Source organism: Aulostomus chinensis, chromosome 4 (genome assembly GCF_037954235.1).
Source record: "Aulostomus chinensis isolate RoL2024-O1b breed Wild chromosome 4, RoL_Achi_v1.0, whole genome shotgun sequence".
In the NCBI taxonomy this organism is placed as follows: Eukaryota; Metazoa; Chordata; class Actinopteri; order Syngnathiformes; family Aulostomidae; genus Aulostomus; species Aulostomus chinensis.
Genome location: NC_141323.1, coordinates 29979704 through 30051792, shown reverse-complemented (window position 1 = coordinate 30051792; position 72089 = coordinate 29979704). Strand labels below are relative to the sequence as shown.

General features: G+C 42.0%; 6 non-coding genes across 6 annotated transcripts; 5 read left to right on the top strand and 1 right to left on the bottom strand.

The window, feature by feature from the left end:
• Positions 1 to 5842: 5842 nt before the first annotated feature.
• On the top strand, positions 5843 to 5924 carry trnas-aga (transfer RNA serine (anticodon AGA)). Its single transcript has one exon. It is a non-coding gene; the product is annotated as a tRNA-Ser (tRNA).
• Positions 5925 to 23823: 17899 nt separating this feature from the next.
• On the top strand, positions 23824 to 23896 carry trnaf-gaa (transfer RNA phenylalanine (anticodon GAA)). Its single transcript has one exon. It is a non-coding gene; the product is annotated as a tRNA-Phe (tRNA).
• Positions 23897 to 24139: 243 nt separating this feature from the next.
• trnak-uuu (transfer RNA lysine (anticodon UUU)) lies at positions 24140 to 24212 on the top strand. The gene has a single exon. It is a non-coding gene; the product is annotated as a tRNA-Lys (tRNA).
• Positions 24213 to 41879: 17667 nt separating this feature from the next.
• Positions 41880 to 41998, top strand: LOC147266084 (5S ribosomal RNA). Its single transcript, XR_015114574.1, has one exon. It is a non-coding gene; the product is annotated as a 5S ribosomal RNA (ribosomal RNA).
• A 9358-nt stretch (positions 41999 to 51356) lies between these two features.
• trnas-aga (transfer RNA serine (anticodon AGA)) lies at positions 51357 to 51438 on the top strand. Its single transcript has one exon. It is a non-coding gene; the product is annotated as a tRNA-Ser (tRNA).
• A 9543-nt stretch (positions 51439 to 60981) lies between these two features.
• trnas-aga (transfer RNA serine (anticodon AGA)) lies at positions 60982 to 61063 on the bottom strand. Its single transcript has one exon. It is a non-coding gene; the product is annotated as a tRNA-Ser (tRNA).
• Between the last annotated feature and the right edge of the window lie 11026 nt (positions 61064 to 72089).

The window sequence follows — 72089 nt, the reverse complement described above, 5'->3', positions numbered from 1 at the left end:
ACTTGAAAGCATAGATCCTCTTCAACAGGCTTTCTTTAGTGATGAAATGTTTCATCAGGTATTCAAAAAGTAACCTGGCCTCATATTGACCAACCCCCTCCAAAATGTCATGCATGATGTCAACAGCATAATTTTCTGAAATACTGCAAAGTGTTCAGAATGCTGTTCCGCTTAATGCCAAATAAGGAGGTTATTGTTGGATCATTTTCCAAAGCAGTAAAATGTTGGTCATTCAAAACTGCAGATCTTAAAGTCAAACACGGGTCATCTTCTGAGAAAACTGACTTTTGACAAATCCACAGAAATGATTTGCACTAAATGACTCCATGAATCCAAGAATGCTGTGCATACCCACGTTATCACCAGTCATTTGTGCAAGAGTGCCACGAACACAGACTTCAGAAAATGGAACAGCAACTCCAGCTGTTTCTAATATTTTCAGGTCTCTTACTAAGGGTTTCAATATTTCATCAATACCATATTTCTTAGCATCTTGTGCATGGAACAATGATACCAGATGAATGTTCATCAAGGCTGAATTCACCCTGGGTGGAAGATTCCTTAAAATGAAGTAAAGACAGACAACTTTATGGATACCTTTTTTTGAACCTGGCGGATTTGCGCGCTCCAATTCATCAAAGTACAACTGGAGAGCAAACTTTTCACTTGAAAACAGGGGATGATTTGTGAAGTAGCTTCCATCACACAAGTCCTCATATTTGTCACAGCTAGTAGATTTTTGCATCAATTCACAAATACTTTCATTTGTGAAAATGAACTGCAGTGTTTTAACTATTGAATACAGATCAATTTGTCAATGATTGGAACTTGCTCCTAGTTTCCAGTTTTGGTGTTTCGTCTGGTATCAAATCTTACACCTAGGCGCTTTTCAACTGCTTGCATGATATCCCATTTTTCTGTGAAATATTTTTCCAACTTGCTATTTGAATTTAAATGGCTGAAAGGATTGTCTGTGTGTTTAAACAACTCTTCAATGGCCGATCTGGCGGGATTGGTGGCTGGTATTAAGTTCAGCACTTGTTCCTGTATATTAGTTTGCAAGTCTCCAACAAATTCCGCCAAGTTGTCAATGGTAGAAAGTACGGCAGTATTTGGTACACCACTTCCTAAAAGTTTGGCAATAATTGATGCACACATGTCCTTGCTGCTTAGTGGCACTGGAGAGCCTTCTTCAATATTTTGGTGTTGTGATGAAGCAGAGGGGGTTTCATCATTGAAGCACTTCAAATTATCGTGCTCTTCAGTGTCATGGCTGACAGGGGTCTGATCTGTCAGACACGGACTGTCAAATGGTGCATGTATCTTAATGAGGTGCCTTCTAAATCCAGAATAACTTGAGAACTGCAAGCAGCATCCTACTTGACCACATTTTCATCTTAAATTTTTCCCTGGATACATTCCATGAATTAGTTTGAGGTGCCTGAACAAGAGCAGAGCTGGACCAAAGGATGACGCACAGAGGAAACATCTCAGCATTTTAGCGACTGCTTGTTCAACAACTTTGCTCTTAACTCTTTGACTCTTGGAGTTTCTTCTGTTGTGCCAATGTCAATGTTGTACAGTGTAGTCTGCAAAAATGTGTACAGGCTGGAGAGAGCATCATCATATTTCAGACTGAAAACAAAATGAGACTTGAACGGCTCATCAAATGCACCCAAAGATGTACTTGACTGACATGGAAGAAGCTTTCTATCCAAGACTATGTAGAAGCTGAGAACCTGTGCTCGTGAGGTTCCTCTGGCCAAAAGATATGGCTGGGGGTTTCGCTCTGTGGTAAGGTGGCCCTCCAAGCTCTGGCACACCTGAAACACAATGAGAAGCACTGTCACATAAGCAGTTAACTAGAAAAAAATGTTACAAAATACTGGAAAAGATCACGTGGCTTTTACAAACCTTCTGAAATAGAACTAAATGATCTGCAGCCTCTGCAACACTGATCTTTTTTGGCCGCTTACGTCCAGCTGGTTGAGGTGTAAGCAGATGCAGCAAGACAAGAAGGGAGGCCATGTCACTGTCCCACTCTGCAGACAAAAATCAACATATATTTTACCTAAGAATATCTTTCTCTACATTTTAAAAGAAAAACAGGCGGCAGTAATAATCAGATATACTCCCATTTGCTTAAAAATGTATGCTAACTTATGATATCGCAAACAAACCCTTAACAACATACGACCTGGCTCATCATCAGCAGTGTCAGACTCTTCATTTAGGGCAGAGTTGAGGTGTTTTTTCAGAAGAGGTGTCTGTCTCAGGCTCCTGGCCTCTCGGATGATCTTGTCTTTAAAGCAGGTGGTCCACTTTTCCAGGAACCTGGATGGAATCTCTCATCCAAACATCAGCAAGAAATCCTGCAAAATCTAATGTAAAGCGGAGGGAACAACCATTACAATCATCTCAGTTGAATAAAATTTATTTTAAGAAATATTATTCAAATCGTATTTGTTTCCTACCAGTCCTTTAGTGTCCAAGAAACGAGGGAACATTTGGAGAATGTCTGCTGACTGCTGTGGATCATGGATCATCTGTTGGCGATAGAGGAATGTTTCTCTCATCTTCTGGAAGACTAAGTCACAGTCAGTTGTGTGGTGAAGATGAGACATTGCTTCCGTGCAGCCATCTCCTGATTGCTGGTCATCAATGGGACCAACTGTCCTTGACGATGTGGGACCTCCTTTACGCATCACTTTGTTGTGGGAAGTTGATGCAGTTTTCGACTGACGTTGAACTGTCTTCACCCTCCACTCAAGGAAACCTGTGTTGCTCTGGATGTCATAGAAATGTTCCTGAAATAATAATATCTGTGGTTAGAGTTCTGACATTTTAAAGTTTCAAAGGAAAGCAAATGGTAAAATTCTGAAAAAGATCAGGATTTCACACTGTATTTACAATGCAAACTCACATATCCCTTTTTTGAGTATGGATCCTTCAAAGATGGGAAGAGTGACACAATCCCAAGAGCATGAAACTCCTTGGTTGTTTTGGCTACTGCTCTCCTAAAATACATAAATATTGTTTGTGAAAAGATTCTTTCCTTCACTGAAAAAAAGAACATTTAGGTACCAGCATCACGCTTCTTACCCTTCCTTTTCACGCATGTGAGCCACAATGATGTTCACCATTAATGGGCGAGTTGAATCTTTCAAACTCCCCGTGTCTTCATACTCCTGAATCACGGTCATCCCTGCTGGCTTTGAGCTCGGAATCTGCTCCACCACCTAATTGGAATAGATTTTTAAAAAGATCATAAGAATTAGCGACCAAAAGTACTGATCATTTCTTCAGGAAACATCAATCTGTCACAAAAAAATATCATTTAGGATGAGGCTTTCAAGATCTGTAGCCCCTGAGTTTAATCTGCATCCTAAGTTACGCTAACCAACTAGAAAACTGTCAAGTATGTAAATCACTACACTTACACTTCTTGCACGGGTGCTGTCCATATCAGGGTGAGCAAGTTGATATCCAGCATCACTTGTGTCGCTTCTTGGGCTGCTTAAGCTTGTGATGGACAGTGTATCTGTTAGACTGGAGGAGGAGGATCCTTCACACTCTTATCACTGGTGTTCTCCATTAGCTTAGTCTGCATTTAATCACATTATTTAGCACGACTAGCCGACCGTGTTTTCACCATTTGATTCACAATTACAGTACGTCACGGTCGCGTTGCTTGTCAAAGCTTTTCGTGGTAAATGTGAAGCGTTAATGTTACCTGTCAGGTTCCTCTCGTGAAGGCCCCGGTGTCCTGTCACGCAGCCTTCGAGCCGCAGCGTGTCCAGTCCGATGTTGTGACAGAAGTTCGTCTAAAAACGACACGCGCAGGAAATAAAAAATAAACAACCGAACGTGAAGCGAGCAAAACTACTTTTTAACGACACCAGACGGAATGACAAGAGCCAGTGTTCATTTAATACATGAAATATGAGCAGGACTGGAAGAAGCTCGCTTACCCAGTTGCCTCACTGATGACGTTCTGCAAGAGTTGGAAAATTGAAGTTCTTCCTTACAAGTCACTTAGTCCTGGCCAGTATTCAGTTTGATAGTACATAAATCGAAACATATCAACATTAAGAACGGTTTAAGAGGTACAATTGCTCACGTACCTGTCTCTGTATAAGTAGGAGCGAGAGAAACGTTGAATGAACTCTGGGGTGGAGGTGATTCACTGCCCTGAACACCCAGTGAATGTACGACTTTTCCCACATTGCTTAAGAGTATCAGTTAACACGAGCTGGAGTCTCAATGTGGGAATAAACTCCAAAATTTTTACTCCTTCACTGCTTTGTGTCAAACTCCAGATTTTTTCACTCAGAAATTTGCTGTGCATGCAGCCCCCTTGAAACATTACTATTTATGTCTTTAATGCACCAAAACCTTTATTTTTCTGGGGTTTTGAGTGGTTCTGGGTCATGAATCAAAATTTAAATTGGACAAAAATGTCATGCAGGGTCACTGGGGCCGCACGTTTCATGTTCTTGTAGGAATTTTTCAACAAGTCATCATCAATCAATCAGAAGGACCCACAGAGTATATGTATTGCGCTGTTCAAAATCCGGAGAGGACACCTTCCAGTTGGTTCAAAAGAATTTATTCAGATTAACAGGAAAGAATACAGAGCTCTGGAGATCGTCTTCCCCTATGCTGGAGTCAGCATACGCAGATGCGTCGTCCCTGGCGTTGGGGCAAGAAGTCCAACGATCTAACTATCTTCTCCAGTTTTTATGTGTTACAGGGAGGTGCTTATGTGATCGCTTCTGCGTGCAAGTGTGTATTTTTGATCTTCATGTGTGTTGCAGGATCTTCTGTCTGACCCCATGCCAGTCCCTTCTGGTCCATCGTGGCCTTGTTGTTGCAGCTGTGAAGATTAAAACCTCTTTCCGATTTACGGCCATGCTCTTATCTTTCACGGCCTCATCCCACCATGGAAATTCTTGTGGACTCTGTTCTGACTTAATTAGCTTGAGGGAGTGATGCTAGCATGAGCTACACTCCCGCTATTCCCTGTTGTGACCTTTTCACCTGTCCACTCTAAACAGTCTGGTCTGTGCTTCACTGCTGATAGGAAGTGTTTTTCTGTTGTCTTATATCTTGGAATGTCGATCTGTGTTGTCTCCAGTATTTATAAGTTCCTTCCTAGAGTCACAATGGCACCAAATAATCCTGGTGCTTTGGAGATTTGTGGGACCCCTCTGTAAAACACCTTTTACTACTTCCAGATGTTCACGAGGTCAAATAAGGTGACTTGTAGCTAAGTCATCGATTCTGCCTGGGATGCATAAGCAGGAGATCCCGGTACCGCTACGAACACTAAAGAAGTACATTGATGAACTAAATACAGTGTTGGAACCTTTCCTACCTCTTTGGGAACTGCCACAGAAACATCTTTATTACAACTGCCTTGTGTGTCCTACACTCTATTTTAAGTGAATGTATGTATAAATTTAACTACAGTTTAAGCAAATATATATAAATTTGTCTACATTCTCAACAGATTAAAAGTGTAGAGTGTGTGACATGTGGTGTGTTTGTCAGGAGCTTTCAAGACCAAAGTTGTTGACACACAAAAGAAAGAAATATGTCAAAGTTTGTTCATTCTTATGAGATAAACTGAAAATTGGTTGCAGAGTGACGACAAAAATGGAGAAATCCTCCTCTTCATTACTCAGTCAAAACCACTGACACACACACACACACACACACACACACACACACACACACACACAAATAGTTTGTGTGTGTGAGAATATAAAAAAAATCTACTGTGCTTCAATGAAGATTAATTGTTGAATATCAATCCTCTACTCATGCTCATGGGAGTGTAGTTGTTGTGGCCGAGTGGTTAAGGCGATGGACTAGAAATCCATTGGGGTCTCCCCGCGCAGGTTCGAGTCCTGCCAACAACGTTACACTGCTGTTCCAGAGGAAACAACATCTGCTCCTACTGTAGGTCCATGTGTCAAAGGTTTTCTTTCAAGGGCTGTCGCAGCTGATGATGAGGGAGAGAGAGAGGATTGGTAGCATGTTGTCTTGTCTCAACCATTCTGGTGTTGACCAAAATCTTTGTTGATACTCCAGTGGTGGTGAAGGTGATGGAAATGTTCCAAGTGGGACGGTTCCATGTTCAACCAGTTTCATCTGGAACTGAGGTGGAGCTTAGGGTTAAGTAGGAATTGGTTTGGTTTAGTCCCTGGGAATGTCAGTGTGTGTGTGTGTGTGTGTGTGTGTGTGTGTGTGTGTGTGTGTTTACATGCAGACTTTCCCTTGTGACAGCTGATTTGGTTTGGAATCCATCTTAGTCAGGACATTTTGAGAAATTCTATCATGTCGTTGTAGTTATTTTGATTTACAACACTGGAAAAAAATCATCTCCCCTCCAAAAACCCTCCTCTTCAACTTTGTACCCAAGTTGTCTCCTCATCAGGCACCACAGGATCCAGTAGGTTCAGTTAAAACAAGTCATTAGAGATTTAAAAAACATTTTGTCCATTTGACATCAGGACTGCTCCCAGATCATCTCAATGAGCTCATCCCTGCACCAGAGTACCGCCCAAGTTCATCAAGGACAGTAAACACGTGCAGGTCTAGATTCACCTCCATCTTTGGAGGTTGTTGAATTTCCTCCTGAGGACCGTCAGGCTGTTTCCTTACTTTGCTGTGACACAACAGCAGACAGCAACAAGGACTGCTGCAGTGCACTTGGTAAAATCACCATCTGTAGACTGGACCAATATGCTGATGTGATCCTTTGATTAGTTTAGGATCAGTCAGAGATCAAAGACTGAAGCAGGAGATCAATGCACAGAATTCAGAGATCAATGCACAGAATTCAGAGATCAAAGACAGAATTCAGAGATCAAAGACTCCTGGAGCGTTGCCCTCTCTTGTCTTTGGTCCTGGATGTTACTGAATGTTTTACACATTTCTTTTGAAGAAAAAACTTGCATGACATTTCAAGGAGTTTTTCCTGCCAATACAGGACAACACCCACTCACAAACCAGTGCTGGACAAGTTCCTTCAAAGCTGTAATGCCTTATTTCTTACTTGTTACTGTCATTTTAAAATAATTGGTTCCATCACGATTGTGTCTGCCAGTTCTTGGTGACTGTACAGGAGGTCTGTGGACCGCAGGGCCACAACAAGCCCATTTCCTCAACTCTCCATTTAGTACAGAGGTCCCCAAGTATGGACCAGTGAGGATAAATGTGATAGTGGAGAAGTCCTTTTGTTCTTCAACTTGTCCAACTTGATGGTGAGTCTCCCTTTATCAAGGATTACTGAATGCTTGTGTTATTTATGGCATTGTTAACACTTTATAAACCCTTCATTCAGAGCTGTAAAGAACCTTTAACCTCATATCCCAGACATCAAAGTGGGCCACTAACTGGTGAGATGAAGCTATGCTATGCTGCTACATTCTGAAGAGGTAAAGTAGCAGGTTCTGAGAGTGATGGCTAACCTGGATGTGTTCATCTCCTACTTTAATATCAGCGTCCCAACTTGGAGCTCTGACCACCTCCAGCTTTTTGTTCCTGTTTCTGCTTCAGTCAACAGGGAACTCAAACCTGCAATAGAATCATCAACAATAATGGAATAGAAAACAGAGGAAGAAAAAATATCATAAACTTACAAAGCTGAGAAATGTTAATGAAGAATAAATTCACACATTATGATTGAGGCCAGAAAGTAAAACTCCACACCAAATGTATTTTGACATGTAGGGATAATGAACTTGAATGTGTTGAAATAGCAGATAAATGAATCCACGATCACACAAAAAGATGATGACCCACTACCACAAGATGGCGTCACAGATCCTGATGCTCTGAGCAGGAAACACCGAGCAAAACATGACTAAAAAGCTCCTGCTGTTCCCTCCATGAAAAACTGTGGCACTGATGAGAAGAAGGATCCCAGCGTCCTCTGAGGATCCATCGCCGCACCATTCGGTAGAAGGATGATCGGGTCGGCACCAGGAGAAACCCTTGTGTCTCCGATGCAGGGAAGATGGAGCACTGAAGAGGCCACATTGTGGCGTCCTAAAGAGGACATTTGGTGGAGCCTGAGACAGCAAACATCATGCCGCCCTTCATCAGAAGAACCATAGCACTTCAGTCACGTGACTGAAGTCATCCAGTCACGTGACTGAAGTCATCCATTCATGTCAGTGATGTCACTTGGCAGGACTGTCATTGTCGTCTCATTCTAGAAAAGAATCCAGACTCCACATGTGGCTCCCATGATAACTGATGGACCTCTGGTTGGAGGCTGGACGATGATGTTTGGTCTGGGGTGGTTAAGATGGTGGGGGCTGTTTCAGTTCTAGTGCTGAAGGCTTTCACCATGACAGTCAGACTCTCATCTGTCCTTCATGTTCCCTCATGTGCCGTGTGGACCGCACACTCTGAAATTTAGCCTGAAAACTCTTCATGAAAAGCAGGAGACTCAGAGTCTCTGTGGCGCAATCTGTCAGCGCGCTCGGCTGTTAACCGAGAGGCTGGTGGTTCGAGCCCACCCAGGGACGATGAACAGGCTCTACTGGTTCTTAGGACTCTGTTGATCAGCTGCTGAGTTGCTACTTGATGTCAACATTGGTCTGTTTCATCCTGAGTAGTTTGCTCATAGCAGAGTCGTTGCATCATTGATCTGAATGTGGACGGACAGATTGACCCTCCACAGCAGACGCATGTGACAGATCTCTTGATGAGACACTTTGTGGTTCTGCCAGATTCTGCCATTATACATGTTCAGAGATTTTTTTTTTTTTCCTGAATACATTTATTATTTTCTGATCACCTTGTGGATTTTTCATCATTCTCCTCATTACCATACTTTAGGTTGCAGTATGTCCACCTTAGTTAGTCTTGGGTTGCAGAAATCATACAGCATACAAATAATAGCAGGTTGAAACATATTTATTTAAAAGAATTTAACATGGTTACACACACACACACACACACACACACACAGCCTGTCTTTGGTATAAAATGGTCTGTCACGTTCTCTCACATTGCACAACAACAAAACAAACAAAGACGGCCATGTCCAGTGTGGTCCTGGATATGACGACTGGACTGCAGGGTCCCAGTATCACTGTGACAATTCTTTTACCAGCTATGACCTTGGACAAGAACTTCTCAGGAGGAAACTTATCATGGTGGCACAGTGAAGAAAACTGGACCTGAGCTGCCTGCTGAAATCTTGCAGGTGAAGGACAGAGCTCCACCTCTTTGACAGACACCACCACTGTTGGCTCATGTTGTCAAAAAATGAAGTGTGTCAGTTTTTGACACACACACACATCTAAACACACACACATACACATGCATGTTCTTACACACAGAGACTTTTCCTCTGTTTTTGTTTTTTACTGGTTTTGAACCAGTAGTTGGTTTCTGTTGGTTTGATTTGCTTGACTGGTTGTTGTTTGTTTGACCTTGCAAATCCATATTTTGGGTTCTGGCTTGTTCTGCTTTTCATTTTGTGTTTGTATTAAAGTTCTGTTGCTGAAAAAGAGACTTTTTTTCCTTTTTGTTGAGGTAAATATATGAGGGTCGAAACTGACCCATAACACCATGGATGTTACAATAGTTAATCATATTAAAATGAAGAATAAATAAAACCAATCCATGTCAGAGATGTGTTCTAACACCCCTCAGTAATGGTCAGGAAACACAACAACCTTTTGTTTATTTCTATGATTTTCTTGAGGTTCATTTGAGCATTTTTTAACTGAAATCGAGGGTTTACTGACGAAAAAAAGGTCCAGAGGCCCACAACAAAATATTCAAATCAATATTTCCATGGATAAGGAAGCCTAACAAGGAAACCAAGAGATGGAAACAACTTGGATGATAGAAAATTGTTTCCTGTCTCCTGCCATTGTGGAGAGCCTTTGTTCTGTCCTGCTGCTGTCCAGTTGTCTCTTCTGAGCTCCTGTACTGGTTCCACCCTGAAGAGGGTCTGAGCTAAAATTGAATATTGTGGAACTTCAACCTTTGATCTCAGAGTTTTGTGTTTGATCTTAGAATTCTTTCTTTGATCTCACCTTAGACAAAGACATGGAAGCTCGATCTGCTGTTGAGGAGGCCGTGATCGTTTAGTGGTTAGTACTCTGTGTTGTGGCCGCAGCAACCCCGGTTCGACTCCAGGTCACGGCAGCATGAGACAAATTTCTTGTGTGTATTGATGGACACAAACCAAGCAGAATTTTCCCACAATGCAATAGGGCGGTGTTTGGTCAGTTTCTTCTCAATGCTAATGTCTACTAGCTTAGTCTGCTACTTTGATGGCTCTGACTACTAAAAGGTCCAGACACCTGGATATGGTGGTTCCTCCCTAAACGTAGATTCTGTCAGCTCATGTTTTGAAATCAACTCACCATGAACACAAGTAGATTTCAGTGGACTGCAAATGTGTCTCATTTAATGGTAAACATGTCAAATATAAATTCCATCACCTGAGGAGGTCTGCTGCTGGAATTAAGCTCCAGATATTCTCAAGATATTTTATATCTTAAAATAAAGCATTTTTATATTTGATTTATTATTCATTAGCCTGCTTCATGTAGTGTGATTTTATGTGTCCTATATTAAATCAAACTTTGTAAACGATCGTCCCTGAGGATGTTGAATGATGTCAAAAAAGTGTTCTCTAAGCTCTCCTTTCCTCTAAATAGAGGAGTCTCTGCTGAGGTCGTTCCCTCTCAGAGTCCTGACGTCTATTCGGATGCACCGAGAGACTCAGGCAAACAGAAGACAAGGGCAAGTGAAGTAACCTGAAAATGAGAGGGGAGGTTCGACATCAAACTAAAACAGGAAGAATAGGACACAAATGGGATATCAAAATAAGAGAGACCATGAGACATGCCCCCCCAGTTCCTGCTGCTTCCAGCTCTTTATATCGAGCCCCTCATACAGTGGTTGAGAGAGACCACAAATATTAAAGGTGTCCACATAAATGGAGAAGAACACAAGGTGGTGCTGGACGCTGATGATGTTTTAACATATTGAAGTGAGCCCCCTAACACAGGACCTGCATTAATAAAACTCTTTGAAACACTGGGAAGCTCTGCTGGAAATTCTCCATTCTAAAACACAGGTTCTGACCTTTAATCACTCACCTCCAGAACACATGGAGGAAACCCTCCACCTGGATTGGGGCCAGAACTCCTTGAAGATGATAGAAGAAGATGGAACTCCATTTCCTTTCTGAGTCTGAGTCACAGGATTGATAGAGTAAAAATAAATGTCCTACCACAAGATCTCTTTCTAGTTCCAGGACCAACTGGAGAAACTGCCTTCAAAACCGTTTCTGAATTCAACAAAATGCTTTCCAGTTTTATCTTGCAGGGGAAGAAACCCAGGCTCAAATTTAAACCACTACATGAATGAGCCCCAGTTCCTGCTGTACTGGCCCATCAAAATCTGGAAAAATGTTTCCGTAATGTCCAAATCTCAATGAATAATTTGGAATGTTAACAGGAGAATATCACTACAAGTCATTTAATGATGTGCTTTTAATCCTGGGTTCAAGCCTCATGAAATGAACCACAGATTTAAATCCTGGATTCAAAGAGAGTAACAACTTTCTACTCACTTGTGGAAAATGGAAATTTAAAAGATTTGAAAGCCTGAGAAGAGAATATCACTGAGAAAGTCTGACTTTTTAGAATCCTCTGAGGTGAGCAATTATTTTTGAACACGACATCAGAAATGAAACAGACTTTAATGATCCAATGCTGAAAATATTTTTGGCTGCCCATCAAGAAACAAGAAAAACCTCATATCGTATGTTGTTTTCCGTTTGACCTGATTCTTGGTTGACAACTAACTGGCTCATTGGCTTTCTTGATGGAACAACAAAAGCAAAAGTTGAAGACTTTGAATATCCAGGCCTCTGGCGTGATTCTCAGCTGTCATTTAAATTTCACATGAACTCAGTGTCCAAGCAAATATCTGGTGGGCTAAAATGACTTTTGTCGCTCTGTTGACTTTTTCCACAAGAAGTCTGGAAAAGTATTATAACACAGTTCATGTTCCCAATACTGGACTACGCTGGTGGTTTCTATGGGAACACTGGTGACGGCCCCAGGCCTGGGTCCTATGCAGCGTTGTGTGTGCAGGGTCCTGTTGGTGGGTGTGTTTGTGTCTTTGCAGGTCTGGAGCAGCCTGGTCATCAGGCTGACTGGGAGCACCGGGCCAGTGTTCCCAGTTAGGCCTGTTTAACCCCGCCTTCCCAGACATTTGTCTCCCTTCTGCGCTCAGCCGGCGTGCTGTTGTTGTCCTTTTGTTTTTCCTTGTTTTCCACCAACAACATGCAGCACACACTGACATCACATCACACACTCACCTCCACTGCTGACACTGACTTCCACACCTCACATGGTTGATTATTTACTTTAATAAATGCTGGTTTGCTGCTACCAGGTTTTGCTGCACCTCTGAGCCGGTCCTAACACATTCAGACATCAATCTTTGTCCTCTCAATGTCTGATATAATAGTCTTTGTAGATTTGTGCTCAGGTGTTTGGATTGAACCCATCATTATTTAATGTAGGAGTCCCAAAGGCAACTCCATTGGTCAGTATTAATTTTCAAATGTGTCTACTTGATTTTCCCTTCATACTTGAAACAACTTTCAATTCCTTTCACAATGCTCACAATGCAACCTAGAGTGTAGAGATCATTTGTTTCTATGTCTGCCTAGAATCAGCAAAGAAACTGGTCATCGCACATTCATATTTTCCTCAAGTCAATTTTATCATTTGGAAACCATCCATCCATCATTGTCTTCTGCTTATTCCTTTCTAGTAAGGGTCGCGGAGGGGCTGGAGCCTATCCCAGCATCTACGGGCGAGAGGCGGGGTTCACCCTGGACAGGTCGCCAGTCCATCGCAGGGACTGCGTACAGAGTCGAACAACCATTCACACTCACATTCATACCTACGGTCAATTTAGAGTGTCCAATCAGCCTAGTCCCCAAATTGCATGTCTTTGGACTGTGGGAGGAAAGCGGGGTACCCGGAGAGAACCCACGCAGGCACGGGGAGGACATGCAAACTCCACACAGAAAGATCCCGCGCCCGAGCCGGGACTCGAACCCGGAACCTTCTTGCTGTGAGGCCACAGTGCTGACCACTGCACCACCGTGCAGCCCCATTTGGAAACCATCTTGAGGATATTTGGAGAAAGTTCAATCATTCAGCTGCAGTGACAGTGACTTACAACACTGCAAAAAAAAAAACAAAACACCCCTCCACAAACACTCTTGTCCAACTTTTGTGCCCAAATTTTCTCCTGATGAGGCACCAAATCAAGTCAAGTCATTTTTATTTGTATGGAACCAAATCACAACAAAAGTTCTCTCATGACTCTTTACTAGTAGAGCAGGTCCAGCACCAAACTCCTTCAATGAATCTACACCCAACAATTCTCCATCAGCAAGCACATCCTGCAACAGCGGTGATGAAAACCTTCCTTTTAACAGACAGGAATGTCGAGCAGATCCAGGATCAGTGGGGACGGCCTTCTGCTTTGTCTGGTTGTATTTAAAGCTCCATCAGATTGGAACAACCTTTCCTCCTCACTTCGGTCTCTCACTTCCTTTCTCATCTTCAAATCATCAAGCATTTTCAAACATCTGCTCTTGTTTCTGATGCACCTCACCTTTTCTCTCCAGGATTCACTCTGTACTTGTTCTTGTTTGTTCTCTGTACTGTACATATGTGGATATTTGGGTATGAATATGCATTGTGTACTTGGTGCATGGAAGCAGAATTTATTTAGATGGGTGTTTAAATGTATGAGTATGTGAAGACTTTACTTTGCAATGGGATCTCTGATCATACTTTGTATAATGCTGGATGGTGGCTTTGGGGAACATTGTTGACAGCATTCACCACTGGAGCCTACTTTGATTGCCAGTCAGGACAGGACAAAAAGAGTCTACACATTCAGATGTATGACAGAAAATGTAAATGATATGGCGCCATTTTCGGTTTTTGTGCTGTCTGATTTTCTAAACATAACATTTATAAATATTTGTAAGACGAAAATAAGAAAGACAACCTGCATCACCACAGTCATGAAGACCTCAACACGGTTAAAGAGAAAGTCTTGGGGTGGATTCTTGTGTTTTGCAGCATCCTTAATGTGTCTGCATAGAAACATTGGTGTTGTGGACCCACATCCACCAAGAGTGGAACCAAGAAAAGCAAGTGGAGAATGTTTCTGGAGGAGCTGGAAATTCCCTGGTCAAGCCACACATCGAGGGAAGGGAACGGATGCCCCGAGACCCAGACGCTGCAGCCTTGCTCAGACAGCTGCAGAGCTCACCCAGCACTCCATCCATGCCATCAGCAACACAGAGAGCATCCACGCCAGCATCCTCCTCAGCAGCCCTGCCTCAACACCAACCAGAACAGCCACAACCCACCAGATTCCAGAAGAAAGTAGGAGTCAGGTCTGCCCAAGCAGTCAGGACAGCAGGACAAACGGATTGTGGTTCAACTGCAAACGCACACGTTTTTGCACCAAGAGACTTTTCCTCAGTTTGTTTTTTACTGGTTTTGAACCAGTAGTTGGTTTGATTTGCTTGACAGGTTGTTTGTTTGACCTTGCAAATCCATATTTTGGGTTCTGGCTTGTTCTGCTTTTCATGTTGTGTTTGTATTAACGTTCTGCTGCTGAGAAAAAATATTTGTCTTTTTCTTGAAGTAAATATATGAGGGTGGAAACTGACTGTCACACCCCGGACACGGGTATGGGTAGTGTGAGACCCAGACATTAAACCATTGATGGCAAAACACGACAGAGTTGCATAAGTTGTAACAATATTTATTTCCCCAGTTGTGATACACAAATATAATAAAGCAGCTATATACAGAAGGGACCAGAGGTCTGTAATAAAAATCATCAAAACTAAACAACGAGCTCAAAACAAAAGCATAACTCAGATACAAAGTAATTTAGCAAAATGCAAATCAAAATATTTAACGTTGATCAAACGCGTACATTCTATGTTTTAGCAGTATACTTTCAACAAGAATAAATCAAATATGCATATTCTATGTTTTAGCAGTCACAATACTTTCAACAAGTCAATGCACATATCAACCATGGTTTACTCTTAGCTTAATCAATAGAAAGAACATCATAACTTGGAAACAATAGAACTTTTGAGAAACAATATTCACCTCTGGACCTCAGCAATGAGGTCCCTAACCTAGCAGAGTTAACAGCAGACTGCCTTGTAAGCCCACTCTCACCCCTTATATACTCTCATGGCCCCTCCCACCAGACAGACCAAAGACCAGTTAAGGGGAGTTGTATTGTTTTCCCAAATTGTTCTGTGTACCTTAACATACAGCAAAGAAACACCATGTCCTTCAATGACCATATATATCTGCTACTTTGCAATAAACAAATGTCCAGTGTCCTTCATTGACCAAACCCATTCACATGTCCATGTACTGTTCGAGTTCCCCTGTCTCCGGACAGGGAATGGTTCGCCCCAATTTGGGCGTAGCCTTCGACGCCTACTTAAAGGCTCCAGCCCCACCCTGACTCTTTTAGGATCTAGTTCAGAGCCCTGGTGAGGGAGAAGGCCGTAACCTGTTTGATGCATGGCTTTGCCGAACAAATGTCCTTCAACGTTGCTGGCCGTCTCCGGGTTTGTCCATGCTATCCCACCAAACAACTGTGCACTCATTGAGGTGGGCCAGGGACAAACAGTGACAGTGGGGTCTAGACTGTCACACTGACCCATAACACCATGGATGTTACAATAGTTAATAATATTAAAATGAAACAATAAATAAAACCAATCCATGTCAGAGATGTGTTCTAACACCCCTCAGTAATGGTCAGGAAACACAAAAACCTTTTGTTTATTTCTATTATTTTCTTGAGGTTCATTTGATCATTTTTTAAACTGAAATCGAGGGTTTACTGACTAAAAAAAGGTCCAGAGGCCCACAACAAAATATTCCAATCAATATTTCCATGATAAGGAAGCCTAACAAGGAAACCAAGAGATGGGAAACAACTTGGATGATAGAAAATAGTTTTTAGTTTATTTTACAGCTGATTGAAGACGTGGGTCAAAACTGACCTGTTAACATCAGAGATGGGAACAGAAAGCTAACACAAGAGGAAGGTTGAAGCTATGAAAAAGGAGTTTGATAAAAATCTTGAACTGACAGTAGAAATATCCTTTTGTGTGTTTACCTTTGTTGACAGAAGTCACTTTAGCTTGGCAGTGAAAAGAATCTCTGCTAGCTTGACAAATAAGTGGCACAAACTGGGTTCAAGCTGGACTTTGGACACTGGTATCTGCAACAACTCCCATCAACTCCTAATTTGTGTGTACAAAAAAATCATTGAGAAATCAAGGTGAGATCAAAGAAAGAATTCTAAGATCACCCAGGGACAATGAACAGGCTCTACTGGTGCTTAGGACTCTGTTGATCAGCTGCTGAGTTGCTACTTGATGTCAACATTGGTCTGTTTCATCCTGAGTAGTTTGATCATAGCAGAGTCGCTGCATCACTGATCTGAATGTGGACGGACAGATTGACCCTCCACAGCAGACGCACGTGACAGATCTCTTGATGAGACTCCTCAGTCTTCAATTTAGTCGTCGTGTGTCATGCAGTGTTGAGGAGGCCGGCTGGCTGTGGGTAAAGTGGGGCTCAGAGTTTGTGGAGTCGGCTCTGGAATGAAGGGGGTCACTGATTTGTTCTCAGATGCTACAGCTCAGGTTAGTGAGGTGGTGGAGAAATGAGTGAGAACTCTGCCAGCTGGAGCCTCTTGGGTCCCGGGGGGCTTCACTCCTGGAGGTGGAAATGATGAGGAGTTTTAAAATCTGCTTCTCTTTCACGCTGACTTGTTTTCTTGGGTTCCCTCTTTCCTCCTTGTCTGCTGTAAACATGAACACATGCAAGGATCCTGCTACCTCTCACGTTAAGCTGGCACTTGACAGTGACAGCAGGAGAACAAAAAATCCCAGAGTGTCATCAACATTTCCTGTAAACTAAATGATAGAAGCTGTTGAATTTCTGTGTCAGAACAAGGAGAAAGGAGCCCCAATGAAAGAGTGGTGTGTGTGTGAATGAGAGGACATTGTTCAGTCCACAGACCTGAGCATCGCTGCTCTGACTACCACGTTACCTCCTGGTTATCAGTGTGAAGTCAATGGTGAGGTAGTCAGTTGTTCCTTGTGTTTTATTCCAGAGGCCTGGTAGTTAAACGCTGAATTAAATAATTTTAATTCTTTACTTGAATTTTCATGCTGTTTTGCTGGAAATGTTTGACAACTTCTTGCATGTTGGTGCCCCATCACACAAAAAAGGTGCAGTTGTACTCTTTTCACCTCTGACCCACAAACATTCCACCAGTGAACGTCCAGAAATTGAAGCATAAACAGTTCAGCAACAACAAATTCTTCAAATCATCCTCTGAACCGAGAGCCACAGGCTCCTCCCAACATATGCAACACTGCCATTGAACTCTGCTTCAGTGTAACGGTGGTCGAAGGGTCAACATTGAACCTGTTGTATGACTTGAAAATTGTATCAGAGATCTGTGAGCAGGGCTAAATATATGAAAGTGTTGTCATTAACAGGTTGTGCATTTCTGTAGGTCCAAACATATCCTGGAGTCCACCAATGCCAGTTGTGACCTTGTGGGCTCCGGCTCCAGCGCTGTCAGTGAAAAATGACTGACAATCCATTGTCTCCTGGTGAGTCCTGCTGTGTTGGTAGGATGCATCAAATCACTGTGGGAACAAGAGACACAGTGACTGAACTGTAGCCCATCCATCCATCCATCCATCCATCCATTCATCCATCCATCCATCCATCCATCCATCCATTCATTCATTCATTCATTCATCCATCCATCCATCCATCCATTCATCCATCCATTCATCCATCCATCCATTCATTCATTCATTCATCCATCCATCCATTTTCTTCCACTTATCCTGTTAAGGGTTGTGGGGTGGGGGGACCTCTCTCCCCAGCTTTCAGCGTGAAGTGGGTTCACCCTGGAGGGGTCGCCAGTCCATTGCAGGGCCAACACATAAAGACAGACAACCATTCACACTCACAGTCACACCTAGAGTCAGTTTAGAGTATCAATCAGCCTCGTCCTCATTCTCATGTCTTTCCCACTGAAAAACTTTCACACCTGAAGTGTGAAGCATCGATAAAAGTTAATTTGACAGCACAACAGAAAATCCTAGTATATCACTGACATATTCTGTAAAAGAAATGATAGAAGCTGTTGAATTTTTAGAATGAGAAAAAATGTCCCCCAATGAAAGAGTGATGATTCTTTATTTTGATTTTGTTCTTCACTCCTACACAAGAGAGGGAAAGTGTCGGCTGGCTAGGAGCAACTGCCTGCTTCAGAATGGGAGGAGCCTCAGGACTTTCCAGTGAGAGCTGCAAACTTCCACCAGCGCCCACTGCCAGCACGTCTTCATGATGGAGCTGAGAAGAACACAACACAACAACACAAGAGCACTGGAGAGGAGCACAACACTTCTTTGCTTCCTTGTCACTCTCATATCTGTCTGTACCATCTGGAGCTGGGGGGAGGAGCTTCACGTTTTTTTTCTTGTTTTTTTTTCCAAAAGGGAATGACATGACTTACTCTGTATATTAGTATATGAACTACTGAGAATGTTCATCCCCAGTTTTAAGTTAGAATTAAATGTTAAGTAGAAAAATCTTCCATCTTCAATCCTGTCACTCAGTGTTGTAAACTGTTTCAAACAAATTCGACTGTTCAACAGTTCAAGTGTTTCTAATGAAGCTGAATGTGCTCTCTTATACTTTCCTCAATTGTGTTTCTTTCATGTCCTCCTGAGATCAAAGACAGAATTCTTGGTACTGTCAAAGCCCTGATGACATCATCAGGAATTCTGACTTTGATCTGGAAACTCTTGCTTTAATCTGAATTTGATCTGACTGAAGTTTTAGTTTAGGTTGCATGAGACTGATGCCCCCCCCCCCCCCCCCCGTGACCCTTAAAGGATAAGAATAGAAAGAGGATGGAGGGATGGACTTAACACTGAAATCAGCTGATCTGATCCACATTCTAATTTTTCCTTTCCCTCTTTAGGAGTCAATGAGAATAGTAGTGTATATAATAATGTGTATACAACCTTGTAGTATCTTTCCAAAGCTTTTAGTATTTCATCTTGTTTCTACTTGTAGTTTTAGTGTCTGGATCTTTTCTTTTTATATCCTGCTGTCTGCTCTTTGCTTTTGGAGCTTCCTTCAACAACTACCAAGCCTCCTGGGTACTGTAGGAAACATGGTCAAGTTCTTCTTTCTTTTGCAGTCACGTCCTGCTCACATTGGTCTGTCTTCATTTTGACTCCTCCCACTGCCACAATGACCAGCCTTTATACACTTGGTGACTGGGGCCCTGGTTGCTGCAGGCCTCAACACCAGCCTGTGGTTGTGAGCAGGGCAGAACAGAACTGACAGTATCTCACATGCAGGACCTGGGTCAGCGCCTGGTGCCAGCTGGGGCACCGCTTTAACCTGGACCCCCTGGAAGATCTTCTCCAGGAAGTCGCCTTTTTGGTTCCATCAAGGCCTGTGAGGATGGTGAAGAGTGATCCACCACCAGGCAGCACAGTCAGCAGCAGCCATTTTGTTCCACTAGAATCAAGTATGATAGTGAAAGACTGGTGAGTACTTGCTAACTAACACTTCCTGTTTTTATTGCTATTCTTCCATGAATGTGCTCATGTTGGTTTGTCGCCAACCACAGTTTCAAAGCCATGATGACATCTTTCATTAACAATCAGACTTATTTTTTCTCTACTTGGACAAATAAGGTTTCAACTGACACGGCTGGCCAACGTCCTGGAGTTAATTCAGCCTGTAGAACCAGGTGCTGGTTCCTTCTTTTACCAGGCAGGAACAGGCAGCAGATCCAAGATCAGTAGGCGAAGATGTCTGCTTTGACTGGTAGGAGGAAAGAGAGCAGGAGAGCTGGTCAGAGACAAAGACAGATAATGAAGAAGGACTGCTGTATTCTGCTAGCACATGCTAGTCACAGTCAGAGATAATGAGTCTCAGCAGGTAAAGATTCATCACTGATTTCAGAAGATAATTGGACGTTCACTGGAAGACTATGAATGTTTGTGGGTCAGAGGTGAAAAGAGTACAAGTGCACCTGTTGTGTGTGATGGGGCACCAACATGCAAGAAGTTTTATACATTTTGAGCGAAAAAGCGTGAATCTTCAAGTAAAGAATTAAAATTATTTAAGTAACAATGAGGTCTCTGTAATAAAACAAAAGGGACAATGACTACCTCACCATTTCCACCCCTCTTTAACAGATTCACATTTCAAAACAACCAAGTTTATTTTATTCCCTTCTTTCAGTAGAGGATGGTTTTGATCCATCAACCTCTGGGTTCTGGGCCCAGCACGCTTCCTCTGTAAATCCATATTTTGGATTCTGGCCTTTTCTGCTTTTCATTTTGTGTTTGTATTAAAGTTCTATTGCTGAAAAAAGTTTTTTTTGCCTTTTTAAACACACACACACACACACTTCCAGTGACTAACCCATATTTTCATCACTTAAACCACCACTGGAGTATTGAAAGAGATTCCACATGTTGGTCAACCAGAGAAGCTTCACCTGGTGACGCTCATCCAACCATGCATGAAGGTCAAGCTGCATTATCGGCTGTGCTCATTAGCAGGGGAATAAGCTGAAATGGTCAGTATCAGTAACAGGGTGACACTTTATCACAGCAGTGGACAAACATCAGCATTCATCACACAGCAGCTCCTCTGATCAACAGAACAAGCTGAAGTATTCTGGAGAATGAGGGCATGGATCCCTCTACCTCTCACATGCTAAGCTAGCACTCTACCATTGGAGCTAACTCCCCTGCTAATGAGCACTGCAAATAATGCAGCTTGACCTTCAGATTTGAGGGAAGAAAACCTTGAAACATTCATTCATCTTCTTCCACTTATTCCTGTTCAGGGTCTCGGGGGGAGCTGGAGCCTATCCCAGTGTCTACGGGCAAAAGGCAGCGTTCACCCTGGACAGGTCACCAGTCCATCACAGGGCCAACATACAGGGACAAACAACCATTCACACTCACATTCATACCTACAGTCAATTTAGAGAATCCAATCAGCCTTTTCCCCAAATTGCATGTCTTTAGACTGTGGGAGGAAACCGGAGTACCAGAGAGAACCCACACAGGCACGGGGAGAACTTGCAGACTCTACACAAGAAGATACTGCGCCCGAGCCGGTACTTGAACCCAGAACTTTCTTGCTGTGAGGCCACAGTGCTAACCACTGCACCACCCTGCAGCCCCCTTGAAACATGATGATGTTATTATTTATGTCTTTAATGCACCCAAACCTTTATTTTTCAGGGGTTTTGAGTGGTTCTGGGTCATGAATCAATATTTGAATTGGACAAAAATTTCATGCAGGGTCACTGGGGCCACACGTTTCATGTTCTCAACATATTGAAACTGTAGAGTGTGTGACATGTGGTGTGTTTGTCAAGTTCATCAAGGACAGTAAACACGAGCAGGTCTAGATTCACCTCCATCTTTGGAGGTTGTTGAATTTCCTCCTGAGGACCGTCAGGCTGTTTCCTTACTTTGCTGTGACACAACAGCAGACAGCAACAAGGACTGCTGCAGTGCACTTGGTAAAATCACCATCTGTAGACTGGACCAATATGCTGATGTGATCCTTTGATTAGTTTCGGATCAGTCAGAGATCAAAGACTGAAGCAGGAGATCAATGCTCAGAATTCAGAGATCAAAGACTCCTGGAGCGTTGCCCTCTCTTGTCTTTGGGCCTGGATGTTAATGAATGTTTTACACATTTCTTTTGAAGAAAAAACTTGCATGACATTTCAAGGAGTTTTTCCTGCCAATACAGGACAACACCCACTCACAAACCAGTGCTGGACAAGTTCCTTCAAAGCTGTAATGCCTTATTTCTTACTTGTTACTGTCATTTTAAAATAATTGGTTCCATTACGATTGTGTCTGCCAGCGCTTGGTGACTGTACAGGAGGTCTGGGGACCGCAGGGCCATAACAAGCCCATTTCCTCAACTCTCCATTTAGTACAGAGGTCCCCAAGTACGGACCAGTGAGGATAAATGTGATCGTGGAGAAGTCTGGTTGTTCTTCAACTGGTCCAACTTGATGGTGAGATCTGTGACGCCATCTTGTGATAGTGGATTCATTCATCTGCTATTTCAACACATTCAAGTTCATTATCCCTACATGTCAAAATACATTTGGTGTGGAGTTTTACTTTCTGGCCTCAATCATAATGTGTGCATTTATTCTTCATGAACATTTCTCAGCTTTGTAAGTTTATGATATTTTGTCTTCCTCTGTTTTCTATTCCATTGTTGTTGATGATTCTATTGCAGGTTTGAGTTCCCTGTTGACTGAAGCAGAAACAGGAACAAAAAGCTGGAGGTGGTCAGAGCTCCAAGTTGGGACGCTGATATTAAAGTAGGAGATGAACACATCCAGGTTAGCCATCACTCTCAGAACCTGCTACTTTACCTCTTCAGAATGTAGCAGCATAGCATAGCTTCATCTCACCGGTTAGTGGCCCACTTTGATGTCTGGGATATGAGGTTAAAAGGTTCTTTACAGCTCTGAATGAAGGGTTTATAAAGTGTTTACAATGCCATAAATAACACAAGCATTCAGTAATCCTTGATAAAAGGAGACTCACCATCAAGTTGGACAAGTTGAAGAACAAAAGGACTTCTACACTATCACATTTATCCTCACTGGTCCATACTTGGGGACCTCTGTACTCAATGGAGAGTTGAGGAAATGGGCTTGTTGTGGCCCTGCGGTCCACAGACCTCCTGTACAGTCACCAAGCGCTGGCAGACACTATCGTGATGGAACCAATTATTTTAAAATGACAGTAACAAGTAAGAAATAAGGCATGACAGCTTTGAAGGAACTTGTCCAGCACTGGTTTGTGAGTGGGTGTTGTCCTGTATTGGCAGGAAAAACTCCTTGAAATGTTTTTTCTTCAAAAGAAATGTGTCCTTCTCATGTTGAGCTGTGGACATCAGCTGACTGCTTTTCTTGCCACTGCCTTGCTGGCAGGAAAAGCCTGAGCAGAAATGAAGAGTGAGTTCAAGGCAGTAGATTTCACTCCATAGTTTAGGCCTTCATCCAGCAAGGAACCATAAATGATGATGTCAGCACTCCTCCAGCACTGCGATGCAGCTTAGAGAGGTCGGAGAATCACATGACTTCTCTCACTGGTTATTGATGTTTATCTGTGTCTATATATAATTTATGTCATGTATATATTTGTATATTAATATGTTATTCATGTTACATAAAACATGTTAAACACGGAACGGCGTGGACAACAAATGAACTGGTTCAGAGACACGAGGCAAAAAAAGCTGGATGAACTCTTCTTCATTCCAAAAATGACTTCACCCTTGAACACTGACGTCAGGTCATTTTATAGGGTCCTCCATTTTTTCATTTATGTGACGTTGCATATTGGGAAATAATTATAAAAAAATATATATTTTGATGAAAACTATATTTGATCAGGAAAACTACATTGGGTCAAATAAATCCATCGTTAGTGACAGTGTTACTAATTTTAACTTTAGTGCTCTGGTGCTGATTGCCTCATTAAGATCTTCATGAAGAAATAAACTGAGATTTGTAAAAATGTTAGTTTTTTTTACAGAGTTGGCAGTTTGAGCATTGAATCTTTCAGGGCCCTCACTCAGAGCTGAAATAGCTCAGTTGGGAGAGCGTTAGACTGAAGATCTAAAGGTCCCTGGTCCGATCCCAGGTTTCAGCAGAGGAACAGCATTGACTTTACTTTCCAGTGGAGGAACTGCAGACGTGAAGGAAACTACCATCTTGTCCTGTGCATTCTTATGACATTCAAGACATGTTTGGAGCCTCTTGTTGGATTTTGCCACAGAGAATCAGAGCCAATCAAAAGCATGGTGGACTTTAACATGGAGGATTGAACAAGTCAAGAAAGCAGCAGTTTGACCTTCACAGGTGTTTCTTTTCCTGTCTAAATACTGTAGAAAGAGCCTGAGTAGCTCAGACGGTAGAGCATCAGACTTTTAATCTGAGGGTCCAGGGTTCAAGTCCCTGTTCAGGTGCTGTGGATGTTCCAGTGTTTGACAACATGGTACTGGATGAAGTTTAGTGTTGAACAAACTGTCCTCATCAAAAGTAGAAGTGTTCTTGTCTTGCCACTGTGAGACTGTCGCAAGAAAAGTGACCAATAAGAATTTCATGTGGCATGAAATTAACAAAAGACCACAAATAACACTGGTCAAGTAAATTTTATTTATATTGTGCCAAATCACAACAAAAGTTATCTCATGACTCTTTACAGGTAGAGCAGGTCCAGTACCAAACTCCTTCAATGAATCTACACCCAACAATTCTCCATCAGCAAGCACATCCTGCAACAGTGGTGACAAAACCTTTTAACAGGCAGGAACATCAAGCATCAAGGTGATACCTTCCAGGGTACCGATCTCATGAGATAAACTTGTAAAGTGTCATGAGATAACTTCTGTTGTGATTTGGCACTTTATAAATAAAATTGACTTGACTTGACTTGGAAGTTAGAATTAAATTTAAAGTAGAAAAGTCTTCCCTCTTCAATCCTGTCACTAAGTGTTGTAAACTGTTTCAAACAAATTCTACTGTTCAACAGTTCAAGTGTTTCTAATGAAGCTGAATGTGCTCTCTTATACTTTCCTCAATTGTGTTTCTTTCATGTCCTCCTGAGATCAAAGACAGAATTCTAGGTACTGTCAAAGCCCTGATGACATCATCAGGAATTCTGACTTTGATCTGGAGACTCTTGCTTTAACCTGAATTTGATCTGACTAATGTTTTAGTTTAGGTTGCATGATACCGACCACCTCATTTCTCCTGATGGACTGGTGACCTGTCCAGGGTGAACCCTGCCTCTTGCCCAATGTCACCTGGGACCCCCCCCCCCCCCCCCCTCGTGACCCTTAAAGGATAAGAATAGAAAGTGGATGGAGGGATGGACTTAACATTAAAATCAGCTGATCTGATCCACATTCTAATTCTTCCTTTCCCTCTTTAGGAGTATATACAACCTTGTAGTATCTTTCCAAAGCTTTTAGTATTTCTTCTTGTTTCTACTTGTAGTTTTATTGTCTGGATCTTTTCTTTTTATATCCTGCTGTCTGCTCTTTGCTTTTGGAGCTTCCTTCAACAACTACCAAGCCTCCTGGGTACTGTAGGAAACATGGTCAAGTTCTTCTTACTTTTGCAGTCACGTCCTGCTCACATTGGTCTGTCTTCATTTTGACTCCTCCCACTGCCACAATGACCAGCCTTTATACACTTGGTGACTGGGGCCCTGGTTGCTGCAGGCCTCAACACCAGCCTGTGGTTGTGAGCAGGGCAGAACAGAACTGACAGTATCTCACATGCAGGACCTGGGTCAGCACCTGGTGCCAGCTGGGGCACCGCTTTAACCTGGACGCCCTGGAAGATCTTCTCCAGGAACTCGCCTTTTTCAGTCGAAACAGCATGAAACTTCAAGTAAAGAATTAAAATTATTTAATTAACAATGAGGTCTCTGTAATAAAACAAAAGGGACAACTGACTACATCACCATTTCTACCTCTTTTTAACAGACTCACATTTCAAAACAATCAGGTTTATTTTGCTCCTTTCTTTCAGCAGAGGATGGTTTTGTTCCATCAACCTCTGGGTTCTGGGCCCAGCACGCTTCCTCTGCTCCACTCTGCTCTACCATTTATTGAACAGGCCTTGATTGAGGAGAGCAGGATTGTGACAAGAACAGGAATGTGAGTGTTGAAGGTTTCATAATTTTCTCTGAAGCAGGCCTCAGCAGGTAAAGATTCATCTCTTATTTCAGAGGAGGATTTGAAGAATTCATTGTTGCTGAACTGTTTATGCTTCAATTTCTGGACGTTCACTGGTGGAATGTTTGTGGGTCAGAGGTGAAAAGAGTACAAGTGCACCTGTTGTGTGTGATGGGGCACCAACATGCAAGAAGTTGTGTCTCCTCAGAGACTGGAGTCTTCATCCAGCACCTTAAAACCACACCACCTCACTGTGCTATTCAGGGAGTTGGTCTGCTAAAGGCATGTTGAAGAGGAAGTAACATAATGATATTAAACTTATTCTGAAGGGGGACCCCTTTCCTCCCACGGTCACAGGAAGTGACGACAGCACTGCCAGAAGCACCCAGGAAAGAAATGGTAAAAGGACTCAATTTGTACAGCTCCTTTCTACCTCAGCACGCCACGCTAGCAAACCCCCTTTTGTTTGGTTTGGTTGTTGTTCAGTGACTGTGGATGAACACACAGGAGAAGTTGTGCATGAATTGGTGTTCCCTGTTCACTTGAATATATGCAGGAGTATGAGGTGGAAATAATACTGTTTATTTTTGTTCTTATTTCAGAACTGTTGACACAACGGTGTCAGATTAAAGCACTTCACCTTCCAGATGCTGGTCTCCTTCTGGTGTCCTGACTGACACCCATCTTGTGTTCTGGATCCACCTGAACGAAGCAGCTCCAGATCCCTGAACTCCCTTACAGGGATAGAAAATGGATGGCTGGATGGAAGTCCCCCAACTGTGGCTGTTCTGAAACTCTTCTCCTCAATCACTCCTGAGTTGACACTCTGAGATGGGAAACTCTGAGTATCTGGTTCCAGAACAGCTGATCTGAGTTGCTTCAATCAACTGTGAGTACGTTCACCTTGAGTTGCACACGTGCACAACCACGACAAAATGCCAACATCAGTGGAGCCCCGACACCACGAGTCACCCTGACAACCACGAACAAAATAACAAGTTATTTCACACCAATTCATTGAAACAAGACCTTCCTATATTTATGGATCCATCACAAATATGAGCCTTCCCAGTCTGTCAGGTGGTAGAATTCAGTCAGCACCAATAACAGGAGAGTCAGAGTTTAGAAACCAAAGACAGACATTAAAGTCTCTCTGATAAAACAAAAATATAGTGAAGTATACTGGAAAAGAATATTGCAATATATTAAATATGATATTTCCATGGAGGGGCAGTTTTACATTTTTATTCTTGGATGCATTATATTTTAGAATCAGAAAGGCAGTTACAATGACATCATCAAGACTAAACCTGGTGCTGACAAAGGTGAGGTGAACAATTTTCACAATCAATCCCAAATTTAGGCCTGAAGTTAGAAAATAATATTAGCTAGCTAGCTAACGTTAGCTAGTTAACGTTAGCAAGCTGGCAATATTTAGCACCATCAAATAGTTCAAACAAGGTCAACAGCTGTTATAATGATGGTCACATGATTTAACCTTCCTCCTGTGTGACCTGTTTGGAGGTTTTAAATGCATCAAAGAAGCACATCAATTTGTTTATTGCATCAAGGCTTTCTGACTTTGGCAGGAACCTCTAGTTCAACAAAATAAAACAAACAAATGTTTTTCACTGAATGATAAAATAGTGAGGGTCTGTCTGGACCCAGTGATCAAAATAAGACGATAAAGCAACAATTAGAGCCAAACCTGAAGTCAGAAGTGCACTGTCAGCAACCCACTGACAGCAGCTCCTCTCCCAGTCATGGGAGCTTCAGGGGATCCTCATTTGGTTTTCCCATCGACCTGCACAACAACAAAACAAACAAAGACGGCCATGTCCAGTGTGGTCCTGGATATGACGACTGGACTGCAGGGTCCCAGTATCACTGTGACAATTCTTTTACCAGCTATGACCTTGGACAAGAACTTCTCAGGAGGAAACTTATCATGGTGGCACAGTGAAGAAAACTAGACCTGAGCTGCCTGCTGAAATCTTGCAGGTGAAGGACAGAGCTCCACCTCTTTGACAGACACCACCACTGTTGGCTCATGTTGTCAAAAAAATAAAGTGTGTCAGTTTTTGACACACACACATCTAAACACACACACATACACATGCATGTTCTTACACACAGAGACTTTTCCTCTATTTTTGTTTTTTACTGGTTTTGAACCAGTAGTTGGTTTCTGTTGGTTTGGTTTGCTTGACTGGTTGTTGTTTGTTCGACCTTGCAAATCCATATTTTGGGTTCTGGCTTGTTCTGCTTTTCATTTTGTGTTTGTATTAAAGTTCTGTTGCTGAAAAAAAGACTTTTTTCCTTTTTCTTGAAGTAAATATATGAGGGTCGAAACTGACCCATAACACCATGGATGTTACAATAGTTAATAATATTAAAATGAATAATAAATAAAACCAATCCATGTCAGAGATGTGTTCTAACACCCCTCAGTAATGGTCAGAAAACACAACAACCTTTTGTTTATTTCTATGATTTTCTTGAGGTTCATTTGATCATTTTTTAACTGAAATCGAGGGTTTACTGACTAAAAAAAGGTCCAGAGGCCCACAACAAAATATTCCAATCAATATTTCCATGGATAAGGAAGCCTAACAAGGAAACCAAGAGATGGAAACAATTTGGATGATAGAAAATTGTTTTTAGTTTATTTGACAGCTGATTGAAGACGTGGGTCAAAACCGACCTGTTAACATCAGAGATGGGAACAGAAAGCTAACACAAGAGGAAGGTTGAAGCTATGAAAAAGGAGTTTGATAAAAATCTTGAACTGACAGTAGAAATATCCTTTTGTATGTTTACCTTTGTTGACAGAAGTCACTTTAGCTTGGCAGCAGTGTTAATTTTGAAAGGAAAATTTTTCATTGACTACACTTTATTTAACTTAAATACTATACTATACTAATAAGTACTGACAACGAAAATTAAAACAAAATCGCTGTTCACTATAAGCTGACGAGTAAAAACGTGATGAAAAGGATGACGGCGGCCGGTCGGACTCTCAGGGTTACAACCATCCTTAATGCCTTGATTTCTTTTCTTTTTAACCAATTAATCATCTCAAAACTAATTTGACCTCTCAGTCCGACTTTTTGATTGGCGGCCCCGACCCCACACCCGCCCCGCCCTCCGCGGTGTGTCAGTGCACGTTGCAGAGACGCTGTGTAGACGAGCAGCAGACCTTCACCTGTGGCGGCAGCGTGGAAAGTTGGAAGAAAAAGACGAGCGGATTTATGGACGCATTTCTGTTATCATCCTGCTGAACAGAAGACGGAGTGTGTTGTTCCTGACAAGGATGGGGAGCGTTGTGGATCTTAGATTAGTGGAAAAAACACGACCAGTTTGAAAAGACACCTGAAGGCCCGCCATCCCGCAGCTGGAGCGTTACTCTTGTGGCTTGTCAGTCAAATACAGAAAATAAACAAGAACTTGCACTTTTTCTAACAGGCTTCTGACGTTTCATTATTATGATCATGATCCTTATTGACAAGAGCAATGTGCTTCAATCTCAGTTTAAATGACAGTTTCATGTTTGCTTTGTATGGAGGTTTATAGAACATCACATATCCCTTTGCAACATCTCAGGAAAATAAAACATTGCTTCAGACTAAAATGAGAATAAAACTTAAGACAAAAGACTAAATTTAAACTAAAACTTTTCTAAACTAAAAGGCTAAGATGGGAATTTAACTGAATCCAGTCTTTGATGACTGACGATAACTAAGACGAAAGTAAAAATTCTTGTCAAAAAGAATCTCTGCTTGCTTGACCAATAACTGCACAAACTGGGTTCAAGCTGGACTTTGGACACTGGTATCTGCAACAACTCCCATCAACTCCTAATCTAGCATCTCTGCTGTGCTCAAACTATTTTACAGAACATTTGACAGACCTGTGGAGCAGTGAGGACAGACATGAGTTGATCCACATGATCCACTGAAGCGCCATTTTCCCCTGCCACTGAGGTCACCAACATGAGCTGGAGTTGGGACTCTTGAACTGAACCTGGTATCACAGCGACACCTACTGCTGCTAAATGGAACAGCAACATTGAACCCAAGTACAGGATTGGAGGGAGACTGATGGTCGCTGTTTGGGTTTTTGAAAAACAAGGAGGGCGTTGGTTCAAGCTGGATTCTCAGAGACTGTTTCCCCAACCTCTACATTGGCATCTACACTGTCATCCAGTCATGTGACTGAAGTCATCCAGTCATGTGACTGAAGTCATCCAGTCATGTGACTGAAGTCATCCATTCATGTCAGTGATGTCACTTGGCAGGACTGTCATTGCCGTCACATTCTAGAAAAGAATCCAGACTCCACATGTGGCTCCCATGATAACTGATGGACCTCTGGTTGGAGGCTGGACGATGATGTTTGGACTTGAAGGAAAACTTGTCCAAATTCCATTGTGTTCAAATTTAAAGTCCCACAATAAGAAGTAGCTGAATCTGACAGGTGAAGGTTTGGAACTACAAGATGGTTGATGTTTTCTTGACTTGATGCTCTGACTGTCAGGGTAGATGACAGCTTCTTTCTGCTGCTGTATCTGAGTGGCTATGATGTGAGGTTTTACCTTCCAAGGTTGTCTGGTTCCAGGGGAAATTTTAAAATTCCAGTCCCCAATCTTGGCTGTTCTGAAACTTTTCTCCTGAATCACTCCTGAGCTGCAGCAAGAAAAAATACCAGTGCCCAACCAGATCAACTTCATGGCTGCTGACAGCCTCAGACACTTGATTTCCATCAATCTGGAGCCAAGAAGGCCCTCACCTGTGGTTCTCCTCCAGGAGGGTCCAGGTTCTGCCATTGTGGCTCCTTGTGCCACTGCCAGAGAGCCTCAGCTGCACACTGCAACATTTCAACAGGAGATTTACATTCCTTCAAATGTCCTGACATCTTATTCCAATGGTTCTGTTCCATATTTATATTTCAAAATAAATCACACAATGAAAGCTGCCACAGCTGGTTTAAGAGAGAGAACACGCTAAGAGATTTGAAACCAGTAAAATATGCTTTTCTGTGTGCAAACTAGTGAGGGGCATGGAAGGATATTTTACCACCAATACAGAACCCAAACTTTAGTCATGTGATGAGATGGCGACTCTGATTATGAAGTTAATGGACAAAATGTGAATTGAAAGAAAATGCATTTCTTCAGTAGACTTTGATCCAACATTTGTAGTTAGATTTTGGTGGCTGCTCCATGTTGGAGGAAACCAGGCTGATGTTGGAATGTCACAGGGAAACTCGTTTGCCTCCTCTGCTGCCAGTTCAACCCACTTTGGCAGACGACCACTCACTCCCATCAGTGGAGAGCAGCTTCAACTTGGTTTGGAAGTTTCCATTGTGGATGCATAGGAATGTGGAGAAAACATCCTTTGTCAGAAGTGGGATTTGAACCCACGCCTCCAGGAGAGACTGCGACCTGAACGCAGCGCCTTAGACAGCTCGGCCATCCTGACAGAAACTTAAAGTCGCAGACTGCAATATGAAATGAATTAATTCATTGACAAAGTAGAATTTTTTCCACAGGAGCGACTGGCTCCTGAGTTGTTGCATTTATTGTTAACATTAAACACACAGTCTGTGTTCATGGCAGTAAGAAATGAATTTCATTTTTCTAAAGGAAAAGAAATGAACCAGAACATTAGAACCACATAATATCTCTTTATCAGTTTGTTCCATGGGACACATTCCAGGCAGGAAGGTCCCACTGAGACTTGAACTCTGACCACTGATTCAGAGTCCTGAGTGCTCACCATTACACCATGGAGCCAAACACAAGGAGGAGTTTCCTCAAAATACAACTTGACATCACCTGCAATCCAAACTGTTGCTATTTGGAGGTTCATCTTGCTCTTGTTCCAGACTACATTGCCAAAAGGAACATGAACCACAAGGAAATCATGGAACTCCAGATTAATTCAGGACTTTCTAACGACATCGTATGACCTGTGAGCAAAGACTGGCCAGGCCTTCCTTAATTTATCAGCTAATTACTGCTTACTTACTTGACTGTGATGATCCCTGAGATCCAAGGAGGACAGAGGAAAGAAGGATCCCGTTGGAGATCTCCTACCTTCTTCCTACACTTCACTAACTACTTTGATGTCAGGAATATGATGTACTTTACTCAAATGACTTATGAGTTTTCTGTTTGACAAGAAGGAAGTCAGAGTTTCATAACCTCCCTTGTTGGTGGTGCCCTCAACCTGCTGAGAGCATCACTTTGTTAACTACAGAGAAACATAGCAGCTCTTCTGAAGGCTGCAGGAAACCTGCTGGAACTGAGACTTGGACTCAGGTCACTGGATTCAAAGTCCAGGGTGCTATCAGGTCCACCATGGCATCTGGGCTTTACTTACCGTGTAAACAGGACCACAGTGGTCGTCTGGTTTTAATTTTCACAAACAAATACGGTTTAAAACTTGTAGACAGTGACACAGGGCTCTTATTTGAAGGGCCATGGGATGTGAAATATCCCAAACCTCTGAGATCAGAGCGATCACTTTGATCTCAGGGTCCTGACCTTGGGGGTTCTTCCTTTGGTCTTCAAATACTTGTGGTTTTTATTGGCATAACTTTCAACTTGCATGCAAAAAGAGAATCACAGTCAACTTAAACCCAGCAGACAGTGTTTATTTCTAATGAACCAGACAATCGCACAAATGAGAATTAAAGGGAAAACAAAAAAAAAAGGTTAAAAAAAAATCATTCTCCACTCTGAAGCTTTTGAAAGTTCATTTGAAGGTTTAAAGGTGGTGGTGAGGAGGACACCCTGATCCTCCCTGTCGTCACTGCCAGGATTCTTTCTTCTGGTGCTGTGGTTCTTCTGATGAAGGGCGGCATGATGTTTGCTGTCTCAGGCTCCACCAAATGTCCTCTTCAGGACGCCACAATGTGGCCTCTTCAGTGCTCCATCTTCCCTGCATCGGAGACACAAGGGTTTCTCCTGGTGCCGACCCTATCATCCTTCTACCGAATGGTGCGGCGATGGATCCTCAGAGGACGCTGGGATCCTTCTTCTCATCAGTGCCACAGTTTTTCATGGAGGGAAAGACAGGAGCTTTTTAGTCATGTTTTGCTTGGTGTTTCCTGCTCAGAGCATCAGGATCTGTGACGCCATCTTGTGATAGTGGATTCATTCATCTGCTATTTCAACACATTCAAGTTCATTATCCCTACATGTCAAAATACATTTCGTGTGGAGTTTTAGTTTCTGGCCTCAATCATAATGTGTGCATTTATTCTTCATGAACATTTCTCAGCTTAGTAAGTTTATGATATTTTGTCTTCCTCTGTTTTCTATTCCATTGTTGTTGATGATTCTATTGCAGGTTTGAGTTCCCTGTTGACTGAAGCAGAAACAGGAACAAAAAGCTGGAGGTGGTCAGAGCTCCAAGTTGGGACGCTGATATTAAAGTAGGAGATGAACACATCCAGGTTAGCCATCACTCTCAGAACCTGCTACTTTACCTCTTCAGAATGTAGCAGCATAGCATAGCTTCATCTCACCAGTTAGTGGCCCACTTTGATGTCTGGGATATGAGGTTAAAGGTTCTTTACAGCTCTGAATGAAGGGTTTATAAAGTGTTTACAATGCCATAAATAACACAAGCATTCAGTAATCCTTGATAAAAGGAGACTCACCATCAAGTTGGACCAGTTGAAGAACAAAAGGACTTCTCCACGATCACATTTATCCTCTCTCTCTGCGTGGACACAACAAATGAGCTGGTTCAGAGACACGAGGCAAAAAAAGCTGGATGAACTCTTCTTCAATCCAAAAATGACTTCACCCTTGAACACTGACGTCAGGTCATTTTATAGGGTCCTCCATTTTTTCATTTATGTGACGTTGCATATTGGGAAATAATAATAAAAATAATATATTTTGATGAAAACTATATTTGATCAGGAAAACTACATTGGGTCAAATAAATCCATCGTTAGTGACGGTGTTACTAATTTTAACTTTAGTGCTCTGGTGCTGATTGCCTCATTCAGATCTTCATGAAGAAATAAACTGAGATTTGTAAAAAATTTTTTTTTTTTTTTTTTACAGAGTTGGCAGTTTGAGCATGGAATCTTTCTTTGTGTTGAGAACAAACCCTCAAAGCCTTCATGTTTCAGTTTGCTTCACAGCTAACAGACAAACACCTCTTAGCCTGGTTCTGGTAGTCCAGGTTTAAACACCAACACAAGGATTTTATGCTGATTTCTTCACATGCAGCTGAAATCTAGACTTCGAGTGTTCATGTGAGGTTACAGCTTCACGCCTATTTAGTTTTCAACAAATATTAAGTCACTTTTATGCATTGAGCTCACTGACGAACTTTAGTCTCAGTAGCTGAATCTGTTAGGGGGAAGGCAGTGTGGACCGGCAGGAGCCTCCTACAAAATGCAATGGAGAGAAGAAGAAATCCTGAAGAGTCGCTATGAGATTGAAGTGTTAAAGACGTGGCTCCTTTGGTGGTGATAGGATTTGAGCTATTGACTCTATTTTTAGTTTATTTCAATGTTATTGCAAACATCAGCTGCTCACTTATCAGCTAGCAAGTAAACAACAGTATTGTTCAGTGTGCTAGCTGAAGTAGACCGAGCGGTCAGTTGAGTCTTTATTTCCATGTGTGCTCATGGTAGCAGGGGTTTAGATTTCTAAATGTAACCCTTTTACCACCGGCTCCAATATTAAAACCCACCTTAGGCTTACAGGGAACACTAACTCATTTCAAATATCTTGTATGGTAAAAGTCCCATCTGGAATAATTAATATCAATCTAGGGCAATGTATGATTCTCTCTTAAATATTCAAATGGAGGCTATGGGGAGTACACTTGACCTTTAACTCTGCTGTAAAGCTTCAGTAACAACACACAAATTCAATGAAACACCACAAGATTTCAGTTGAGAAAATGTATTAAAGGCTTGCAGAAAAACACATTCAAACCTTGAATAAACAAGACTATAGAAAATAAAAAGAACCCCGGGGTATATTGTTTTTGTCTCTTTCAACTGTCTAATTTTATTTCGAGTGCACTCATGTTTACTTTCGTTGGCCCGCTTTAGTTGGAGCTCATGATGGAAACCTTTACCAGATCCCCCCGTGTGTCGGTGAAGTCAACAATACCGGACCGCAGCCGATGAATCCCTCGCTCGTTGTGGCAGCAACCGTCCCGCTCGCAGCAGCCCGCAGCAACAGACCTCCGTGACTCGGCAGCAGCGGCACATCCTCCGACTCCGTCGGCAGCAGTGACGCGTCCGCCGTTAACGACTCTCTCCCGAGGCGACTATCCGAAGCTCCTGTCCCGTCCGTGCAGCGGCGTCTCCCTTCAGCGTGGACAGCGTTAGCCTAGCTCCCGCTAGCTTCTGTAACTGGACTTGCCTGGTGCTCAACAAAACACAATCGGTGGCGGAGAATCCGACTCACGCACTCCGATCACGTCGGTCAATTACAGTTCACAGTCCGTTACCGATAAAAACTCCTCTCCGACGACACACAGTCTCCAAACTCCGATAACGTTACGCCATTCACACGATGCTCCTTCTTCCTCGCGCGCGTTTCTCCCGGAAGTGTAAACACTAAAGGTCATGAACTCAAGCACGTAACCTAACGTAATAGAATTACTTTAACATTTTTAAAGACATTCACACCCCATGAAATGATGTTTTTTTGAAAGTTACTAATTTTAAACAAATTTTATACATTTTAATATCTTCTTCATAATACTAATTTATGTAAATTTTAGCTTAACCATGAACTGGCATTTTATTCTTAACTTATTCCTATGAAAATCATGAAATAAATACCACTGATTTATCAGAGTATTACATCAACCTAGGAATAAATTAAAGCTGCAGTCAGCGTTGTTTGGACCTGAGCCTCCTCCCGCCCACCGTAGCCGAGTAGCAGGGGTCCAATGATGAATTTTATGAAAGCGGTGGGACTTGTACACTGCAAGCAATTGCTGTAAATTTACTACAAGATTTCAATAGTATCACCGTTTATAAAAATACAGTACTTTGCCGTTAATTCTAATCGGAATCTGTTAAATTACACCCCATGACTGTTTAATAGAACTATGCTGTAATGCTAAAATACAGTACTTCACTGTAAATAAATCAACAGTATCTTTGCCTTATGGACGCAAGGAGAATCTCCTCAGCTGCACATGTGAGGCAAGAGCCTTGGTTTTCGTCATCCATCTCAATCACAGTCATTTGGTGAGTAGCGATTGCATTTATAGTCGACATTGGCGCAAAGTCTGTAGGCCAGTGGAGGCTAAGTGAAGTTTCCAGTTTGTGTGGCGACACACACGAGTGGGGGGTGCACTTATTAAAATATAGTAGTGACCAAAGCCGGACAACGCCAACTTGGGAATTTCGCCCAAGGAAATAGTTAACGTACCGACCAAAAGGCACTCACAGGTTCATTTACTAATTGGCAGGAGACGTAGTTCCATGACAAATATTTTATTGTAAACAGGCCAGCAGATTAAAAAGAGAACAAGAATGAATCTAAACAAGTCTGGAGCTTACCAGTGGGGGGGAGGGATCCCAAGGCAGAAGACACCCTGATCAATTGGGACATCACATTTAAAAAAAAAAAAAAAACCACATGATTAAAGCAAAACAGGGGTGCACAGCACACAAGAGGAAAAGAGACGCCAGGACCGTGAGCTTCCAGTACCTGAAACGAAATGACAAGAATTATAATTTAACTCCAAAACTAAACAAAACAAACCAGAACCAAACTCAAAACAATTTACAAATTAATTCGAGAAACAAGATTTAATTATTAAACACAAATTAGCAAGGAAAAATAACCCAAAATAACCAGAAACGAGTTCATTTCTCCATTGCTAGACCAGGGAGCTAACGGATAGCCGTCCAGCAGCTTGGTACACCCTGAAGCCCAAGCAGAGGAATGGGAAACAATGCAGATCCAAACCTTCAGAGCACCATGAAGGACAGTTCAGTGGCGCCACACGGTAGACATCAGGATCTGGCAGACTCTGGTTAAACAAGGTGAATTACTGAAACAACCTCCAGTTCAACACACAGCAGATTCCAATTCATTAACACAGAAGCAGAGCACTCCAGTGAACACAGTAAACAGTGAACAAACAAACAAGCAAAACATGTGTAGATGGCCAGTAGGTCGCAGAACAGGCTAGTAGCAGAGCAGGCTAATAGAGCAGGAGCCTGTAACAAAGCAGGACAGTCTGTAGCAAAACAGTAGCCAGCGCAAGGCAGGGTAGTCTGTAGCAAAACAGTAGCCAGAGCAAAGCAGGGTAGTCTGTAGCAAAACAGTAGCCAGAGCAAAGCAGGGTAGTCTGTAGCAAAACAGCAGCCAGAGCAAAGCAGGGTAGTCTGTAGCAAAACAGCAGCCAGAGCAAAGCAGGGTAGTCTGTAGCAAAACAGCAGCCAGAGCAAAGCAGGGTAGTCTGTAGCAAAACAGCAGCCAGAGCAAAGCAGGGTAGTCTGTAGCAAAACAGCCAGAAGCAAAGCAGGGTAGTCTGTAGCAAAACAGCCAGAAGCAAAGCAGGGTAGTCTGTAGCAAAACAGCCAGAAGCAAAGCAGGGTAGTCTGCAGCAAAACAGCAGCCAGAGCAAAGCAGGGTAGTCTGCAGCAAAACAGCAGCCAGAGCAAAGCAGGGTAGTCTGCAGCAAAACAGCAGCCAGAGCAAAGCAGGGTAGTCTGTAGCAAAACAGCAGCCACAGCAAAGCAGGGTAGTCTGTAGCAAAACAGCAGCCACAGCAAAGCAGGGTAGTCTGTAGCAAAACAGCAGCCACAGCAAAGCACGGTAGTCTGTAGCAAAACAGCAGCCACAGCAAAGCAGGGTAGTCTGTAGCAAAACAGCAGCCACAGCAAAGCAGGAGCATCTAGCAAAGCAGGGTAGTCTGGCAAGACAGCGCCCGGTAGCAAAGCAGCAGCTAGTTCTTCCTCAGTGTCACGGCTCACCAGCTGTGCCAATCAGGTGTAGATCGCACGCATGCACAGCAAAGGGTTTCACAGCTAGTATGCTGTGGCAAACAGCCTCTGCACGTCAGATCGGGGGGGGGGGGTTTCCCCACTAGCGGCGATTAAGGGACTGTGTCCCAAAAGCCGGACGCCTACAATTAAACACGTGAATATGAAAAACGTGCATGATCAGCATGCAACACGAGCTACAGGGAGCTACTACTACATACCAGCACAGACGGTGGCGAGAAGGCAGGCGTGAGGCGATCAGAGGCGGAAGCGATGTGACCAGGAAGTGGGAGGACCACGGACCCCAAGAGCAAGAGATTGACCAGGTAGATGCTGCCCCTATTTATAGAGCAGCGCCACACACTGGTTGGCTAATGATGGTACAAGCCAAGTCAGGCATCACCAACCAGTCTCACTGCTAGGGTGGGACCTCTCATCCTGCCACATTTGCATTGATAATTACACTCGGTGCACATCATGCTAGCCAGATTTAGCAGCTAGCCAAAATGTTGAAAATGCTTGCAAATTAATCCAAAAAACACAGAGAGTCGACTTTACTTTTTACATCTCGAGCCTCCACAAATTAATGTGTGCGACATCTGTATTTTGCCTGTGAATTCATGAAGCTTTCTGATAGTCTGAACCATTTTACAGTACACGCAATATATGTGTCACACAACAGTTAAGTCGGTTCATATTAAGATGAGTGCACACTGACTGTGTTTACATGCAATTACGTTCCTCCATCTTGTGCTAGGCTACTGCTCTGGCATGAGTCTGTCTGATGGCATGATTACAGTGTAGTTAAGGCCATAGAGCAGAAGCTGTGGTTGTATTTGTTTAAAAAAGAGTGGTTTTAGCATCGTTCAAGTGACTGCTCATTTGTGTTGATTTTTCTTTGTCTCTGATATTGCCTACAGATGCAGGAGCCTATTTTCCAGCTGCCCTGATCCTAGTAAGTACTTGCCTGTCCATCACATTTCACAGTTAATCAGTTATTTTTTCAGACCTCAAACATTGAAATAGACAACTATGTTATCTGGTCAAAGAAGCTGTTTTCTTCTTCTTCTTCTTCTTCTCTTCTCTTTTCTCCCTGTTTTCTTGGATCTCCAACACTACATCTACATGTATATATTTGATGGCTTATAATGTCTCATTCATCTGAGTGAGTTCCAACACTCCTTTTTTAGGCGCTTCATTGGAATAAATCCTGAGAGTGTCTGCATGTTTTCCCTGTGCTGGTTCTCTCCAGGTACTCCAGCTTCCTTCCACAGTCCAAAGACATGCAAATGGAAATGCAACTCTAAATTGACCGTAGGTATGGCTGTGAGTGTGAATGGTTGTCTGTCAATATTTGTTGGCTGCGGTGGACTGCGATGGACCACTGACCTGTCCAAGGTAATGTCCCCTCTGGGATAGGCTCCAGCCCCACCCTGTGACCCTTAACAGGATAAGCGGAAAAAATGGATGGATGGATGGATGGATGGACGGATGGATAGATGGATGGATGGATAGATGGGTGGGTGATCACTCACAGGACTGTGACTCTCTCACTCTGACCGCTTCATGCTATGGGACTTACACTGACGTACCCTGATTAGCTCAGTCAGTTGAGCATGAGACTCTTAGTCTCAGGGTTGTTGGTTCAAGCCCCATGTTGGGTGTTGATCTTAAACACCACTGCTTGTCCTCTCAGTTTTGAAAGCTTTGTTTGTAAATTGTCAGAAAAATCAGTGAATAAACAATACAAACTTAGGCTTTGTCAGAAATTCCATGCTTCCAAACTAACCAATATGAAAAAAACAAAAGGTGAGACTTTTTCATGCATTCGAAAAATTTGTATGCGCTTCATTGTATCCGCTTTCTATACTTCCATGCATCCCAGCTTATTTCTGTTAAGGGTTGCAGGGGGAGGCTGGAGCCTTTCCCAGTGGCTTTCAGGTGAGAGGCAGGTTTCACCCTGGACAGGTAGCCAGTCCATTGCAGGGCCAACACAAATAGACAGACAACCCATGCAGACACGGGGAGAACATGCACACACCACACAGAAAGAACCTGTGCTCGAGCCAGGACTTGAACTTGCTTTGAGGTGACACTGTTAACCACGGTACCACCGTGCCACCCATTGACTGTGACACATTGTAAACAATATACACTCTTGTTATCATACAACATGTAGCCCTGTAAAAAAATCAAATAAATTACATCGCATAAAAAGCATAAAAGATGTGTTAAAAAGTTCAAAAATAAATAGAGTTCATAATCGTTAAAATTGGTTATAATGTGAGCAGGTTGAAAGCATAAATATAATATGTAACGAGTCTGAGTCTGGAAAAGATCAGTGATCTGAGAATAAGGAGAGGGGAAGAAGCCGTGTTTATATGTAACCTCAATTGTTACCTGTCAATCATTTCATTCCTGTCTTATCTTTGGGTGTATTAAGACCGCAAAAGCCAATGAGAGGAAAGTTACTGTGTAAGGGGTGGGACTAGTGGCGCAGGTTTGTGAGGTGAGTAGTTAGCGCGCATGGGGAGAGAAACAGAGGCAATGATCAGAGAGTTAAGAGGGGAGGCATCGTTTGTGTGGAGAGCATTTAAGTTTATTTTGGAGGTCGACGACTGGTGGTCATGATGTAAACTTCTGTGTGACCTTCGAGAGGTGAATATTTATGCCTGTATTTGCGCTTTATCTAACTGTTATAGTGAAAAGAGACTGGATGTGTACATGGTTAGCGACGTGCTAGCTAGGGATAGCATTCCGTGCTAATGTGCATGCAAATCGTAGCTTTAGCGTTGTAATATTTTTGGAGCTAAAGTAAAGGTAATGCTAATTCGACACGAGATAATGTTTGATAATTGTGGCTAAATTAAGATAATATGCTTGAAGGAGACGGACATTGGAGAGAGAGAGACGGGTTTCCATCCGATGGCTCTGCTGTTCTGCTGTGCCCTGTCCTGCTGTGTTTTCTTCTTCGTGACTTTCACTGTCCCGCCATTGCTTGTGAGTGTTTGGATTGTGACTGCCACCGCCATTGCCATTACCATTCAGACTCTCATCCTCCATTCCCGTTCTCCCCCTTCTAATAAAACCCTGGATTTGTGAGGACTAACATACACATGCACTTGCTTTTATTGTGTGCTCAGCTGCGAGTGAAGCGGCCATTACAGTTGTGAAGCCCCGACCGCACACGAGCTTCAATAAACAGGCCTGAAACAGGTAAAAATCAAATTTAAGGTTTTTCATATGAATGTGTGTGTGCCCACAGGTAAAATATTGAGTTTTAGTTGTTGTAAATTAAAGAATACCGTTTTAGAAAGTAACTTAAGGATTCTGAACGGGATTAAATATGATGTATAATTAAAAAAAAAAAAGGGTTATCTTTTGTAGAGGAAACTGTTTTTTCCTTACAATTGAGGTGTTAAGGATGAATTGAGGGTATTTTATGTAAAACTATCTAACAAAAAAAGATTTTTATTTTCAGTGAAACGAAAGCTCAGAACCAAGAAAGACACTGTTTGTTTTGTTTTGAAAATCCTCTTACTCATTGTTAATAATTTACATTGTATTTTTATAATACGAGAATATATTCAATTTTTATTTCATCCATCTCTGTGAACAAGTACCTGTGAAGGATTAATTTGCAATTCTTTTGACTTCAGCTTGAGGAAAGGGCAGCTTTGAGTCTTTGGGGACCAGCATGAGCGAGCTTCCCTCACACACCTTTTCTTGAAGCGCCTTTCTGCAGCTTTGGAATGGAATGTCATGCAGCGTGGAATTTGAAGTAGACAGATGGCAGATGCAGTACTTTTCTCTAGATGACATCAACATTCTTTTCTTTGATTGACAGGACAGCTATTTGGTGTGTGAAAAGACCCTGAGGCTGTTGCGCATCACTTTTGTTCTGAGGTTGTAAAGTGAGTGAAATGGATGTAGAGCCCATGTGTGTCAGAGTCAAGGGCTTACGGCCATCCCATTCTGAACACGCCCGATCTCGTCTGATCTCGGAAGCTAAGCAGGGTCGGGCCTGGTTAGTCCTTGGATGGGAGACCGCCTGGGAATACCAGGTGCTGTAAGCTTTTTTGTTTCTTTGTGAGGAAAGGGCAGCTTTGAGTGTTTGGGGACCAGCATGAGCGAGCTTCCCTCACACACCTTTTCTTGAAGCGCCTTTCCGCAGCTTTGGAATGGAATGTCATGCAGTGGTTAATTTGAAGTAGACAGATGGCAGATGCAGTGCACTTGGCTTCTCTCTCCTCCTCTCTGTCCTCCTATATGTGTCATACATAAATTATACTCATACGTATTACTGACTTGTCTCCTTCTCTGAAGCCTTCAGGCTCCCCTCATGCCAGACCTGGGTGCTGCTGGAGGAGGCAGCAAATGTGAAGAGGCTCAATCTGCCACCTGTAGCTCCACCTGCTCACATCACCGTCTGTCCATCAGTGTCTCTCTCTCTTTATCTCTGTCCCTCTCTTTCCTTCTACATATCTGTCTTCCTCCATTATCTGTCTTTGTCTCTGCCCCGCTCTCCTGCTCTCTTTCCCCCCAACCGGTCAAAGCAGAAGGCCGTCCCCATTGAGCCTGGAACTGCTCGATGTTCCTGCCTGTTAAAAGGAAGGTTTTTGTCACCGTTTTTGCAGGATGTGCTTGCTGATGGAGAATTGTTGGGTGTAGATTCATTAAAGGAGTTTGGTGCTGGACCTGCTCTACCTTTAAAGTGTCATGGGATAACTTTTTTTGTGATTTGGTGCAATATCAATAAAATTAACTTGACCAGTGTTATTTGTGGTCTTTTGTTAATTGCATGGCACATGAAATTATTATTAGTCACTTTTCCAGCGACAGTCTCACAGTGGCAAGACAAGAACACTTCTACTTTTGATGATGACAGTTTGTTCAACACTGAACTTCATCCAGTACCATGTTGTTAAACACTGGAACATCCACAGCACCTGAACAGGGACTTGAACCCTGGACCCTCAGATTAAAAGTCTGATGCTCTACTGTCTGAGCTACTCAGGCTCTTCCTTCAGCATTTAGACAGGAAAAGAAACACCTGTGAAGGTCAAACTGCTGCTTTCTTGACTTGTTCAATCCTCCATGTTAAAGTCCACCATGCTTTTGATTGGCTCTGATTCTCTGTGGCAAAATCCTACAAGAGGCTCCAAAAATGTCTTGAATGTCATCAGAATGCACAGGACAAGATGTTAGTTTCCTTCATGTCTGCAGTTCCTCCACTGGAAAGTAAAGTCAATGCTGTTCCTCTGCTGAAACCTGGGATCGGACCAGGGACCTTTAGATCTTCAGTCTAACGCTCTCCTAACTGAGCTGTTTCAGCTCTGAGTGAGGGCCCTGCTTCTCTCATTTTATAATCTCTTCCACTCTCACTAGACCTGAGAGAGGATTTGAGCTTCTGAAGTCATGACACATTGAACAGTTCTACAGGACCATTTTTGATGAATGTCTGAATCACACAAGCCTTTTTTGTTTGTCTTCTTCCCAGTTGCCTCAACATTGTGAGAGCCAATAATTCCACATCTGTATCAGACACACCTCTTGTTGGTGGGTTTTCTGGATCTTTCTGTTCTAACAGTGTCTTTATCTTAAATATGCCACTTTCACATGAAAACATCAATAACAGGACAATATCAATACTATTATTGCTGCTGTTGCTGTTGTTGGTTGTGTGTCTGTCTTCCATCCCCCTGTCCCTCTGTCTTTCTCTGCTTGTCTTTCACCCTCATCTTGTTCCCATCTTTTTGTCATTCTCTCCCTCCTTTCTCTCTGTCTTTTGTCTTTTCTTCTCTATATTTGTCTTCTGCTGCCCCAGGATCAGCTCCTATCACTCAGTGGTCCAGAACCATTATGAAGCCTGATCATGAATGTGAGCAAAGCTCTTGGAACAGGCCTGCTGCCACCACAACTAAGATCCTGCAGGTCACTAGAAACTCCAGTGTCCAGCTGACAAGTGGACTTTCCTCTGATCAATGGTGGTGCTGAGTTTAGCAAACATCTCCAACAAGAAGATGAAGGAGGCCATCAACTCCTCCAACTCTACTCACAGAGATGAGGGACCAGTTCAAACCAGCTACCTGGAGCTCCCTTAAGCCATTGTCCCCATCAGCTAACATCTGGATCTGGACCTGCACCGGTGCTGACTTGTGTCTTGAGTCCCCAGAGTTTGTTGAACCAGAGAAGCTTCAACTGGTGACGGTTGTCCAACCAAGCGTGAAGGTGAGCCTGCATTGTCTGATCTGGAGCTAACAGGGGAATTAGCAAGTGCTCTGACTGTTCTAGATTTGCTGCTTAGTTGAATTTGAATTTATTTGTTGAAATGTTCCAGTTTCTATGAGGTCAGGGAAGATTGGTGTGGATCTAAAGGTCCCTGGTTGGATCCCAGGACATTGTTTTGGCTCATTTGAACATTTTCAAACCCTCGTTGCTCAGATTTTACATTAATTTGAACATGACTTTTGGACAAATGTTTTGTTTATTAATTAAATAATCACTTCAGTGATGAATTTAGTGAGTCACCCAGACTTGGTCAATAACAAAAGTTAGTCTGGTTATTATTCAGTTTCCAGTCAGTAGGGACACACACACACACACACACACACACACACACACACACAGCCTGTCTTTGGTATAAAATGGTCTGTCACGTTCTCTCACGTTGGAAGATTTCTCTGACTCCATTGTGAATAAAGAGATTCTGCATCTGACACCTGAGTCTTGATCCACTGATTCCTCTGATCCACCTCTTTGTGCTCCAACAAGGCTGACATGGATCAGGTGGGTCCATGTGATGTATGCATGTGAATGAAAGGAGGCTCTTGTTGCTGTGAGGAGCCACTAGAGGGAGACACCTGTCGTTCCTCCCAGCTGACAATGAGGCTTCACAGCTGCATTTGAAGCTGTCCTTTATGAGTCACAACTGTCTTGAGCTCAGGAGCCAAACTCACCAAAAAAATATGCAAGTGGCTTTGGACAAAAGCGTCTGCTCAATGAAATTGTAGGATTGTAGAATTCTATAAATGTAGAATATAATTTTAGAAATGCTCTCTATCACCATCCCCAATGTCTGTGCCAGGGTCTCTGGCCAGTGGTCAATGGCTCCTATCACCTGCCCAGGATGGATCAAGCTTGCTTGTCTTTGTAATTCTGCACTTATTAGAGACCTGGAAACAAAGGAATGCTGAAAAAGAGAAAATAGCACCTCACACAAATGGGCTTGTGACACAATTTTAAAGAATTGTGTCAATGTGAATCTTTTACAAATGTGTATGTGAATGTGGTTGTTGTGGCCGAGTGGTGAAGGCGATGGACTAGAAATCCATTGGGGTCTCCCTGCTCAGGTTGGAGTCCTGCCAACAACGTTAAAGTGTTGATGTTCTGGAGGAGACAACATCTGATCTTTTTAGATCCACGAGTCAAAGGTTTTCTTTAAAGGGCTGTAGAAGCTGAGGATGAGGGAGAGACAGAATTTCAAACCATCTTCGTGAGGACGTTTTGAAAAATGATGACATTTTGCCACAGTTATTATTGACTTGGAACACTGCAAAAATATCCCTTCTCCAAAAACCCTGCTCTTCAACTTTGTACCCAAGTTGTCTCCTCATCAGGCACCACAGTGTCCAGGATGTTCAGTCAAAAAGTCATTAATGATTTTAAAAATGTCCATCAAACACAAAATAAGGCTTCAAATAGGTAAAATCACCATCTGTAGACTGGACCAATATGCTGATGTGATCCTTTGATTAGTTTAGGATCAGTCAGAGATCAAAGACTGAAGCAGGAGATCAATGCTCAGAACCCAGAGATCAAAGACAGAATTCAGACATCAGAGACAGAATTCAGACATCAAACACATACCTGATGGAGGCTCCAACCCCCCCGACAGTTTCCATGTAAGTCGTAAGTTTTATTTTTAAAGCGCCAAATCACAACAAATGTTATCTTCTTTTTATTCTTTTTATTAAAGATTGAAGCTCCATACAAGACAGAGTTTGTAGACAAGAACATCACAGCCTGGGAAGCTTTCACTTCTTTCGATGGACAGCTTTGATTTCAGGTTCTACCTCTGTAAAATTGAAAGTAAAGTAAATGAAGCACCTGTGAAGGTAAAACTGATGATGTCATGACTTGTTCAGTCCTCCAACGTTAAAGTCCAACAAGCTTTTGATTGTCTCTGATTCTCTGTGGCAAAATCCAACAAGAGGAAAAAGAAAATCTTGGGGTTGTCTCACTTTTTTTTTTATAGAAACTCTGCATAGGACAGTGATAGGATGCTTGTTTCCTTGGATGAAAAAGTCTGGGTTGCTGTCAGCAGACGAGGTGGCCGAGTGGTTAAGGCGATGGACTGCTAATCCATTGTGCTCTGCAAGCGTGGGTTTGAATCCCATTCTTGTCCCAAGTGACTCTGGTTTCTACTCCTAGATTATTGAATTACTGTGAGGCTTTTTTTTTTTTTACTTATTTTTTATTTAACATACATACAGCACAGATAGAACATGACAGAGATGCGCAGACAAATATCCCAGACAAGTGTTCAGATACTTTTTCCAAGATACACATGAAAAAATAAATAAATAAAATTAAAAAAAAAATGTTGATGTTTATAATTCCAATACTGTTTTCACTGGTGCCCATCTTTCAGCAAACTGTCCTGTTTTCAGCTGTAACCTTGCTGTGATTTTTTCCATGATGTATACATTTTTTACTCTATTCCTCCATTGTGATATGTTTGGAGGTTCTGGCTTTAGCAAGCAGGCTGTTATTGTCTTTTTAGCGATCAGAATCAAAATCCTCCACAAAGCAATCAGGTTTCTGTCTGTCAGATTCTCAGGTGGTATGCCGAGGATAAACATTGCTGCGTCCAAAGCAAAATTAACGTCCAAAATTTGCCCAATCTCCTTCCGACCATTCTCCCAGAAGTTCAACAGCTGTGGGCAATCCCAGAATATGTGCGTAAAATCTCCTATTAACTGACATCCTCTCCAACACAGTTCAGATGTGTTGCTATATTTTGAAGTCTTAGATGGAGTGTTGAAATATCTCATCTTCACCTTCCAGTCAAACTCCCTCCACATTGGGCTGCTTGTTAATTTGTGTCCTGCTCTGAATGTTTCCTCCCAATTTTCATCTGGTATAATAGTATTTGTTTCTAATTCCCATTTTTCCTTAACATCCAAATTGTTGTCCTTACATTCATGTTGTAGTACTCTATCGATTTTTGATATTAACCCCTTTTTAGTCTCCCCCTCCAAATACGACAACAGCAATTCCTCCAGCTTAGATGGTGTTCTACAAATATTTTCCCACTCTCTGTGCTTCTGAAGGTAGTGTCTTAATTGTAGAAATTTGTTGAAGTCATGGTTCGGTAAGTTAAACTCTTTTTTAAGTTGCTCAAACGACTTCATATACTGTCCATTGAAAACTTGTGCAATATAAATTAACCCCTTACTTCTCCATTTGTTGTACCCTGCATCCATAACAGATGGTAAAAAGTCTGGATTTCCTGCTATTTTGGTGATTCTACTTATTGACTTAGATATTTTCAGTTTTTTTCGCACTATTGACCATACTTTTATTGTTACCCTAATCCAGTCATTTCGCATCCCCTCTTTTTTCTGCATCTTCTCTTTCAAAAACGGGAGTACCTCCAAAGGTGTTTTCTGACAGGAATTTTGTTCCATTCCCACCCACATTGTGTCTGTCTCCTTCGTGATCCACGTAATAATCGCTCTAAGTTGTGCTGCCCAATAATAATTTTTTAGACCAGGTAAATTTAACCCTCCCTTCTCTTTTGGGCAAAGAAGGATTTTGTATTTGATTCTAGCTTTTTTATTTTGCCAAACAAATTTAGATATGATTTTGTCTAACATCTTAAAAGTTGAACTAGAGACCATAATTGGCAGTGACTCGAACAGAAACAACAATCTGGGTACAATGTTCATTCTCACTGTTTCGATTCTTCCCACCATTGACAGGGGCAATATCTCCCATCTGGCCAAATCCTTCTTTATTTCTGTAATCAGTTTTCCATAATTTTCTTTTAATAGCTGTGATATAATGGGAGTAATAATGATGCCAAGATATCTAAACCCTGTGGTGGTCCATTTGAAATTGAACTTTCCCTCTAATTCAGTTGGATATTTGCCTGAAAGCATCATTGCTACTGACTTAGATTCATTAGTTAAATAACCTGATAATTCTCCATATTCATTCAGATTGTTCAATAAAGCTGGTATAGTTAAGGAGGGTTCACTTAGATATGTTCATATATCGTCAGCAAATAAAGATATTTTATGCTCCACTCCCCCTTCATCTCTTATTCCCTTAATATCCTTATTTTGTCTTATTGATTCGGCTAATGGTTCAATACTTAATGCCAACAGCAATGGACTCAGACAATCCCCTTGTCTGACCCCTCTTTTGAGGGGAAAGAAATCTGAACAGCATCCGTTAACTCTAATCCGTGATTTGGGGTTTTTATAAACCAATTTTACCCAATCTATAAATGTTGAATGAAACCCAAAAACTTCTAATGTCCGATATAGGAAGCTCCATTTTACCTGGTCAAATGCCTTTTGTGCATCTAAACTGAGCATCAAAGCGGGTTGTCTGTTGTTTTTAGTACATGATATAAGATTTAATGTTCTCCTAATATTGTTAGCTCCTTGTCTACCAGGGATGAACCCTGTCTGATCTGGTTTGATTAATTTTGTTATATATATCTGTATCCTATGTGCTAAAATATGAGTCAATATCTTCAGATCACTACATAACAAGCTGACAGGCCTGTATCCTTCACATGTGGTTGGGTCCTTTCCTTCTTTATGTATGACTGAGATAATGGCTTCTGACCAAGATGTTGCTGGGTCACCTGATGTCAGGGCATAATTAAATCCTTTGAAAAGGGCTGGTGTAATCTCCTTCGCAAAACACGTATAAAATTCTCCCGAGAGCCCATCCGTGCCAGGGGATTTATTATTTTTAAGTACCTTAATTGTATTAGCTATTTCCTGTACTGAGATTGGCCTAACCATTTCAGATGCCTCCTCTGTTAATAATGACGGTAAGTGCAATCTTTTGAGGAATGCCAGTGTTTTATTTTCTAGTGATTGCGAGTCAGGGTCATCATATAGATTTTTATAATATTCTGCAAAGGCTTCTGCTATCTCCGTTTGCTTTATCATATATTTTTTAGAGTTAGGATGTCTTATTTTATTTATCGTCCTATTTGCCTGGGCTTTTCTAAGTTGAAATGCTAATAATCTGCTGGCTCTATTCCCCATCTCATAATATCTCTGATTCGTAAACCTTAAAGCCCCCTCTGCTTTGTAAGTTAATAGTTCATCGAGCCGTTGTTTGATTTTTTTCAGTTCGATAAGTGTTGAGTTACTTGATGTTCTTTTGTGTTCCAATTCCAACTCTCTAATTTTATTCTCTAACATATTTTGTTGCTTTAATCGGGCCTTTCTCATTCTGGAAGATATCTCTATTATTTTCCCTCTAATAACTGCCTTCCCCCCGTCCCATAAAATTGAAGGTGAAACTTCCCCTTTGTCATTAGTTTGAAAGTATTCCTTTAAATTTTGTTTTAGTTCCTGTACCACACTCTCATCTGATAACAGAGATACATGAAGTCTCCAGTATTTGAAAAAAGATTCATTACCCATATCTACCGTTAGCGTAATAGGAGCATGATCACTTATAGTGATGGTGTCTGTGCCACAGTCCAGCACTTTATGCATATGTTGTTGTGAAACGCAGAAAAAATCTATCCTTGAATAACTCCTGTGTGGGTTTGAGTAAAAAGTCAAATCCTTCCCTCTAGGGTTATTTCTTCTCCATGGATCAGTAAGACCTCGCTCTCTTATGACATTATTTAGTACCTTCGATTTTTTTACACTTGGTCCCTGTTCTGGAGGCAATCTATCCAGCTTACCATTCTGCACTGTGTTAAAATCACCCCCAATCACTATCATCCCTTTCCCATTGTTGGCAATTACGTTGGCTATATTTTTAAAGAATGCCGCATTTTCCTCATTTGGGGCATAAACATTTAGTATGGATATTGTCATATCGCTTATGGAACCAACCATCATTATATATCTTCCCAGATGATCTTTTATCACTTTCTCTGTATGAAATTGCAGGGATTTATTTATTAATATGGCGACTCCCCTTCTTTTTCCAAAAGAAGCATGAAATACTTGGTTTACCCATTCCCTTTTCACTTTGTTACATTCGTTGTCATCCAGATGTGTTTCTTGTATCAAAGCTATTGAACATTGCATTTTTTTCAATTGACTCAGTATTTTCTTTCTCTTTATGGGGTGATTCAACCCATGGACATTATATGACACAAGGTTTAGCCTACTCATATTTGTTTCAGTGGAAACCCAGTAACTTTACATCTCTTATTAACTAATATAACTGTGCAAAAAGTAGCACAGCGAAAAAGACAAGTTTGCATCTCCTCAAGAACTAATACACAATAACAAGAAAAACAAGAAAAACAAGACTCCCAACTGTCCCCTGACCAGAGAGTTGTGACGAAGGCCCTCTGGTGGTTCGCACTATGTGCACTTGCAACTTCTCGGATGTTGTGTAAAGTTGCCATTTGCTCCACAAAAGCAGTGATTTTGCTCCAAAATAGAACTTTCTCAGCACCCTCTTGGATTCCGTGTATTTTTATGTTGTTTCTTCTTGATCTTGATTCCAAGTCCTCGCATTTCGCGGACAGCCTTGCCTCGTGTTGAAGTAGAAAAGTGACCATTCTTTCCAGCCTCGCCGTCTGGCCTTCCGTGTCGTTAATCCTCTCTTCCATCTCATCTGACCGCTGCTCCAACTGAGCCATTTTCTCCCCCATTTCAGCTATTTTAGCTTCTAGTCTTGCTAAGGCTCCTTTGTTTTCCGTCACCGCGTCTGCATGTTCTTGGCGTAGTTTACGGAGCTCCGCTAATATCATCGATACCTCGTCTCCGGACATCGCCATCCCCGGTGCGGCGCTCCGCCGGCGCCTGTATCATTCGCATTTTCTTTCTTAGCTGACTTCCCTTTTTTGTCCATTTTATTTCTCTTGTCTTTAGTCTCTGATTATCCGCGTCCTCGACCCCTTTCTGCTGCTAATATCACGTTAAAGAGCTATTTTTACATAAGTTTTCTCTCGGAGCAATTCTCCCTCGTGTCTTCTACATCATGGCGTCACCGGAAGTCCCTTCACATGATTTTCATTCAGAAACAATAGAATTGTCAAAAACCACAACAGTTTTCAGCTTGCTGGTAAACAACACACACACACACACACACACACACACACACACACACACAAATAGTTTGTGTTTGTGAGAAGATAAAAAAAAATCTACTGTGCTTTGATGAAGATTAATTGTTGAATATCAATCCTCTACTCATGTGTGTGGGAGTGTAGTTGTTGTGGCCGAGTGGTTAAGGCGATGGACTAGAAATCCATTGGGGTCTCCCCGCACAGGTTCGAGTCCTGCCAACAACGTTAAACTGCTGTTCCAGAGGAGACAACATCTGCTCCTACTGTAGGTCCATGTGTCAAAGGTTTTCTTTCAAGGGCTGTAGCAGCTGATGATGAGGGAGAGAGAGAGGATTGGTAGCATGTTGTCTTGTCTCAACCATTCTGGTGTTGACCAAAATCTTTGTTGATACTCCAGTGGTGGTGAAGGTGATGGAAATGTTCCAAGTGGGACGGTTCCATGTTCAACCAGTTTCATCTGGAACTGAGGTGGAGCTTAGGGTTACGTAGGAATTGGTTTGGTTTAGTCCCTGGGAATGTCAGTTGGTGTGTGTGTGTGTGTGTGTGTGTGTGTGTGTGTTTACTTGCAGACTTTCCCTTGTGACAGCTGATTTGGTTTGGAATCCATCTTTGTCAGGACATTTTGAGAAATTCTATCATGTAGTTGGAGTTACTTTGATTTACAACACTGGAAAAAAAATCCCCTCCCCTCCAAAAACCCTCCTCTTCAACTTTGTACCCAAGTTCTACAATTCTACAATTCTACAATTTCATTTAGCAGACGCTTTTGTCCAAAGTGACGTACAACACAAGCAAGAATTTAGACTTAATTAAGGAAAAGTCCATAGGAAGCGCAAAAGTGCTTCAGTTGTGATTTGGTCACAGGTACCGCCATCTAGTGGCAGAAGAAGTGTCGCCCCCCCTCCCTTTTTTTTTTTTCTTTTTTTTGACAGACATACAACATCACACAACACAGTTAGTGCTACATAATCACTAAGTGCTGGGTCTTGGACCCTCTGACTTATTCTACCCCACAGCACAAAGAGGAGAAGAGTCAGGTCAAGTGCCTCGGTGCTCTCTGAACAATTGAGTCTTCAATTGTCTCTTAAAAGTAGAAAGGGACTCAGCAGAACACACAGAGTTCGGTAGTTTGTTCCACCATTTGGGAACAACAGAAGAGAAGAGTCTGGCTAGAGATTTGGAGCAGCGCTGGGCTGGAAGCACCAGGCGTGCTGCTGCATTCTGGATCATCTGCAGAGGCTTGAATGAGCATGCAGGGAGGCCTGCCAGAAGAGAGTTGCAAGTTGTCTCCTCATCAGGCACCACAGGATCCAGTAGGTTCAGTTAAAACAAGTCATTAGAGATTTAAAAAAATGTCCATCAAACACAAAATAAGGCTTCAAATAGGTTTCCAATTTTATTTCATGTTGACACATTTTGTCCATTTAACATCAGGACTGCTCCCAGATCGTCTCCATGACCTCATCCCAGCACCAGAGACTTTGCTGTGACACAACAGCAGACAGCAACAAGGACTGCTGCAGTGCACTTGGTAATTGGATGCACTGAAGTCATCCATCCATTCATGTCAGTGATGTCACTTGGCAGGACTGTCATTGCCGTCTCATTCTAGAAAAGAATCCAGACTCCACACGTGGCTCCCATGATAACTGATGGACCTCTGGTTGGTTGGATGATGTTTGGTCTGGGGGGGTTAAGATGGTGGGGGCTGTTTCAGTTCTAGTGCTGAAGGCTTTCGCCATGACAGTCAGACTCTCAGCTGTCCCTCATGTTCCCTCAAATGTGCAGTGTGGACCTCACACTCTGAAATTAGCCTGAAAACTCTTCATGAAAAGCAGGAGACTCAGAGTCTCTGTGGCTCAATCGGTCAGCGCACTTAGTTAGTCTTGGTTTTCAGAAATCATACAGCATACAAATAATAGCAGGTTGAAAAACATTTATTTAAAAGAATTTAACATGGTCACACACACACACACACACACACACACACACACACACACACACACAGAGCCTGTCTTTGGTATAAAATGGTCTGTCACGTTCTCTCACGTTGCACAACAACAAAACAAACAAAGACGGCCATGTCCAGTGTGGTCCTGGATATGACGACTGGACTGCAGGGTCCCAGTATCACTGTGACAATTCTTTTACCAGCTATGACCTTGGACAAGAACTTCTCAGGAGGAAACTTATCATGGTGGCACAGTGAAGAAAACTAGACCTGAGCTGCCTGCTGAAATCTTGCAGGTGAAGGACAGAGCTCCACCTCTTTGACAGACACCACCACTGTTGGCTCATGTTGTCAGTTTTTGACACACACGCATCTAAACACACACACACACACGCATCTAAACACACACACACACACACACATACACACACACATGCATGTTCTTGCACACAGAGACTTTTCCTCTGTTTTTGTTTTTTACTGGTTTTGAACCAGTAGTTGGTTTCTGTTGGTTTGATTTGCTTGACTGGTTGTTGTTTGTTTGACCTTGCAAATCCATATTTTGGGTTCTGGCTTGTTCTGCTTTTCATTTTGTGTTTGTATCATGTGAAAGTGGCATAATTAAGACAAAAGACACTGTTAGAACAGAAAGATCCAGAAAACCCACCAACCAGAGGTTTGTCTGGTACAGATGTGGAATTATTGGCTCACACAATGTTGAGGCAACTGGGAAGAAGACAAACAAAAAAGGCTTGTGTGATTCAGACATTCATCAAAAATGGTCCAGTAGAACTGTTCAATGTGTCATGACTTCAGAGGCTCAAATCCTCTCTAAGTTCTAGTGAGAGTGGAAGAGATTATAAAATGAGAGAAGCAGGGCCCTCCCTCAGAGCTGAAACAGCTCAGTTGGGAGAGCGTTAGACTGAAGATCTAAAGGTCCCTGGTCCGATCCCAGGTTTCAGCAGAGGAACAGCATTGACTTTACTTTCCAGTGGAGGAACTGCAGACATGAAGGAAACGAACATCTTGTCCTGTGTATTCTTATGACATTCAAGACATTTTTGGAGCCTCTTGTTGGATTTTGCCACAGAGAATCAGAGCCAATCAAAAGCATGGTGGACTTTAACATGGAGGATTGAACAAGTCAAGAAAGCAGCAGTTTGACCTTCACAGGTGTTTATTTTCCTGTCTAAATGCTGTAGAAAGAACCTGAGTAGCTCAGACGGTAGAGCATCAGACTTTTAATCTGAGGGTCCAGGGTTCAGGTCCCTGTTCAGGTGCTGTGGATGTTCCAGTGTTTGACAACATGGTAGTGGATGAAGTTTAGTGTTGAACAAACTGTCATCATCAAAAGCAGAAGTGTTCTTGTCTTACCAATGTGAGACTGTTGCTAGAAAAGTGACCAAAAATAATTTCATGTGGCATGCAATTAACAAAACACCCACATTAATGGTTGCAGGGGGGCTGGAGCCTATCCCAGCATCTACGGGCCAGAGGCGGGGTTCACCTGTGAGCTCTGTCAGGTATGAAGGAACCTGACTGTTGAGGACGTCAGACCTGCAAAGACACAAACACACCCACCAACAGGACCCTGCACACACAACGCTGCATAGGACCCAGGCCTGGGGCCGTCACCAGTGTTCCCATAGAAACCACCACCGTAGTCCAGTATTGGGAACATGAACTGTGTTATAATACTTTTCCAGACTTCTTATGGAAAAAGTCAACAGAAGGACAAAAATCATTTTAGCCAACCAGATATTTGCTTGGACACTGAGTTCATGTGAAATTAAAATGACAGCTGAGAATCAGGCCAGAGGCCTGGATATTCAAAGTCTTCAACTTTTGCTTTTGTTGTTCCATCAAGAAAGCCAATGAGCAGTTAGTTGACAACCAAGAATCAGGTCAAACGGAAAACAACATACAATATGAGGTTTTTCTTGTTTCTTGACGGGCAGCCAAAAATATTTTCAGCATTGGATCATTAAAGTCTGTTTCATTTCTGATGTCGTGTTCAAAAATAATTGCTCACCTAAGAAGATTCTAAAAAGTCAGACTTTCTCAGTGATATTCTCTTCTCAGGCTTTCAAATCTTTTACATTTCCATTTTCCACAAGTGAGTAGAAAGTTGTTACTCTCTTTGAATCCAGGATTTAAATCTAGGGTTCATTTCATGAGGCTTGAACCCAGGATTAAAAGCACATCATTAAATGACTTGTAGTGATATTCTCCTGTTAACATTCCAAATTATTCATTGAGATTTGGACATTACGGAAACATTTTTCCAGATTTTGATGGGCCAGTACAGCAGGAACTGGGGCTCATTCATGTAGTGGTGTAAATTTGAGCCTGGGTTTCTTCCCCTGCAAGATAAAACTGGAAAGCATTTTGTTCAATTCAGAAACGGTTTTGAAGGCAATTTCTCCAGTTGGTCCTGGAACTAGAAAGAGATCTTGTGGTAGGACATTTATTTTTACTCTATCGATCCTGTGACTCAGACTCAGAAAGGAAATGGAGTTCCATCTTCTTCTATCATCTTCAAGGAGTTCTGGCCCCAATCCAGGTGGAGGTTTTCCTCCATGTGTTCTGGAGGTGAGTGATTAAAGGTCAGAACCTGTGTTTTAGAATGGAGAATTTATATCCAGCAGAGCTTCCAGTGTTTCAAAGAGTTTTATTAATGCAGGTCCTGTGTTAGGGGGCTCACTTCAATATGTTAAAACATCATCAGCGTCTAGCACCACCTTGTGTTCTTCTCCATTTATGTGGACACCCTTAATATTTGTGGTCTCTCTCAACCACTGTACGAGGGGCTTGATATGAAGAGCTGGAAGCAGCAGGAACTGGGGGGTCATGTCTCATGGTCTCTCTTATTTTGATATCCCATTTGCGTCCTGTTCTTCCTGTTTTATTTTGATGTCGAACCTCCCCTCTCATTTTCAGGTTACTTCACTTGCCCTTGTCTTCTGTTTGCCTGAGTCTCTCGGTGCATCTGAATAGACGTCAGGACTCTGAAAGGGAACGTCCTCAGCAGAGACTCCTCTATTTCGAGGAAAGGAGAGCTGAGAGAACACTTTTTTGACATCATTCAACATCCTCAGGGACGATCGTTTACAAAGTTCTATTTAATATAGGACACATAAAATCACACCACATGAAGCAGGCTAATGAATAATAAATCAAATATAAAAATGCTTCATTTTAAGATATAAAATATCTTGTGAATATCTGGAGCTTAATTCCAGCAGCAGACCTCCTCAGGTGATGGAATTTATATTTGACATGTTTACCATTAAATGAGACACATTTGCAGTCCATTGAAATCTACTTGTGTTCATGGTGAGTTGATTTCAAAACATGAGCTGACAGAATCTACGTTTAGGGAGGAACCACCATATCCAGGGGTCTGGACCTTTTTGTAGTCAGAGCCATCAAAGTAGCAGACTAAGCTAGTAGACATTAGCATTGAGAAGAAACTGAGCAAACACCGCCCTATTGCATTGTGGGAAAATTCTGCTTGGTTTGTGTCCATCAATACACACAAGAAATTTGTCTCATGCTGCCGTGACCTGGAGCCGAACCGGGGTTGCTGCGGCCACAACACAGAGTACTAACCACTATACAATCACGGCCTCCTCAACAGCAGATCGAGCTTCCATGTCTTTGTCTCAGGTGAGATCAAAGAAAGAATTCTAAGATCAAACACAAAACTCTTAGATCAAAGGTTGAAGTTCCCCAATATTCAATTTTAGCTCAGACCCTCTTCAAGGTGGAACCAGCAGAGGAGCTCAGTAGAGACAACTGGACAGCAGCAGGACAGAACAAAGGCTCTCCACAATGGCAGGAGACAGGAAACAATTTTCTATCATCCAAGTTGTTTCCCATCTCTTGGTTTCCTTGTTAGGCTTCCTTATCCATGGAAATATTGATTTGAATATTTTGTTGTGGGCCTCTGGACCTTTTTTTTGTCAGTAAACCCTCAATTTCAGTTAAAAAATGATCAAATGAACCTCAAGAAAATCATAGAAATAAACAAAAGTTTGTTGTGTTTTCTGACCATTACTGAGGGGTGTCAGAACACATCTCTGACATGGATTGGTTTTATTTATTCTTCATTTTAATATTATTAACTATTGTAACATCCATGGTGTTATGGGTCAGTTTCGACCCTCATATATTTACTTCAAGAAAAAGGAAAAAAAGTCTCTTTTTCAGCAACAGAACTTTAATACAAACACAAAATGAAAAGCAGAACAAGCCAGAACCCAAAATATGGATTTGCAAGGTCAAACAAACAACAACCAGTCAAGCAAATCAAACCAACAGAAACCAACTACTGGTTCACAACCAGGAAAAAACAAAAACAGAGGAAAAGTCTCAAAAGTGTATGTGTGTGTTTAGATGCGTGTGTATGTGTGTGTGTTTAGATGCGTGTGTGTCAAAAACTGACACACGAGCCAACAGTGGTGGTGTCTGTCAAAGAGGTGGAGCTCTGTCCTTCACCTGCAAGATTTCAGCAGGTAGCTCAGGTCCAGTTTTCTTCACTGTGCCACCATGATAAGTTTCCTCCTGAGAAGTTCTTGTCCAAGGTCATAGCTGGTAAAAGAATTGTCACAGTGATACTGGGACCCTGCAGTCCAGTCGTCATATCCAGGACCACACTGGACATGGCCGTCTTTGTTTGTTTTGTTGTGCAACGTGAGAGAACGTGACAGACCATTTTATACCAAAGACAGGCTGTGTGTGTGTGTGTGTGTGTGTAACTGTGGCCAGGGAAAGGGACGCTAATTCCACTAATACTGCGCAATAATTTTGAGAGGATTCTTCACAGCTGCCCAACAACGCCACCCTGGGAATTTCACCCAGAGTTTTATTTTTCTTACTAGGGGACAAGACACACAGGTAAGTTCCATTCATCAGCTGGAGACTTTGTTTGTGGTATAAAAAAAGTATATATTTTATTTAGAACTCAAGTTAAAATCAATCCGCAATCGGACATTCACATACACACCAAACAAAGGAAAAAAAAGGGAAATTGATCAGGGCAGAGACTTCGAAGGGGGGTGAGCGATTGTATCTGGGGGGAGTTCACCCAAATTAAAGAAATCAAAAATAAGTCACCCACACCAGGAAGTGACTGTCACCTGGGAAACACACAAAGAGGAGACACCACCACCAGCCTCTGACACTGAAACAAGAAAAAAATTTTTTTCAGAGTTGCACTCAAACCAAATGCAAAAATAATTCAATTGGTGGAAGGAGTTAAATCTTAACCTACAGAAAGAATAAAATTATTTTAATCATTCAAATACAGCCCAAAATAAATCAAAGCAAAATACCTAATTCAAAGAAAACTAATTCAAAACACGATTTAACCAAAAAGGCAAACACAAATGAAAGAAAGTTCACCCTGATCAAAAAAAAACAACAAACAAAAAGAAAATATCAATTAATCCTATAAATCCAACTGAAACAAACTAACTCAAGAAACCCAAAACAAGAAATAGAAATGAAGAAAACTAAATAATTAAACCAAAATTAATTCCACACCCAAACATCACTCATACAATAAAAAGAATCCATCGGATTCAGCTCCGTTCAGGTGTGTGTCACCTCGTGGACGCGCAGAGTGGGTAACTGCAGGAAATAGCCTCAAAGGGCCACCCGAAGCACCGAGCAGCCGAAGCAGCAAGGCTGCGTTTCAACAACCCACGGCCACGCAGATTACCCTGATGGACAAGCTGGGTCAGCATAGACAAAGCAGCAGCGTCCGGTTGGTTGATTGTCCCTGATTAAATAGATCATTAGCACAGTTTTTGGCTGAAAATGACAGCTGCGGGCCGACAGGCACCTACCTTAGCTGAAGTGTATCAGCACGCACGCACGCACACGCTCATCCCAGAGGGAAGGCAAGAGGGAGGGAGCCGGATGTCAGCATTTCCACTCTCAAACGGAGTGCAGAGAGCAGCACAGAGCAGCGTGCGTACCCACAGCCGCACACACGCCGGAGGTGGAACAAAGCCACTTCCACATGGAAGAGTTACGAAGCAGGAAGGGCGAGGGAGGGGCCGTCTTAAATGTGGGCACCTGTTCTCTGATAGGCCGACAGGCCATCAAGGTGTGTTCAAAGAACCTTGGGTGCTATGCCTGCTGCCACATAACCATGTTAAATTCTTTTAAATAAATATGCTTCAACCTGCTATTATTTGTATGCTGTGTGATTTCTGAAACCCAAGACTAACTAAGGTGTACATACCGCAACCTAAAGTATGGTAAAGAGGAGAATGATGAAAAATCCACAAGGTGATCAGAAAATAATAAATGTATTCAGGAAAACAAAACATCTCTGAACATGTGTGACTGAAATATGTCAGTGGGACTGGCAGAATCTGGCTTTACCACTAAGTGTCTCATCAAGAGGTCTGTCACATGCGTCTGCTGTGGAGGGTCAATCTGTCCGTCCACATTCAGATCAATGATACAACGACTCTGTTGTGATCAAACTACTCAGGATGAAACAGACCAATGTTGACATCAAGTAGCAACTCAGCAGCTGATCAACAGAGTCCTAAGAACCAGTAGAACCTGTTCATCGTCCCTGGGTGGGCTCGAACCACCAGCCTCTCGGTTAACAGCTGATCGGGCTGACCGATTGAGCCACAGAGACTCTGAGTCTCCTGCTTTTCATGAAGAGTTTTCAGGCTAAATTCAGTGTGTGAGGTCCACACTGCACATTTGAGGGAACATGAAGGACAGATGAGAGTCTGACTGTCATGGCGAAAGCCTTCAGCACTAGAACTGAAACAGCCCCCACAATCTTAACCCCCCAGACCAAACATCATCATCCAGCCTCCAACCAGAGGTCCATCAGTTATCATGGGAGCCACATGTGGAGTCTGGATTCTTTTCTAGAATGTGACGGCAATGACAGTCCTGCCAAGTGACATCACTGACATGAATGGATGACTTCAGTGCATCCAATTACCAAGTGCACTGCAGCAGTCCTTGTTGCTGTCTGCTGTTGTGTCACAGCAAAGTAAGGAAACAGCCTGACGGTCCTCAAGAGGAAATTCAACAACCTCCAAAGATGGAGGTGAATCTAGACCTGCTCATGTTTGCTGTCCTTGATGAACTTGGGCGGTACTCTGGTGCTGGGATGAGCTCATTGAGATGATCTGGGATCAGTCCTGATGTCAAATGGACAAAATGTGTCAACATGAAATAAAATTGGAAACCTATTTGAAGCCTTATTTTGTGTTTGATGGACATTTTTTAAATCTCTAATGACTTGTTTTAACTGAACCTACTGGATCCTGTGGTGCCTGATGAGGAGACAACTTGGGTACAAAGTTGAAGAGGAGGGTTTTTGGAGGGGAGGTGATTTTTTTTCCAGTGTTGTAAATCAAAATAACTACAACGACATGATAGAATTTTCTCAAAATGTCCTGACTAAGATGGATTCCAAACCAAATCAGCTGTCACAAGGGAAAGTCTGCATGTAAATACACACACACACACACCAACTGACATTCCCAGGGACTAAACCAAACCAATTCCTACTTAACCCTAAGCTCCACCTCAGTTCCAGATGAAACTGGTTGAACATGGAACCGTCCCACTTGGAACATTTCCATCACCTTCACCACCACTGGAGTATCAACAAAGATTTTGGTCAACACCAGAATGGTTGAGACAAGACAACATGCTACCAATCCTCTCTCTCTCCCTCATCATCAGCTGCTACAGCCCTTGAAAGAAAACCTTTGACACATGGACCTACAGTAGGAGCAGATGTTGTCTCCTCTGGAACAGCAGTTTAACGTTGTTGGCAGGACTCGAACCTGCACGGGGAGACCCCAATGGATTTCTAGTCCATCGCCTTAACCACTCGGCCACAACAACTACACTCCCATGCACATTAGTAGAGAGTGACATTAGTGAAACTAATTTTCAGTTTATCTCATAAAAATGAACAAACTTTGACATATTTCTTTCTTTTGTGTGTCAACAACTTTGGTCTTGAAAGCTCCTGACAAACACACCACATGTCACACACTCTATAGTTTTAATCTGTTGAGAACATGAAACGTGCGGCCCCAGTGACCCTGCATGACATTTTTGTCCAATTTAAATTTTGATTCATGACCCAGAACCACTCAAAACCCCAGAAAAATAAAGGTTTTGGTGCATTAAAGACATAAATAGTAATGTTTCAAGGGGGCTGCATGCACAGCAAATTTCTGAGTGAAAAAATCTGGAGTTTGACACAAAGCAGTGAAGGAGTAAAAATTTTGGAGTTCATTCCCACATTGAGACTCCAGCTCGTGTTAACTGATACTCTTAAGCAGTGTGGGAAAAGTCGTACATTCACTGGGTGTTCAGGGCAGTGAATCACCTCCACCCCAGAGTTCATTCAACGTTTCTCTCGCTCCTACTTATACAGAGACAGGTACGTGAGCAGTTGTACCTCTTAAACCGTTCTTAATGTTGATATGTTTCGATTTATGTACTATCAAACTGAATACTGGCCAGGACTAAGTGACTTGTAAGGAAGAACTTCAATTTTCCAACTCTTGCAAAACGTCATCAGTGAGGCAACTGGGTAAGCGAGCTTCTTCCAGTCGTGCTCATATTTCATGTATTAAATGAACACTGGCTCTTGTCATTACGTCTGGTGTCGTTAAAAAGTAGTTTTGCTAGCTTCACGTTCGGTTGTTTATTTTTTATTTCCTGCGCGTGTCGTTTTTAGACGAACTTCTGTCACAACATCGGACTGGACACGCCGCGGCTCGAAGGCTGCGTGACAGGACACCGGGGCCTTCACGAGAGGAACCTGACAGGTAACATTAACGCTTCACATTTACCACGAAAAGCTTTGACAAGCAACGCGACCGTGACGTACTGTAATTGTGAATCAAATGGTGAAAACATGGTCGGCTAGTCGTGCTAAATAATGTGATTAAATGCAGACTAAGCTAATGGAGAACACCAGTGATAAGAGTTCATGGTTTAGAGTGCTGTTGTGTGCAGACATTGGATTACTAGCTCTGGAAATTGGCTATGCTGAGCAAAAGCAGATTTTTTACACAAAATGTTGCTGTTCTTCAGTCTGCCAGTGTCTTTTTTTCTACTGGCAAATGTTTTTAAATGGGAAAAGATAGCCCACCCAATTTTTTATTGGCCCTCTCAAAATATAATTTTTGCCTACACCACACTGGGCCTCCTTTACTTTAAAAATGATTAAAATAATGCATTATATACCCTAACAGCCCCAACACAGACAGACTGTTACAGTTACAATCCTTTCTTTGCTATTAATGTTTATATTAAAACTCCTTTTTCCCTTAAGTGCTCAAGATGTTGATAAAGGTGAAATACAAAGGGACAAGGAAATGTGTTAAACTGGATGAAATCAGCTTCTCCGATTTCATCAGTTTGGGTAAGTTAGGTTCATTTTGAATTGAGTAATTCATGGGGCTTTAATGACAATGTGTTAATGGAGTGTTGCTTGTCATGCCTCAGTTCATCAGAAATTTCTCATACCAGAAGAGACAATGCTGAAAACCACAGATGACCAGGGAATAGAGGTGGATGAGGACGTCTCTCTGGAGCTTGCGACAGTTAAAGATGTCTGCTTCGTCATCTGCACTGATGATGGTAAAGTGGTGTCAGTTTCTGTTTTATCATTATGAAGTGATGATATTCTTGAGAAAAATGTTCCCTTTGAAAGAAATGTGTCAGTGTTTAATTTTTTTAATCAAAATAATTCGATATTTAAAAAAAGCACAACCAAATGTCTGCTTTTCAGAACTCCAACCACCAGACCTTTTCAAGGACAACACTGACAGTGCAGACCTGGCCGAGTATATAACCCTCAAACCATGTGGTAGGGAATGTTATCACGTACAGAATGAAATACTAAGTAACTATTCTCTGTTGATAGCAAGTAGTACTGTTGATTTTGGTGATCAGGTTTATGCCTTATACACTGATGGGGTTTTTATCCTCATATTTGGCACTTCTGCAGCCAGGTGAAGGATCCTCCTCCTCCAGTCTAACAGATACACTGTCCATCACAAGCTTAAGCAGCCCAAGAAGCGACACAAGTGATGCTGGATATCAACTTGCTCACCCTGATATGGACAGCACCCGTGCAAGAAGTGTAAGTGTGGTAATTTACATACTTGACAGTTTGCTAGTTGGTTAGCGTAACTTAGGATGCAGATTAAACTCAGGGGCTACAGATCTTGAAAGCCTCATCCTAAATGATATTTTTTTGTGACAGATTGATGTTTCCTGAAGAAATGATCAGTACTTTTGGTCGCTAATTCTTATGATCTTTTTAAAAATCTATTCCAATTAGGTGGTGGAGCAGATTCCGAGCTCAAAGCCAGCAGGGATGACCGTGATTAAGGAGTATGAAGACACGGGGAGTTTGAAAGATTCAACTCGCCCATTAATGGTGAACATCATTGTGGCTCACATGCGTGAAAAGGAAGGGTAAGAAGCTTGATGCTGGTACCTAAATGTTCTTTTTTTCAGTGAAGGAAAGAATCTTTTCACAAACAATATTTATGTATTTTAGGAGAGCAGTAGCCAAAACAACCAAGGAGTTTCATGCTCTTGGGATTGTGTCACTCTTCCCATCTTTGAAGGATCCATACTCAAAAAAGGGATATGTGAGTTTGCATTGTAAATACAGTGTGAAATCCTGATCTTTTTCAGAATTTCACCATTTGCTTTCCTTTGAAACTTTAAAATGTCAGAACTCGAACCACAGATATTATTATTTCAGGAACATTTCTATGACATCCAGAGCAACACAGGTTTTCTTGAGTGGAGGGTGAAGACAGTTCAACGTCAGTCTAAAACTGCATCAACTTCCCACAACAGTGATGCGTAAAGGAGGTCCCACATCGTCAAGGACAGTTGGTCCCATTGATGACCAGCAATCAGGAGATGGCTGCACGGAAGCAATGTCTCATCTTCACCACACAACTGACTGTGACTTAGTCTTCCAGAAGATGAGAGAAACATTCCTCTATCGCCAACAGATGATCCATGATCCACAGCAGTCAGCAGACATTCTCCAAATGTTCCCTCGTTTCTTGGACACTAAAGGACTGGTAGGAAACAAATACGATTTGAATAATATTTCTTAAAATAAATTTTATTCAATTGATATGATTGTAATGGTAGTTCCCTCCGCTTTACATTAGATTTTGCAGGATTTCTTGCTGATGTTTGGATGAGAGATTTCATCCAGGTTCCTGGAAAAGTGGACCACCTGCTTTAAAGACAAGATCATCCGAGAGGCCAGGAGCCTGAGACAGACACCTCTTCTGAAAAAACACCTCAACTCTGCCCTAAATGAAGAGTCTGACACTGCTGATGATGAGCCAGGTCGTATGTTCTTAAGGGTTTGTTTGCGATATCATAAGTTAGCATACATTTTTAAGCAAATGGGAGTACATCTGATTATTACTGTCGCCTGTTTTTCTTTTAAAATGTAGAGAAAGATATTCTTAGGTAAAATATATGTTGATTTTTGTCTGCAGAGTGGGACAGTGACATGGCCTCCCTTCTTGTCTTGCTGCATCTGCTTACACCTCAACCAGCTGGACGTAAGCGGCCAAAAAAGATCAGTGTTGCAGAGGCTGCAGATCATTTAGTGCTATTTCAGAAGGTTTGTAAAAGCCACGTGATCTTTTCCAGTATTTTGTAACATTTTTTTCTAGTTAACTGCTTATGTGACAGTGCTTCTCATTGTGTTTCAGGCGTGCCGGAGCTTGGAGGGCCACCTTACCACAGAGCGAAACCCCCAGCCATATCTTTTGGCCAGAGGAACCTCACGAGCACAGGTTCTCAGCTTCTACATAGTCTTGGATGGAAAGCTTCTTCCATGTCAGTCAAGTACATCTTTGGGTGCATTTGATGAGCCGTTCAAGTCTCATTTTGTTTTCAGTCTGAAATATGATGATGCTCTCTCCAGCCTGTACACATTTTTGCAGACTACTCTGTACAACATTGACATTGGCACAACAGAAGAAACTCCAAGAGTCAAAGAGTTAAGAGCAAAGTTGTTGAACAAGCAGTCGCTAAAATGCTGAGATGTTTCCTCTGTGCCTCATCCTTTGGTCCAGCTCTGCTCTTGTTCAGGCACCTCAAACTAATTCATGGAATGTATCCAGGGAAAAATTTAAGATGAAAATGTGGTCAAATAGGATGCTGCTTGCAGTTCTCAAGTTATTCTGGATTTAGAAGGCACCTCATTAAGATACATGCACCATTTGACAGTCCATGTCTGACAGATCAGACCCCTGTCAGCCATGACACTGAAGAGCACGATAATTTGAAGTGCTTCAATGATGAAACCCCCTCTGCTTCATCACAACACCAAAATATTGAAGAAGGCTCTTCAGTGCCACTAAGCAGCAAGGACATGTGTGCATCAATTATTGCCAAACTTTTAGGAAGTGGTGTACCAAATACTGCCGTACTTTCTACCATTGAGAACTTGGCTGAATTTGTTGGAGACTTGCAAACTAATATACAGGAACAAGTGCTGAACTTCATACCAGCCACCAATCCCGCCAGATCGGCCATTGAAGAGTTGTTTAAACACACAGACAATCCTTTCAGCCATTTAAATTCAAATAGCAAGTTGGAAAAATATTTCACAGAAAAATGGGATATCATGCAAGCAGTTGAAAAGCGCCTAGGTGGAAGATTTGATACCAGACGAAACACCAAAACTGGAAACTAGGAGCAAGTTCCAATCATTGACAAATTGATCTGTATTCAATAGTTAAAACACTGCAGTTCATTTTCACAAATGAAAGTATTTGTGAATTGATGCAAAAATCTACTAGCTGTGACAAATATGAGGACTTGTGTGATGGAAGCTACTTCACAAATCATCCCCTGTTTTCAAGTGAAAAGTTTGCTCTCCAGTTGTACTTTGATGAATTGGAGTGCGCAAATCCGCCAGGTTCAAAAAAAGGTATCCATAAAGTTGTCTGTCTTTACTTCATTTTAAGGAATCTTCCACCCAGGGTGAATTCAGCCTTGATGAACATTCATCTGGTATCATTGTTCCATGCACAAGATGCTAAGAAATATGGTATTGATGAAATATTGAAACCCTTAGTAAGAGACCTGAAAATATTAGAAACAGCTGGAGTTGCTGTTCCATTTTCTGAAGTCTGTGTTCGTGGCACTCTTGCACAAATGACTGGTGATAACGTGGGTATGCACAGCATTCTTGGATTCATGGAGTCATTTAGTGCAAATCATTTCTGTGGATTTGTCAAAAGTCAGTTTTCTCAGAAGATGACCCGTGTTTGACTTTAAGATCTGCAGTTTTGAATGACCAACATTTTACTGCTCTGGAAAATGATCCAACAATAACCTCCTTATTTGGCATTAAGCGGAACAGCATTCTGAACACTTTGCAGTATTTCAGAAAATTATGCTGTTGACATCATGCATGACATTTTGGAGGGGGTTGGTCAATATGAGGCCAGGTTACTTTTTGAATACCTGATGAAACATTTCATCACTAAAGAAAGCCTGTTGAAGAGGATCTATGCTTTCAAGTATGGCTATTTGGAAAAGAAAAACAAGCCAACCAATGTTAAGCTTGACTGTGTGGGACATGGACTCGGGTTAAACACATCCCAAACTCTGTGTTTGATCACAAACATACCCTTAATATTTGGTGACCTGGTACCAGAGGATGATTTGCACTGGCATTTGATGCTTTTGTTGCTGAACATTATTGACGTTGTGTTTTCATACTCGATCACTGAAGGGATGAGTGTGTATCTAAAGCATCTTATTATCGAACATCACCAACTCTTCAAAGAACTTTACTCATCAAAAACCTTGATCCCAAAACACCATTTCATGGTCCGCTGTCCTCGGTGCTTCCGAAAAATAGGACCACTTACTCATATCTGGACAATGAGATTCAAAGCTAAACATACATTTTTCAAGGACTGTGATAAGAACTTCAAGAATTTGACTGTCTCCCTTGCAAGAAAACATCAGTTTGCTGTAGCCTATCATTGGGAATGCTTGGCCTTAAAAGCAGTCAAGTCTGGTCCAATCAAAATGTGTTTACTTGAAACATCAAGATGTATCTGCATACCTTCACACTGACCCACAGTCCATTGTCAACCTGACAAACTGGGTAAAGTGTGATGGAGTTGAATATCATGTTGGCCTTTTTGTTTGCATAGGCACTGATGAAAACACGCCTTTGTTCAGCAAAATAACCACTATTATCTTGGATAAAGGTGAAGTGTTTTTTGTTCTGATGGAACATGAAACTTGTTTCCATGACCATTTTCTTGCTTTCCAAGTAAATGAAATCAACCCAAATAAGATTCTGGTTCTGGAAAGAAGGGCCTGAAGACACTTCAAAGCTTTTGATGCCCAAATGTCCTGTGGGTGTGATTCATGTTTTTATGTTGTGTCAGAGAGTTGTATTATTTGAAGTGTCAAAATGTTTGATAAAGGAAACTGAGTGGAATTGATCTTGACTTGTATGTACACGTGTTGAGCTTAATGATGAGTTGAACTGTTTACATTATGTCTGCAATCCTGCATTACAAGGAAGTCACATTTGTTAAATGTGTTCAATACGTCAAGGTTTTTGACAAAGTTTGCACTGGATGGATTTTCTCCAAAGAATTTGTAGAAATCTAGTTGAGATTATTTGTTGAAAAATTGAAATATGTTTTTGTACAACATTTTGTTTTTTATTTGACTTACATTTTATAACACCGTTTTGCAACTGTTAAGCTGCCATTATAAGTGTCTTTTGATTTGAGGTTTTACCTTATTTTCTACTTGAAGAACGATGTTGTTGAACAAAGCTCATTGTTAGATAAATGATTTTACCAAAATATAACTTGGTTCACAAGTATGTATTCATGCAGCGAAGTGTTGCTGACCTAATGTCTCAATGTTTTAAATAAAGAGAGGCATTAAAGTAATTTATTTGGTGTATTTCATATTTATTTTACCTAAAAAAACATTTTAGTGTCTTGAAATATTAACTCCATGAGTGTAAAATACAACACATATTAATAGTTGACTGTTAACACTAAAAAAGAGTTAACATAAATGTAACTAAATATAAGAGTTAATTGTACTCTGAATGGGAGTCATTTTTTAACTCCTGTACATGTTCAGTTTTAACTCCTGATAGGAGTTAAAAGATCAACTCTCAGAAAAGAGTTACTTTAACACAGCCCAAGAGTTTATTCGCTGGTCTCACATGTACACTCAGATTGAGTTGATTTTAACTCACAGAGAGGTTATTCCCGAATCCTAAATTTGCTGTGAGAGCAGCCACCAAAATCTAACTTCAAATGTTAGATCAAAGTCTACTGAAGAATTGTTGTTTTTTTAATGTATTTTCTTTAATTCACATTTTGTCCATAAACTTCATAATCAGAGTCGCCATCTCATCACATGACTAAAGTTTGGGTTCTGTATTGGTGGTAAAATATCCTTCCATGCCCCTCACTAGTTTGCACACAGAAAAGCATATTTTACTGGTTTCAAATCTCTTAGTGTGTTCTCTCTCTTAAACCAGCTGTGGCAGCTTTCATTGTGTGATTGATTTTAAAATATAAATATGGAACAGAACCATTGGAATAAGATGTCAGGACATTTGAAGGAATGTAAATCTCCTGTTGAAATGTTGCAGTGTGCAGCTGAGGCTCTCTGGCAGTGGCACAAGGAGCCACAATGGCAGAACCTGGACCCTCCTGGAGGAGAACCACAGGTATTTTTTCTTGATGCAGCTCATTTTCAGCTCTTAACAAAAACTCAGGAGTGATTCAGGAGAAGAGTTTCAGAAAAGCTGAGGTTGAAGGACTTCAATTTTTAAATTTCCCCTGGAACCAGACAACCTTGGAAGGTAAAACCTCCAATCATAGCCACTCAGATGCAGCAGCAGAAAGAAGCTGTCATCCACCCTGACAGTCAGAGCATCAAGTCAAGAAAACATCAACCATCTTGTAGTTCCAAACCTTCACCTGTCAGATTCAGCTACTTCTTATTGTGGGACTTTAAATTTGAACACAATGGAATTTGGACAAGGAGTTTTCCTTCAAGTCCAAACATCATCGTCCAGCCTCCAACCAGAGGTCTATGACTATGATTTGAGGTTTTACCTCCCAAGGTTGTCTGGTTCCAGGTGAATTTTAAAATTCCAGTCTCCAACCTTGGCTGTTCTGAAACTCTTCTCCTGAATCACTCCTGAGCTGCAGTAAGAAAAAATACCAGTGCCCAACCAGATCAACTTCATGGTAAATGGACTCAATTTTATTTTTCGACCTTATCTGCACTCAAAGCGCTTTACAGTGTAATCTCATTCACACAGGCCTCAAATGCTAATCTTTTGTTATGTTAGTTGATTTTGTTTTTTTCGTTTACACATCGTCACTTTTTATATGACGTCAATAAAAATGTGTCAACATTGTATGATGTACAATCTACTAAGTGGGTATCAAGTGATGTTAAAACAACATTTTTTAGGGGTTTAAATCAGTACTTGAAGTAGCCACTGAATTAATATTTACTTCATCGCTTAAGTATCTTTAAAAAAATAAAATCAAAGTGAGGTACAATCATTGCCCAGCAAAATACAGCTTACCTTTTGAAAGGTGTTTTTATGTTTCATTTTAACTTCTCCCCAGTCCACTCCTCCCCTGTTGGATGGCACCAGAATGAAAATCAGATTTTATTCCTATTAATATCTACAAGTGTAAGCTACAACCTCTTACAGCTAAATGTTAAATCAATGGAAAAGTACATTCAAACTTCTGCCTTGACTCAGGTAGCTCCTTTCTCCCATGCCGATTCTCTCTCCTTCGCTGCAGCAGTGGTGCTCCAACTCCACTGTCATGAAATAACTTGTTATTTTGTTCTTGGTTGTCATGGTGACTCGTGGTATCGGGGCTCCATTGATGATGGCGTTTTGTCGTGGTTGTGCACGTGTGCAACTCAAGGTGAACGTACTCACAGTTGATTGAAGCAACTCAGATCAGCTGTTCTGGAACCAGATACTCAGAGTTTCCCATCTCAGAGTGTCAACTCAGGAGTGATTGAGGAGAAGAGTTTCAGAACAGCCACAGTTGGGGGACTTCCATCCAGCCATCCATTTTCTTTACCTGTAAGGGAGTGGAAACAGTTCTGCAAAAATAACAAAAATAAACAGCATGTCGTGGTGGAAAATGGTGGATGAGAGGAATCAGAGGACTGAGTCTCAGGTGCCAGATGGGGGTTCTCTTTATTCTTAGCGACGATCCCTCCGAGCAGTGCAGTTAAAGATGTCCTCCCACTGATACAGAATATGACATAGCTTTTTATACTGTACTCAGGCTGTGTGTGTGTGTGTGTGTGTGTGTGTGTGTGTGTGTTTGTGTGATGTGATGGCCTTCACACTATCTTCAAGGACCAGAAAGGAATGGGACATTCCCCGATTACACTTATCTTGGACCTTGGCTGCCTGTGTGTGGCGTCTCTTTACCATGTGTATGTGTGGTGTACTTGCTTTCCCAGATGACTGCCATCTTTGTTATGTGGGCTGACATGTTGAAGTGTCAGCACAGGTCATAGCGATGAGACTTAACTCTCATTCTCCCACAAGTATTATTTCCACCTCATACTCCTGCATATATTCAAGTGAACAGGGAACACAAATTTATGCACAACTTCTCCTGTGTGTTCATCCACAGTCACTAAACAACAACCAAACCAAACAAAAGGGGGTTTGCGAGCATGGCGATCAGCTGTTGTTCACCATCTTATCCAGGTCACATGACTCAGGAGTAGCATGGCCGTCTGGCAACCAAAGGGTGGCTGGTTTGATCCTCATTTCCCCCGGTGACCATGTCAAAGTGTCCTTGAGTAATAGACTGAACCCCTAATTGAGCATCAAAAGCAGCTCAGACCTGCTGCAGCTCAGAGACCTCAGCCATTTTTAGGATGTCTCCATGATTCTCCTTCACGTGATTTTCATTCAGAAACAATAGAATTGTCAAATACCACAACAGTTTTCAGCTTGCTGGTAAACAGTATTTCAACTTCCATTCCACTGTGTAATGGCAGTGACTGATGTGTACTATATGCAGTACTAATCAAGTACAGCCCTGACTGATACTTTATCTCCAATGCTAGGAAGGATAAGAATGTTGAAATGGACCAAGCAGGAATAGAATCTCAAGTCATGTCTACTTTACTGAGCAGCACTCAGTTAATTTCAGGAAACACAAGACATTTTGACCACATGTCAATGAAGTAGTCAGCATCAGATACCATCAGATACCACCAGATACCATCAGATACCACCAGATACCATCAGATACCACCAGATACCACCAGATACCATCAGATACCACCAGATACCATCAGATACCACCAGATACCATCAGATACCATCAGATACCATCAGATACCACCAGATACCACCAGATACCATCAGATACCACCAGATACCACCAGATACCATCAGATACCACCAGATACCATCAGATACCACCAGATACCATCAGATACCACCAGATACCATCAGATACCATCAGCTTATCAGCTCAGTGTGCATGAGGTCATGGTTGCTCATTGAAGAACCAGGGCTGCTCTCTCCACCAATCCACTGCCAACAAGCCAGACAAGTGGGACTGGCAACTGTTCTGCTCCGCAAGTTCATCTGGCATCATCATGACCTGCTCCTCTATCAGGGGCATCCACATTCTTAAATGTTGCCCTGAGTCAGCAGGAGCAGACGCTACCTTTAGGGGCCGAAGTGTTCACACGCAGAACCAGAACACAGCCACAGCTTTCTGTCATTTTCTGTCTCAAATACTTTACAAGTTTCAACTTGGTCCAAAACCTGCTCACCTCTCTGGGT